The sequence below is a fragment of the Castor canadensis genome, chromosome 2 (assembly GCF_047511655.1).
Source record: "Castor canadensis chromosome 2, mCasCan1.hap1v2, whole genome shotgun sequence".
NCBI lineage: Eukaryota > Metazoa > Chordata > Mammalia > Rodentia > Castoridae > Castor > Castor canadensis.
In genome coordinates, this window is record NC_133387.1 from 123,429,073 (window position 1) to 123,501,161 (window position 72,089).

General features: G+C 41.7%; 1 protein-coding gene across 12 annotated transcripts; it reads right to left on the reverse strand.

Annotated features, from left to right (window-relative positions):
- Window positions 1-25,036: 25,036 nt before the first annotated feature.
- On the reverse strand, window positions 25,037-48,749 carry LOC109703049 (uncharacterized). 12 transcript variants are annotated; one of them, XM_074065544.1, is made up of 8 exons: window positions 48,533-48,733; window positions 48,263-48,317; window positions 47,292-47,419; window positions 41,113-41,239; window positions 36,520-36,660; window positions 35,765-35,891; window positions 34,937-35,029; window positions 25,041-32,646 (listed from the first exon to the last, which is right to left on the reverse strand). In XM_074065544.1, exons 5-8 carry the CDS (start codon window positions 36,559-36,561, stop codon window positions 31,121-31,123), a joined length of 1,788 nt encoding a protein of 595 aa, XP_073921645.1. In that variant the 5' UTR covers window positions 36,562-36,660; window positions 41,113-41,239; window positions 47,292-47,419; window positions 48,263-48,317; window positions 48,533-48,733; the 3' UTR covers window positions 25,041-31,120. The 12 variants fall into 12 exon arrangements, with proteins under 12 accessions (XP_073921653.1, XP_073921654.1, XP_073921645.1 ...); XM_074065541.1 differs by lacking the exon at window positions 41,113-41,239; XM_074065542.1 differs by lacking the exon at window positions 41,113-41,239 and having other exon boundaries at window positions 48,622-48,723.
- Window positions 48,750-72,089: the final 23,340 nt, after the last annotated feature.

The window sequence follows — 72,089 nt, forward strand, 5'->3', positions numbered from 1 at the left end:
ATTTCCATTTTGAACATAAAGAAACAGAAGCCTAGCAAGGGGGAGGAGGGAAGTCATAGGTGATGGAGACAGAATTTAGTGTGTGGCCTCTCTTAGTGGGGCTGTGCCCACCACACCATCATTGAAAATGCAGAGGCTGCTCAGATGCACAGCACTCAGCACACATACACACACAAACACACACAAACAGCTCTACTGCTACCCCATGGAGGATGGGGAATAGGAACCTAGGGGAAATTCACTTGTAGACATTGCTGTTGACTGAATAGAATGAAACCAGTGGCACTGATCACAGGTGTGTAAGCTGATTCAAGCTTAAGCTGTTAACAATTATGTGGCTGTCTTGTTCAATTCAATGAAAATAATGCTTCTTTTAGACCCATGAATGGAACTACATTAGCTGCAGAATATAAGTGAAAATAATCTTAAAAATTTGGAGGCAGGTGCAGTGGCACGTGCCTGTAATCCCAGGCCTTGAGAAGTTGAGGCAGGAGGAGGTTTGAGGCCAACTTGGGCCTCAGACCTGTCTCAAGTTTAAAAAAAATGGTAATAATGGCATATATTGATATACATTAGCAGAAATAAGTTTTTAATACAATACTTTCTGCTTCATATACCTTACAATATATAAAGCTGGAGTGACATTTAATGATAAAAGTCCTAACTACCACAGTTTCGGTATGGTGTGTCCCCACAAAGGCTCCTGAGCTACATAGAAGCTAGGATCTCAGTGTGGTGAGCTTTTAAAAGGTGTGGCCTAGTGGATGCACTTAGGACTGGAAAACAGTGCCCCAAAGGGAATCAGTGCTAAGCTTACAGTTCCCACAAGAACGGGTCATGACAAAGCCATACATGTGGCATGGACATGGCCAAACCAGGAGTCTGAAATTAAGGGACCACCTCATATTGGAATTTCAGCCTCCAAAACTGTAAGAAAAATCATGATGGAAAAGCTTGTCAACTCATTGGCATGAGAAACACCTTGGTTATTGAAGCACTCTTATGAGTGTGTCTGTGAGGGTGAGGGTTCTGTCTGTCTGTGAGCTTCTGTGCTCTACCACCATGACCCCTGTCATGATACCATGCCTCACCATGGGGCTGGAAGCAACAGATCCAAGGACTGACACAATGAGCCAAATCATTCCTCCCTTAAGTAGTTTTCTCAGACATTTTGTCATAGCAATTGGAAAGTGACTAATATGCAAATAAACCTGTTTTCATAAAATAGTCTTGACAGAAAATAGAGTGTACAATAACCCCAATCACAATCACAATATTGTACTAGGGATATGTATTTTGTTCCTTTAGTTGTTCTGGGTCCCAATAAAGAAAATTCTTACCATAAAATACTCATAAACATAACCTTATATACTTGAGGGGCTGCTCTGTGTTCTATACATTGTATCCCCACCTCTGAACCCTGGGGTCTAGATGTCATCACTGCCTCCCAACCTCTAGTTGTCACAACAAAATTGTCTCCAAACACAGTAGAAGGTATCTTGGCAGGCAGTAGCACCACTCACATCTCATTACTGGTATGTAATCAAATGTTTGATATTTTTGATATTATAATTAAAATTTGTATTTGAAAATCTAGATTGATATTACACACTATGGATACTTTTCCTTCCATTACAAATTCTTTGATACATACAAATAAAACTTTGGTGATCATGGAGTATTGAACTCACAGTCTCTCTCACATTAATTTGCAAGGCATGTGCTCTACCACTTCAGCCACACCTCTGGTACAAAGACGGCTTTAAAGAAAGGTTGAATGTATTAACAATATAGGATTACTTTACTCAGTGTTCAGTGAGATAGCCCTGATAAAGGCATTTCCAAATTTATTTCAGCATTTTTCCATTTTGTGTGGTGGTGGTTGTGGTGCTGGGATTTAAGATCAGGACCTCAAGCTTGCTAGGCACACATTTACCACTTCAGTCATATCCCAAGCCTTTGTTTTTTAGTTATTTTTCACATACGGTTTCAGTTTTTGTCTAGGGCAATCTGGAACACAATCCTACCTATGCCAATCACAGTTAGGGTTACAGCTGTGTATATGTGTGTTGACACCTGACTTATTAGATGAGATAGGGTCTTGAGAACTCTTTCCAGGATGGCCTCAAATCACAATCCTTCAGTCTCCACCTCCCAAAAAGTTGGGATTATAGCCATGTGGAACTGCTCCTGGGCCCCCACATTTTTTCATTGTCCCAAACCTGACTTGGAGATGAAAGATGACAACACAAGTATCTCTTCTGTATGAATTTTCTGATAAACATGAACTGGGTGAGTCTCTCAGGAATACCTCCCAATTTCATAAAGGGAGTAAGCAACAGTGGCTGTGGGTGCTTAAATGCACAGACCACACATAAAATGGTTCAATACAGTAGGTATTTTTTTTCTCACATGTAACAAATGGAGGGTACTGGGTCAGTATAGAAAGTCCTCTGTTTTCTTCAATTCTGTCTTAAACCACAGTGATTTAAGACACCTATGGCTCCCATTCCAAGTTTGGGAGGATTTTCTCAACATGTAAATTCTCTGATATTTCCTGAGGTTTGATCTCTAAAGAAGCTCTTACACCTTCAAAGGCTCATCTCTTGTGAGTGGTCTGATACTTCTTAATGTGACTTCCAGCCAAAGGTTTTTCCACAGTGATCACACTGATAGGGCTTCTCCCTAGTGTGAATTATCTCATGCTTGGTGAGCTCTGACTTCCACCCAAAGGATTTTCCACATTGATTACACTGATAGGGCTTCTCCACAGTGTGAAATATTGCATGATCAGTGAGTTGTGACTTCTGACCAAAGGTTTTATTGATTAAATTATATTGATAGGGCTTCTCCCCTGTGTGAATTATCTCATGTCTATTGAGGCTTAACTTACGGTGAAAGGATTTTCACACTGACTACACTAGTAAGGTTTCTCCCCATTGTGAACCATCTTGTGCATAGTGAGTTGTGATTTCCAGACAAAGCTTTTATGATGTTGACTACACTTATAGGGCTTCTCCTCATTGTGAATCATCTCATGATAGTTGTGTAGTGACTTCCAGCCAAGGATTTCACCACACTGATTACACTGATAGGGCTTCTCAGTGTGAATCATCTCATGCATGGTGTACAGTCATGACTTGGGAGTAATTGTTTTCATCTTAGCTCTCCTGTGATCCTCAATAATGCAGTGAAGTGGTTACGGGTCCATTCATCCTTGTAATTTTCAGGGTCCCAATTAGGATCATCCCTAGGCACTGTCTGATCTCCTGTCAGAATTGGGAATCAGGGTTCCCTTTTAATATCCAGTGTCCTTGTCTTTCTTCTCCCTCCCTCTCCTCCTCCTTTAAAGGCCCAGTCTGAGATAGAGCTGTAGGGCCAAATTTTTCTAAGTGATAATCATCCCCAGCTGCAGCTGCCTGATCTAATACTTGCTGTTTCTCCAGGGAAGTAAGGGTCTGGGATAACAATAGCATTGCATCCTTTCAGCTCAGTTCAGTGTTTTGTACTGATCTGGGTTTTCTGTGTAATTTTCTAAATCCATTTTTATTTCTTTAAGTTCACTTAATCTAAAAGGAAAGTGAGCCCTATACCATCCAGAAAATAACTGGAAGGGGTAGAGTCCCATGGGATGATGTTGGGGGTGTGAGGTAGCTGGGTAAGGGGGTAGAGGGGGAGCTGATGGGGCATATCTCCTCAGGGTGGGATAGATCCCCTGTGGCTCCCATGGAGATTCAATTTCTGCCATCGGGGAGGCCCCCTTTGACATTATTGGGGGCCCTTGGGCATTAGATGTGGTTTTTTTTGTTGTTGTTCTGGTTCCTCAAGGGAGTTTGGGAGCTTTTTGTAAAGGGTCACCATTGTCTGAGTGTCTAGCCTGCATTTGCTCAGCCATTTTGGGTGGTCTCTTAGGAAAATGAAAAGTTGAATATATGGGACTTCAGTCCACTTTCCCTACTTTTTAAAGAGTATATCTAATTGAAGAATGGTATTTTAATTAATGCTCCCTTCTTCTGGTCATTTTTTCCCACCTCCCAGAGGATATTGTGGCCGGCCTGGGTGTAGTTAAACTTGAGTCACTTTCACTGAAGACTTTCTGGATAAAGGTCTTTCCAATGTTTTAGTAAGCAGGCAAGGGGTGATCCTTCCAGGATCCTTGAAGCTTGATTCTGCATCTAAAAAAGGGAAGCAAGGGAAAACTGATCACCCTAACAGAGGTTTTCTCCTTTTACTTAGGCATCCCCAGGTGAGGAGATCCTGTACATGGGAGAGGGCGTCCCTCTCTCCCATGCTCTCCCTCCACTGCCACTTGTGGTTAAAGTAATGGGGAAGACATTTAGGTATGTCCAGCTGCAGCCACCTCACTTTAGTGCCCTTGATCAATTTTTTTATCTATTCATTTTGATTTGCCTGTTTGCCTTGTGAAACAGGTACCCGGTTCTCCTCTACCAGTTGAAGGGTTTAATTTAAAAACAACTCTATCAAAGTAATCAAGAGGGCTTGCATAGCTAGAGGGAGGACCCCTGTGGAGGTGTGGACAGGGACTCCTGATGAGGTAGACTTTTGTCCCCCTATACACCCTATGAGATATATATATTTTCTATGAAAAGAGAGGGAGTGTCTGAGGCATTGTTTTTTTGCTATGGTAAGGAACAAAAATGGAGAAGACAGTTGAGGTCTCTATCCCTTTGGAACCTGCTTAACCAGATCAACCAGATGCCTGACAAAAACAGTTAAGCCCAAGTTAGAGAGTAGAACTTTCTGGTGTCTATTAAAGGGTATGTAGGGACCTTCCCCAGACTTGGCTGAAGAAGGAAGCCCACTGCTGTTTAGAAGAAAGGGGGGAGGCCACTCATCCTGATGTACTTGGGAAAGAAGAAGAAGCTGAGGATTGGGGGAAAGAGAGTTCTCAGGTTCAACACATGAGGGATTATTAGTTATCACTGCTATTCAGTTAGATCTGGAAGCAAGGGGTGACCACCACTCTTGGGCCACAGGAACTGTGAAGAAAGTGTAGTGATCTGAATGGCTAGAGGTCTCCAATACTGAGCCACTTTTGGAGCCTCAGGATGGGTCAGGAAGTTGCATCTTCACACTTTGGGTGTCACCAGGGTGTTGCCCCAGCCAGAGGACCCTTATAGATTAAAGAGAAACTTTCCATTGCACCATCTGTTTTCAGACCTCATCCTAAGCAGGTCAGATTTGAAAGAGAGAGTTTAACGAGGGAGGGAGCAGAGAGTTGAGAGGAAAAAACCTTGGTGCACTGAAGTTTAGCTCCACCCACGTAGCACTGGCAGTCTTGTATAAGCCCCGGGATGGCCTCCAATTTCTTAGGTTTCCTGCCTTAGAGCTGTAGGGGCTCAGAGCTTTTTCCTCAGGTTCCTGAGGGAGAAGGTCTTCTGAGAGAGAGAGAGAGAGAGAGAGAGAGAGAGAGAGAGAGAGAGAGAGAGAGAAAGTCAGCTTGAGAGGTCCAGCATAGCTAAGCCATGGTGGAGGGGATCTCCTGGAGGACAGACTCCATCAGAGTGCCAGATGATCATCTGTGCATCAGTATGACCCATGTTCACAAACATCTGGACCTTGGCTTGGGATTTGAGAGTCTCTCTGGGAGCCAGATGAATAGCAGGGAACAGGTAAGCCAAGGTGCATCCCTGTGCAATTTGTAGATAGGTATAGATATGCCTGTCTCCCACATAGGAATTACATCACTGTGGAGGATGTCACTGAGTTAGGAGGGACAAAAGTGCAAATATGCCAAACCTCCACTGCTACCCCAAACCCTCCTGGTGCACAGCACTCTCTTGTACAGTGGTCAGTCAGGGCCATGGCAGTTAGGGGGCCCAGGCATGATGAATAGCACCCTGAGTCTTATTTTCTAAAAGGATTGAATGTCTTTTGAGGCCAGTAAGTCTCCAGGCCTTGGATCCCATATTACTGGTATCCAGAGTCAACTTATTACATCCCATGGGGTTAGAACCAGTGACCCCCTGGTCATTTCTTCCTTGGTATTGGGCACCAAGTTGAGACTCCATGGTATCTACAGTCTTGTCAGGGAAAGTAGTGTTTGGAGTTTTAGTGCTCTTGGTCCCTGTCCAGTACCTGTAGGATCCTCTCCCTTCCTCTCTGCATTCATCCTTGGATGGAGATTCTGACACTTGTCTGTAACTGTAAAGGTCAGATGGCATTTAAAGGGCTCTTGGTGTCTCAGCACACTTTAACCTCTTGCCTGTACACAAATGGGAGCCTGGCCCTGGAGATCCATGTTTGTGAAGATTGGCCCATTGACAAGTTGCCCTGTATTTTGTAATGCTTGAGACCAACAGGAATGGAGTTGGCCATGGATATCAAAGTTTGGCCTCAGTTGTCACCCATTCTTGAAAGTTAAATGCATAGGCTATTCATATCTTACCTGGGGAGGAATCCATACATATTCAAGTGTATCTTATAGGTGGGACTGACTTTTCTGTTAGTAGGTTGAGGATGGAGGCAACAACCTTTCTTGTAAGGATGCCAGGTGGGGACTATTACCGTGGTTGGAGGGAGCAACATATGAGGACTCAGAGGAGTGCTAGGGGGATGAATTTGAACAGTATTTGACTTAATTCCATCCTTGGGGCTAAACACAGTTCCTACCACAGCAGTCAAAATGATAAACAAGAGTCACGGTCTGAGAAGTGCCCAGCAATGGAGGTGTTTTAAAGTAGACGAGTTAGAGGAATTTAGCATTACATATCTGTTTGCTGAAGCTCTGGGCTTTTTCTTTTGAAGGGGAATTTCAAATCTTCCAGGGACTCACAGGTATAGTCAGGCTCAGGTTTCTGTGCATCAGGGAATCTTTCCTTTGGCTTGTACTTCACCTAGAGAAGTGAATGCAGTTATTTATTCTCTGGACCTTTACAGCTCTAACAGTGGCCCAAATCACTGGATGTGGCTCCTTACACTTTGGTGGCAACTGATCCCGGGGTGGTGTCTCCCACCAGTTGCAAATGAGCACCTGCTCCCCAGGCCTTACCTGATGTGTTCCCCCTGGTTGAGGACCAGACATGATCTTTTCCCTAGTTCCTTTATGGCCTCCTGGAATTGTCCTAAATGGGTTACTTACATTGTCAATTCCCTGGCCTCTAAATCCACTATCAGGTATTAGAAAGAAAATGGCCTTCCATACAGGATTTCATATGGGCGTAAAGGATCTTAAGTTTTTGTGTATTGTTTAGCTTCATGACAGCTATGGATAGAAGGGTGAGCCATTTCTCTCAGGTTTCCTAACAGTCTGTCCATAATCTGTTTTAGAATTTGATTAGCTTTTTCCATCTTTGCTGAGGCCTGAGGCCTCCAAGTGGTGAATAAATGGTAAGTGTTGCTAGGGCTCTGGTTATTGCTTGAGTGATCTGGGAGGTGACTGCTAGTCCATTATCACATTGGAGAGAACTTGGAAGTCCAATCCTAGGAATGATCTTGGGGAGTACTTTCAGAGACCTTTCCTTTTAGGATGGAAAGGCCTCAGCCCACTTGGTGAAGGTAGCCACTAGAACCAACAAAATTTTGTAGCCTTGCAAGGAGGCACAGGAATAAAGTCCATCTGCCAGTCTTCCTTGGGTAAGTTCCTCTCATTAGGATGGGTTCCACCAGCAGAAGGAGTATAGGCTCAGGGTTACTGCATGAACATAAAGAGCAAGCCTCACAAACCTGCTGCACAGTGTTGCATATTCCTGTTTCAAGAGGAGTCAGATGGTTACTCCTAGAGTAGCATGCCTTCCCAAGTGGAAGGAATCTTGTAGAGATTTTATTTTTTACTGGATGGCCATGGGTGATACAGTTTGTTTCCTGTCTTTCACTGATCACCTTACTTTGTCCCTCCTCTTTGGGCACCATCCACTTCTTCCTCAGAGCTTTGGTAAACTGATAAAGATGGAGGAGAGGTGAACAGTGGCAGTGCTGAGGGACAGGGCCAAAGGGCAACCTGCTTTGCTTCCTTATCAGCCAAGCCAATTTGGTGCTCACAGTGAATTTCTGCCATTTTCTTAGGCAGTTTTATGACCTCTTGGAGTTGGAGAAATTCTTTCAGATGTTGGATGGGGGTCTTTTTTTCAGTCAGGAGCCCTTTCTGTCCAGATGGTTACATGTGCATGAAGCACCAGGAAGGCATACTTAAAGTCTGTTTAGATATTAAGTCTTTTTTCCTTTCCCAACATCAAGACTCAGGACAAAGATACTTCCTCTGCTTTTTAGACTGAGGTTGGGGGAGGAAAAAGGGTGGAGGAAGGGAGAGGCCCTGAGTCAATGACCTTTTCAACACTGACCACTGCATACCCTGCTCTCCATCACCCCTGCAGCCCATACCTACTACTGTCAGTAAACCACTCATGGTCCACCTCTAGCAGGGGATGTCAAGTAGGTTCAGTCTGCTAGAGACTGTGTAGGAGATTGTCTCCTCACTGGAATGATTATCTCCCAGCCTCTCACTGGATAGCAATGAAGCTGGGTTTAGGTGCTATAGGTATCCACAGACACACCAGGGCTTTTTAGCTGGATAGCCTAGTACCTGGTGAATCTTTCCCCAGTCATTCACTTATGACATTTTCATTCTAAAATTGCCTTTACTTGATTTGGGGTCAAAACCAGTCTGACTGAGTGATCTTGGTAGCTTCCTTGGTGAAAGGGTTGGTAGCAGCTATGGCCTATAGTAGTCTTTTAAATCAGTACAGTTGATTATTTAGGGTGAGAAGGTGGCATGTGTTGGTGATTGTCCACCTGAACTTGGGAAGAATATGTAATCTGTTGCTGGAAGTAATGATCTATTGATGTCAATTACATGCACTAAAATGATCTTGTTGAGTTGAGCTGTGTCATTACTGATCATATACCTGGTGGGTCTGTCCATCTTTGAGAGTGGATTTTTGAAGTGCCCAATTGTGATTGTGGGTTCATCATTTTTCTTGCACTTGTAACAATTTTTCTCTCACATAGTTTCAGAATCTGTTGTTAGATACATACATTTTCAGAAGTGTTACAGGTTGCATAACTCATCACTGTGTTATTAATTAATGCACCTTTTCCTGGTAACTTTCCATACATGTGCTCTACAATGCAGCAGGTCCATGGCCCCTGATTTCTTTTCATTAGTGTCAGCATTATATATTTTCTCCATTTTTTGAATTAATTTTATTAGTGTATATTAATTGTACTAAAGTGTTTCATTGTGATATTCCCATACATGTATATGCATGCAATGTACTTTGTTTACATTCACTCCCTCTCCATCTATGGATTTTCAATTCATATGTATTTGTACTTATTTATTCATTTATTTTTTTCTTGATACTGGGTTGAAAACAGGTTCTCATGCTTACTAGTCAGGTACTCTACCAATTGAGCCTCTCTGCCAGCCTTGTTTAGTGTTGAGTATTTTTGAGATAGGGTTGCCAGAACTGTTTGCCAGGGCTGGACTTGAATCTTGATCCTCCTTATCTCTGCCTCCTGAGTAGCTAGGATTACAGGTGTGAGCCTGGCATATGTGTTTGTATTTAAATGAAGTTCTTGTAGGTATACACAGTTGGAGTCTGTTTTGCCCACCTTTCCTTTCATGCTATATATAGTTTATCCATTAGCTTCCTTAGTGCCTTAATCAGAGTTTTGAAAAAAGTTTCCTTGTGATAATGCTATGTGTGGTTCCCATGCATCATGTGCCACTTGAAATTGTGTTTTTTGCTTTTTAATATGTCTTGAAATACTTACTTCATAGCCTGACATGTCATGTCAAATAAAAGTAACTGTTGGAAATAATACGCTCAATAGTATGGTAAGGTATAGAGGAGGGCAAGTTGTGTTATTCTATTAAGGCTACTATAATGGAATGACACAGACTGGTTGCACTGTGCTCTGTCTCCTCCACTCCTTGGATCCAGGAAGAGTTGTTCTATTTTCAGTTCTTTCAGCTTTTTATTTGACTTTTGGATGTATTCATTGTTTCCTTTGTTTATCAGCTTTCTATCATTATGACAAAATACCTGAGATAATCAATATAAAAGGAGGAATGATTTATATTGTCTGTTGCCTTTGAGGTTTCCAGTGCATCATCACTGGGCTCCATTTCCTTTGGGCCTGTGAAGGCCCAAAAGTGCATCATGGCAGGAGCCCATGGCAGAGGAAGCTGCTTACACCTAGTCAGGAAGCAAAAGAGAGACAAGAATTGGCTAGGTCTCCAGATCTGATCCAGGGCACATCTTCCATGACCTCTTAAAGATTCCACCTCCTACCTGTAGCACCATGTGCTTGGTCCTAGTCTTTCATATCTGGTCATTTAGGGCATTCTATATCCTAACTAAAGCATAACTGAAGAGCAGACTGCGGAGGGTCCCAAAAGGTGATAACTAGCCAGGGAGACACTTCTCCTTCCTAGGAAATATCTGTTTTCACCACAGAGACATCTCTGTCCTTGGGCAGTAAAAAAATGGCTATAAAAACCCAATTTCCAACTTGACTTACAGGACCACTAGTTTCCAGCTCCCACTGCATGGCCCCATACAGCCTTTCTCTTCTCTTCTCTACAAATAAAACCTTTCTGATCTCTGCTGCTTGAGTCCACCTCTGTTTTCAATCTCAGAGCAAACCCTAGAACCCCAACACCTGAAAATTCCTGTGTGTCATCTGCGTATAACTGTTACTATTTCTTGTCTTTTCATTTATGTATATGTTTTTGAGGCATGATCACTAAATACCTCATACTGGCCTTATATTGAGACTGGTCTGGAATTTGTATCCTCCAGCCTTCACCTCCTCATGCTTGGATTATGGGCATATACGACCATGCCTTGTCCAGGGTTGAATTTTAAAAGAAAATTTCTCAATGTCTATGTGAACCATTGAAAGAATTTGTCTCCATAGGATATGAATATGCTTAATTATGTTAGTGGAGATCCTTTTTCCTTTTTTTTTTCTGAGACAGGGTCTCACTACATAGCCCAGGCTCACCTCAAACTCATGCTCCTCCTTCCTCAGCCCCTGAGTCTTGGGATTACAGGCATGTACTACCATGAAAGACTCAGAGTTCTTAACATTGAGCTTTGTTTTTTTTTGGGTAGGGGGACAAACCCAGAAAATTCTTTCTTGGTCTTTGTAGTTTATTTCTTGTTCTCTATCAGGAAATATTACTTTCTTTATATTCTTTTCTTGTTACTTTCCTTCTCTGAAGACTATCTATTTCATTCACTGTGATTACTTTCATCAGCACTAAAAGTCTGTTACTTTCCAAAATTTTTCATCTTCAGCTTATATCTCTCTCCTGAACTCTATAATCATGTATGTAATTTGCAGTTGCCCATCCCATCAATGTGGTTTCAGGTATTCCAATTGTAGTATGTTGAAGTCTGTGTCACTTCTGCAATTGGATTCTTTTTGCTGTGCTAGGGTTTGAACTGAAGGACTTGTGCTAGCTAGCTAGGCTGGTGGCCTTCCAATGAGCTACTGCACAGGCCCTTATTTTGTTGGCATTTTTTTCCTTTTCTCTGTTTCCAAGTTTTTGTTGTTGTTGTTTCTTGTGTGTGTGTGTGTGTGTGTGTGTGCGTGCATGTGTATGAGTGTGTGTGTGTGTGTGTGTGTGTGTGTGCTCAGTATAGCAGGATCCCCCTGATTTCTGCCTCCATAGCAACTAGGATTATAGGTGTGAGGGGGGTGGGGCAGACCTGCTGTTGTGTTCTTTCACTGTCCAAATTTCATGTTGTAGCACCAGTATCTAAGTAGTAGTAATCATGCACATCATCTGGAAGAAAAGTATCTTCTTATCTTCATTCAGCAAATTCTTAACCAAATTCTGTTCCTGCCCTTATTTTCTTTTTCCTGCTTTTTAAGGTTACTGGTCGTTCTGCCATCTTATTTCTCTGTGACCTGAGTTCTCACTCTGGTTTCTTAACCTGTATCTCTTCTAAGCCTTTCCAATTCCCCTCCCAGGGATGACTGTTGGAATGCAGATCTGCTAGGTTTGCTCACCTGTTCTCACCTCACCTCACATTTTACACCTGTTGTTTGGGAAATGCAGAGATGCCTGGAGTAAACCACAGCAATCTTTTGGAGGTAGGAAGGAAACATTATGATACCTGTGTGCATACTTTTATAAGTCATCAGAAAACAACAAGCACATAAACTTTCTGTTAGAAATTGTTTATGTATATAGCATGCATAAACAGTGCCTTCAATATTGTGTTTATCTCTCAGCATGGTCCAGTTCATTTGCCTCAACACAGTACTCTGTGTAGCTCCATTTATGTGGCAGGTGTTGAGTGTGTGGTTGTGAGTGGACTTCTGCTGTTGCCTAGTAACCATGAGAACACATTTTTAGCAAATGAAAGGGCTAAACATCCTATTCTCAGTGAAGGGCAGACTCATTGTGCAAAATAGAAGTATATGTTCTCCTTCCTTGCTTCATTTACATTGAAGCAATAAATCAATTCATCTACCAGATTGTTGGCTTTTGTTTATATTGAATGACTTCTTCATATCAGATCATAAACTCCTTGAAGGATCAAAATGTCACTCATTTCTTTTTTCTTAACTAGTGTAGGACTTGCTACACAGCGCAGGTTGATCTTGAACTCATAGTACTCCTATCTCATCCTCCTCAGTATTGGGATTAAGCCCTGTAACACCAGGCATGTTTTACTCATACTATAATCCTTATAAGGAAGAATTTTTTTTTTGTGGTAGTGGGGTTTTACTCAGGACCTACATCTTGAGCCAGTCAGTGAGTCCTTTTTTGTGAAGATTTTTTTCAATATGTTCTCATGAACTATTTGTCCAGGCTGGGTTTGAATCATGATCCTCCTGATCTCTGCCTCCTGAGTAGCTAGGATTACAGGAGTGAGCCACCAGCACCCAGATAACAAGAATGTTTTTAGATGTATATGGAAAACTTTGTTATAGTGTTTTAAACTTAATAAATTACTACAATGGCAGTACATTTCTGTGACTTTCCTTAACCTTACAGAGTACAAAACAGCTGCATTTTTAAACAAAATACATATGAGAATCCACTGCTACTCCTAACCCCACATACAGAAGCAGAACTTCCATATTCCAAGAGTGGGTGAGTTGAGAAGAAATATGGCATTCCAAGAGGTGGAACGTGACTTGACCAGTACACGGCAGGCCCAGGTTCAATACCCAGCACAGCGAATTCAAAAAACACACTCTACCTAAGACTATCTTCTCTGAGCTTCCTTCCCAAATGATTACATCTCATCTTTCTTTTTCTCACTATGATTAAATGTTCCTCATGGTTCTTATTTGACTAATTAAAATACATTATTTTGTTTTTCTCTCAGCAGACTTGACAAAAGAGACATTATTTTAATACTTTCTGTCATCAGTACAAGTATAAAAATTCCAGTGTTTCAAAATAAAAGTTTTGAAGAGTAATTAATTTATAAATAAATGTCAGACAATACAAGTCCATGAGAAGCCAGGCATGGTATCAGACATCATCACTAAGGAGGCAGCAGCAGGAAAATGGAAACTATAAGGCCAGCCAAGGTACATATCAGGAGTCTATCACAAAAATTTTTTGAAACAGGATCCAGAGGCTCTCACCTGTAATTCTAGGTAAGTGGGAGGCTGAAATTGGAAAGATATTGTTTTGAACTCAGCCCCAGGGAAGTAGTTCACAGGACCCCACCTCCAAAAGAACCACAGGAAAATGAACTGGAGTGTGACAGAAGTCATAGAGCAGAACCCAAATTGGTTCATCTCCTCTATATTAATTCTGTATTGGTGTTTTTAAAAAACTTTTTTTTTCCATTATTGATTTTCTTTGTTGAGTTTCTCTCTCAATTTCATTGATTATACCTGTAATTATTCTTATTGCTTTTCTCCTTTTGCAAAATTTTATTCATACTTTTTTTTTTTCTAAATAGGGTAGGACTTGCTGTGTAGTCACTTTGGTTTGAACTCACAGTACTCCTACTGAAGAGGAAGATAGCCTTGAAACAGGGTTGTAAAACATGGTAAACTGTCAATTAAAAGCTGTAACCTCAGACAGAGCTGTGAGGAATTGCCCATTAGAGCCATGCAAAAGTTCAGGACCCAGATGAAAGGCACCATGCAGAGATAAGCACCCATTCCTGCATTCCTTTTTCTCCACTTGTAAATAAACTTTCCAAAGCATGACTCCCCTGCTGTTCTTATCTAAACCTTAGATCTCTAATCCACTACTAGCCCTACTTTATGGGAGAGCACATTCCTTGTAACCTGATGCCCTGCACTGCCTTTTAAATATCCTGTGAATCCTTTGTTCAGGGCTCAGACACAGGTACACATCTGAGCCTGCTGGCGTAAAATTAAAATCTGAGTTCTCCACTCCTCCGAGTGTTGCTTGGTTTCTCCTCTGACTAAATTGCCACAACACTTCCTTGTATGACTCAGTGCTGGGATTAGAGTAATTTAGCAGCAGGCCTGTAATTACTTATATTTTAATAAACAACAATAAGAATTTTTCTCTTTTTTTGTGGCATGGGGATTTGACCTTGTTGCCTATACTTTAAGTGTAGGTGTTTTTTGTGTTGGGTGTTTTCAAGACATGGTCTGAATATTTTGTCCAGGTTGGCTTTGAACCAGGATGCTTTTGATCTCTGCCTCTTGTGTAGCTAGGACAACAGAGTGAGCCACTGGCACCCAGTTAACAAAAAATTTTTAGATGTGTAAGTTAAACTTTGTTATAGTATTTTTAGGATTTAATAAGTAATTACAATGGCAGCAAATTTCTGACTTCACCAATACAGTACAAAACAAAGTGCATTTTTTTGCAAAGAACATATAAGAATGCCACCACTCCCACCTGCACACAAAGAAGACAGAATTTCCATTTTCCAAGTGCTGGTGAGTTGAGAAGAAATATGGCATTCCAGGAGGTGGTGTTATTTGAGGATTTGGCTGTGGGCTTTACCTGGGAGGAGTGGTGGGAGCTGGACTATGCTCAGAGGAACCTATACAGGGAGGGGATGCTGGAAACCTACAGTAGCCTGGTGTTGTTGGGTGAGTGACAGTGCCCTGCAGTCCTCAGGAGCAAGCACTGTCTTCCTAATAAATATATGAAATCTATTTATGTGCACAGTTTCAGCCCATGAAGAACCGAACTACTCACCCTCTCTTATGAAAAGTTCACATGTACCATTTAATTGCACAGTTTCAAAGCTGGATTTTGTCTTGTTTCAAAGAACCAGATTTAAAATGGATGGGAACAATCTATTTAGGACATTATATATTATACATACATATATATTATATATATATATATATATGTATGTATGTAACCTTGAAACTCCCTGTATAACCATCATAAACAAAAACATGGCTTTTATAGAACCATGAAGTATGGGGGTAAAACAAGTGCAGAAGCTGGTATGGCCTAAGGCAGGATGAAGTAGGGTAAATGGGTGGAAGTATTATGTATTCACGTGTGACAATAGAACAATAAGACCTATTGAAACTGATCTAAGAATGGGGGGTAGAAAGGATAAAGAAGAATGATGAAGAGGGTGAATCTACCTAAGACTGACTTAATTGTTTGACAAAATCCTACATTGTTTTGCATGAACAGGGCAAAGCATCAACAAACCTGAGCTGATCTTCAACCAAGGAAAGAAGCAGAACCTTGGATGGGAGAACCCCCAAACCAGAGCCCACCAGATCAGTCAGTGCACGCTAGGTAGTGAGGCTATGAGAGGGGTGTCCAGCCAAAGTTGGCCATGTTGCACTGATTTCACCAACTTAACCTTCCAGATTGAAGACCTGAGGACAGTGGGCTTGCACACATCAAACCTGTGCATTACAGTCTCCAAAGAGACTGTATGTGAGAGTATATATGTGCTTTCACACATATACTGTTAATACTATACCAAACCTAAACTATATTCTTTTAGATGTAATTCTTTGCTATTTACTTTCTCAGTGTTCTCAGGTGCCTCACCCTACATTCTCATGGATGGCTGAAAAATATTAATTTATCTTTAAATTAATTATTTTGTGGACTGGCATTCAATTTCAGGGTTTTGAGCTTGCAAAGCACGGAAACACTTGCAAAGTAGGTGCCTGGTTTAAAATTGTTTTTTGGGGACAGACTCTTGCTATATAGCCTGTGCTTGCCTTGTACTCTCAATCTTCCTATGTATGCTTCCTTAAGGATGAGATTACTGGTGGTTGCTGATGGGAACTGTCTCTTCTGCAGCCTAAGCTGCAGCTGGTTTCACTCCTTGCAAACAAAACCCACCATTCCTTATCTCCCACCTCCCCTTCCTTTACCCACCCCTAGACCTTGCTTCAGCAGCCAGTCTAGTTCTCTGCTGATCAAGGCTCATTGTTCCTTATCTCCTGCCACCTCCCTTTGCCTGAGACCTTGCTCCTGCAGCCGGTCTCTTCCTTTGCAAATGAAAGACCATCCTTTGTCCTTTGTCCTTGCTTTCTCCTAAATGCTACTTAAGACCAGACCGGCCCAGAGAAGCTCCTGTGCCTTTTTCTCTTGGCCAGCCACCTGCTTATTAAACTTTTGGACATGAGATAAATCTTGTGAGCCTCCTTTGTGTGTGGCATTTTCCTAACAGTTGCCACTACACTTGGCTTCTCATGGACTTGTATTGCCTGACATTTACTCACAAATTATGTCCTTCTCAGCACATCCCACTGGAGCCAGTTTTAAGCACTGGTAATTTCATGGTACTCATGATGAGAGAAAGTAGCAAAATAATGTCTCTTTCATAGAACTTATAGACTGATGAGAGAAAAATAAGAAGGTAATGGATTTTTAATGTCAGATAAGAATCATGAGATATATTAAAGCAAAGTGAGAAGAAGAAATATGAGATGAGATCATTTAGAAAGGATGATCAGAGAAAACAGACTTAGGTTGAAAGGAATAGGAGGTCTCAGCGGGCCCCAAACCCCTTGTTGGAGAAACCAGTACCAAACATCCCATGTAGATAAGATAAGCAATGCGGCAGGGCTCAGTTAGGGCATATAGAATGTGGGGAATGTGAGTGGGGGGGTACATGCAAGATGTGAAGTACGTGCAAGATGTGAGGTACGCGCAAGATGTGCTCTGCCTGCTTGCCCAATGTTGATAACGAAAATATGCATGCCACCGCAGTCTATATAAGATTTCCCCTAAAGAGGCTCAGGGTCGTGTTTTCCTAACCGGTCCTGCGTGTCTGTGTGGGAGCTCGACCCTGGCTAGCCAGCCCAATAAACTCTGCTTTGTTGATTGCATTCTCGCCTGGCTCTCTGTCTCTCGGGGGAATAGGATTCCAGGTCCTAACATTTGGAGGTCCCACCGAGATTTCATTTTCTCGAGAGACAGAACCTGCCTGCGAGAAAGCAGGGGCGATCCCAAGTCCTAGGCATTGGGAGGGGATCCCAGACCCTCATTTGGAGGAACTTGAGTGTTCCATTTGGGCCGCGGCGGGGATTCGGCCAATCCCCAGGGAGATTCATTCTGGGAATCTCGCAAGGAGGACCACAGGGTCCTATTGGGAGAGGCTTTCCTCTCATTTGGGCTCGAGCATTTTAGGAACCCTGGCGCCAGGTGAAGAACTAATTGAGCTAGTCGACCGACCACCCGTCAAGTGGACGCCTTTCGGCCTGATATCCCAGTTGGACGGTGAGGAGGTTGAATGGGGTGCACACCAGTGTGAGAGAAGGACCGGTCCGAGCGAGTGCTGGAGAGTGTTGTGTGTGTGTGGAATTATTGTTGCCTTTACCCTTTTTGTTCTATCTCTCTTGGTGTTTGAGTCTCCTTCCACAATGGGACAGGGACAAACAACCCCAAAGTCTCTGATCCTTTCTCACTTTCCAGAAGTTAAAGAAAGGGCCTTAAATGCGGGTCTGGTCATCAAGAAAGGTAAGTTCGACACCTTTTGTTCTGCAGAGTGGCCCACCTTTGGAGTCGGGTGGCCCATTCAAGGTTCCCTCTCCCTAGACCTGATCACTAAGGTTAAAGCAGTCATTTTTCAGCCAGACAATCGAGGCCATCCAGACCAAGTTCCTTACATTTTGGTTTGGGAGGATCTGGTGAGGAACCCTCCCCCTTGGTTAACAGTTTTTCTGACCCACCCCTCCAGTTCGGCCCCCGGGGCTAAAACCCCAGTCACGCCCGCCTTGGTCATAAAGGAGGAGGAAAAACTTCCTCTTCCCACCTTGACCGGTCCTCAAATTAGGGCATCTCCTTCACCATCTCCGGTCTTACCAGAGAGTTCCCCTCTTTACCCATCCCTCACAGGGGCAGAGGAAGATCGGCCACCTCCATACGTGACTCCCCCTGGCCAAGCCAGTGCCCTGGAGGAGGAAATTTCCTCATCCTCCTCAACAGGACTGGCAGCAGGAGGAGGAATGGGTCGAAGACTTCGCCCCCGAGGGATCCAGGAAAGGGAGGGGGAAGACGGGCCCCCCTCATCAACACAGGGGGAGGAAACTGTCCCTACACTTCCAGTCCGGATGGTGGGCCAAGGGGGACCGGGAGGAGGGCAACAGTTTCAGTACTGGCCCTTCTCCTCCAGTGATCTATATAACTGGAGGACGCAGAACCCGCCCTTTTCTGAAGACCCCAAGTGTCTCATAGATCTCCTGGAGTCCATCACGCATACACACCGTCCCACTTGGGATGACTGTCATCAGCTGCTCAATACTCTTTTTACGACGGAGGAACGAGAGCGCATCCTCAACGAAGCGAGGAAGAACGTCTTGGGGGATAATGGGAGACCCACAACTCTCCAACCGGCCATAGACAAGGCTTTTCCCCTACGCCGCCCTAATTGGGATTTCGGGACCGCAGAAGGTAGGGAGCGTCTTCGGATCTACCGCCAGACTCTTATGGCCGGTCTCCGAGCGGCCGCCAGAAGGCCCACCAATTTTGCAAAAGTGAAAGCAGTCGTTCAAAGGGAAAACGAAAGCCCAGCCGGTTTCTTAGAGCGCCTCTATGAGGCATACCGTCAGTACACCCCTATTGACCCTGAGGCGGACCTCCACCGGTCTGCTGTGGTACTCTCATTCATTAATCAGGCAGCTCCAGACATTAGGAGAAAACTCAATAAACAGGAAAACTTAGGGGAGATGACTATAAGGGAAATGCTGCAGGTAGCAGAAAAGGTCTTTACCGCTAGGGAAACTCCAGAAGAAAGGGAGGAAAGACAGAGAAAGGAAGACAGGGAGGCCCAGGAGAAATTGAGAAAGGAGGACCGGGAGTTCCAGGCTAAGGAAAACCGAAAGCAACAGAGAGAAATGGCTCGTATTTTCCTAGCGGGTGTCCGGGACCAACCCAGGGGAGGGGGCCATGCCAGGACCCCGGATAAGGAACACTGTTTTTACTGTAAGGAAACGGGGCATTGGAAGAGAGAATGTCCTAAGTTAAAGGGAAGAAGAGGGTTTGGAAGGAGACCGGGGGAAAACAGGGAAAGGGAACGAGCAGTAGAGCAGGCCAGAGTCCTCCTAGCCGGAGAAGAGGACTGAAGGAGACGGGGCTCAGACCCCCTCCCCGAGTCCTGGGTAACAATGCATGTGGAGGGGAAGCCGATGGGGTTCATGGTGGATACCGGCGCCCAATATTCGGTTTTAAACAAGGCACATGGACCTTTGAACAAGGCACGAACAAGTGTTGTTCAGGGGGCCACCGGTACGCAGTTATGTACATGGACTACCAAAAGAAAGGTGAACTTAGGAAAACACCAGGTCACACACTACTTCTTGGTCGTCCCTGAGAGCCCCGCTCCCCTGCTCAGACGGGACCTACTCACCAAAATAGGGGCCCATATCCATTTTGAACCAGATGGAATAATTGTGACTGATCGAGAAGGGAGCCCGATTCATGTCTTGTCCCTATCATTGGCTGACGAGCATCGTCTGTTTGAGAGTCAACAGGAACCAGGAGGGGACATGACTCATTGGGTAAAAAGATTTCCCACGGCCTGGGTGGAGACTGCGGGAACCGGCCTCGCCAAACACCTCCCACCCGTAGTTATACAATTGAAGGCTTCTGCTCTCCCCATTCGGGTGAAACAGTATCCTATGCCTGAGGAGGCCTGAAGAGGCATAGCCCCTCATATCCACAGGCTAATAAAGGAAGGAGTACTGCGACCTTGTCAGTCTGCCTGGAATACTCCTCTGCTCCCCGTCCGAAAGCCAGGAAGCGGGGACTATAGGCCTGTGCAAGACCTACGAAAGGTAAACGAGCGGACGGAGGACATTCATCCCACCGTTCCGAATCCCTATACCTTGCTCAGCCACCTACCCCCCTCGCAAGTATGGTATACAACCCTTGATTTGAAAGATGCTTTCTTCAGCATTCCATTGTCAGAAATTAGTCAGCCACTATTTGCTTTCGAATGGCAAGAAGATGGGGGCCAATCCGGACAGCTCACTTGGACCAGACTGCCGCAAGGATTTAAAAACTCTCCCACCCTGTTTAATGAGGCCCTGAGCCAGGACCTGGAACCTTTTCGTCGGAGCCACCCACGAGTCACTCTATTACAGTATGTTGATGACTTACTGTTAGCGGCAGAAACCCGAGAGGAGTGCATCAAGGCTACTGAACACCTGCTAACGGAATTAGGTGAGCTGGGGTATCGGGCAAGTGCCAAGAAAACTCACATCTGTAAAAGGTCAGTGACATATTTGGGTTATCGGATTGCAGATGGGGCAAGATGGCTGACTGATGCCATGAAACAGACTATTCTGGCTATCCCATCCCTGACATCCACTAGGGGGGTGAGAGAATTCCTGGGCTCCGCGGGGTTCTGTAGACTCTGGATTCCAGGATTTGCGGAAATAGCCAGACCCCTATATGAGGCCACCAAAGAAGCTCCAGATTGGAGTTGGGGAGAGAGAGAACAACAGGCCTTTGATCAGCTAAAAGATGCTCTTTTGCAGGCCCCTGCCTTAGCCTTGCCAGATCCTACAAGACCATTCACTCTGTTTGTAGATGAGAAAAAGGGGGTAGCCAAAGGAGTCTTGACCCAACAGCTAGGTCCCTGGAAGAGACCAGTGGCATACTTTTCCAAGAAATTAGACGCAGTAGCGGCAGGATGGCCCCCCTGCCTCCGCATCATAGCGGCCATTGCCGTGCTGGTGAGAGAAGCCGATAAACTAACCTTTGGACAGGCCCTCTGGGTAACGGCCCCTCACCCGGTGGAGGGAATCCTTAAACAACCCCCTGGGAAATGGATGACGAATGCCAGGCTCACCCACTACCAGGGGCTCTTGTTGGATTCCCCTCGGATCACATTCACAGATCCCGTAATCCTGAACCCTGCCACCTTGTTGCCTAACCCGGAACTGCAGACTCCTGTCCATAACTGCAAAGAATTCCTCTCCGAAGTTACACAGGTACGGGCTGACCTAAAGGATACCCCCCTGTCCGGCTGCAAATTAAACTGGTACATGGATGGAAGCAGTTTTTTCCAAGATGGAGCCCGAAGGGCAGGGGCAGCTGTAGTCGACCAAGAAGGAAATACGGTATGGAGCAGCGCCCTCCCACCTGGAACATCAGCCCAAAAAGCGGAATTAATTGCCTTGGCAGAGGCCCTGGAGAGGGCAAAAGGAAAGCGAGTCAATATCTACACCGATAGCCGCTATGCTTTCGGTACCATCCATGTCCACGGGGCCATCTATCGCGAAAGAGGATTCCGCACAGCAGAAGGAAAACATCTAAAGAACCTAGCCGAAGTCCAGCGTCTATTAATGGCAGTGGAAAAACTGAAGGCAGTGGCAGTGATGTATGTCCCAGGCCACCAGTCTGCCAAGACGCCGGAAGCTGTCGGTAACAACAGAGCAGATCAAGAAGCAAAGAGAGTAGCAATGGTGAGTCCTCCCATGGAGACAGGGCAACCTTCCACGGTTGCGGCGATAGACGTGCCGGTCCCAGAGCTCCCTCCGCTACCCCCCCGACCAGAGTACTCCACAGAGGATTTCACTTGGATGAGAGCCCACTCCCCCTTTAGAGAAGGGGAAGACGGATGGAAAAGCGACTTGGAAGGCAAGTTAATTCTGCCTGAAAAACTCGGACGATTCCTGTTGGCTAACTTACATAAGTCCACCCATTTGGGGCGGAGAAAATTACTAGACTTGTTGACATCTGCGCAGCTCCGATTTCCGAACCAGACCATAGCAGTCCGCCAAATTGTGGAAGATTGTGCCAGCTGCACAATCATGAAACCAGGACGAAGGGAGGGGCACCATACAGGTACTCGGGAACGGGGGAGGGCTCCAGGAAGAAGTTGGGAAGTGGATTTTACTGAGGTAAAACTGGGAAAGTTTGGGTACAAATATTTGCTGGTATTCATAGATACCTTTTCAGGCTGGGTGGAGGCTTTTCCTACAAAGAAGGAGACGAGTCAGGTAGTGGCAAAGGCTTTGCTAGAGGAAATCATACCCAGATATGGGGTGCCCGAGGCAATTGGGTCAGATAACGGTCCGGCTTTTGTTAGTAAAGTCCTGCAGGGACTAGCCCAGACTATGGGGGCCAATTGGAAGCTACATTGTGAATATAACCCCCAGAGCTCAGGGCAAGTAGAAAGGATGAATAGGACACTAAAGGAGACTTTAGCCAAATTGGCCCTGGAGACTGGCGGTGATTGGGTGACGCTCCTTCCCTTGGCCATCTTCCGAGTCCGGAACTCCCCCTATGTCCATGGGCTAACTCCCTTTGAGATCCTGTATGGGGCTCCACCCCCCATCATTCAGAGGACCTTAAGCCCAGAACTAGGTGATCTGGCCCCAAATTACCTGACCATGTTGCAGGCTTTAGCTAAAGTGCAACAACGGATTTGGCCCTTAATTCAAGCATACCACGCTGTTAAGAGGGACCCGGCTCTGGAACATGGCATAGTCCCAGGTGACATGGTATGGGTTAAAAGGCATCAGTCCAAAACCCTAGAGCCTAGATGGAAAGGACCTTATGTTGTACTGTTTACTACCCCTACCGCCCTCAAGGTCGACGGGATTGCAGCATGGGTACACCATTCCCATGTAAGACGGGCTCACCCTCCAGAGAAAAAACAGGAAAATTGGTCCGCACGGAAGCATCCAACAAGCCCACTCAAGCTCCGGCTGATACGGGATGCTCCGAAAAACGAGAACACTCCAGATGCTCCGCAGCCCTCCTAGAATGGGATTATCACCTGGGTCCACTACACCCACATCAGACCGGCAGATCCGGTAGCTATGAAGAAATGCTTCCTGCCAACAAGAAGGGTGTCCCACCACAAGGAAAATTTTTTCAAACTCAAACTTCATACTGGACCTCGGTAACTTTATTCCTTTTTCTAACCCTGTCCACCACTTGCTGGGGGCATACAAATCCACATCAACCTTTTAACCTGACCTGGATGATTGTAGATGTGTCCACAGGAGACATTCTTAACCAGACCTCCAAGGTGACCCCTCCCAGCACCTGGTTCCCAGAATTATACTTTGACTTAAGGGCCTTATTCACTGGCAGGGGACAATGGGATTTGCGCCAAAGTTACTTCTATGTCTGCCCCGCTCCCCAACCCAACCACAGAAAAAAATGTGGAGGAATCGCAGACTATTATTGTAAGTCATGGGGTTGTGAGAGCTCAGGGGATATATGGTGGCCACCCCCCGAACAGGGGGACCTTATTCAATTAAGTAGAGTCTCTCAATCTGGCATTACATACCATCAACCTAGACCTATAAATAAGGGATGCCCAACTCCCCCCAATTGTAATCCCATTATGATAAATTTCACTGATTTAGGAAAAAAGGCAACGAATTGGGAATTGGGTAAATCCTGGGGAGTCAGACTCTACAAAACAAATCATCCAGGAGCCCTTTTTACTTTGCGGCGTGTGCAACAACCAGTCTCTACTCTAACAATAGGCCCTAATAAGGTACTTAGACCACCCTATGTAAAGCCACCTCCCCAACCTCCCACAGCTCATCACCTTCCCTCAACCATAGCCCGGGCTAATGTTACAACTCCAAGACCATCAGAAACCAGCCCTCCCCTGGTGAGGCCCAGTCTCATGACTGCATCTAAAGACCCCCTCTGGGAGCTAGTGGGTGCTGCCTTCCTGACGTTAAACCACACCAACCCTAACATGACTAACTCCTGTTGGTTATGTTATGATGTGAGGCCCCCATTCTATGAGGCAATAGGGCTAAACACCACTCATGATACCTCATCTGAGGAAAACCCTACTCAATGTTCCTGGGGAGACCGTAAGAGAGGTCTGACCATACAGCAGGTAAGCGGCCAAGGAACCTGCTTAGGAAAAGTGCCAAAGAACAGACGGGACCTATGTACTGTTATTAACGCCAGTTCTACCTGGGAAAATGCTATTAAGTGGGTAATTCCAAAGGACAATGGGTGGTGGCTATGCTCGCGGTCTGGACTCACCCCGTGCCTATCAACTAAGGTGTTTAACAGCTCTAAAGAATTCTGTGTTATAGTGACTGTGCTGCCCCGCATCCTCTATCATTCGGAAGAGAGTCTATATTCATACTGGAATACAAAAATGGTTGAAAAAAGGAAAAAGAGAGAACCTATTTCCACAGTAACTATTGCTACCCTACTCAGCCTAGGGTTAGCGGGAGCAGGAACCGGCATAGCTTCTTTGGCCACCCAGCAGAAAGGGATGTCTTCGCTGCGTGCAGCCATAGACGAAGATATAGAGAGAATAGAAACCTCCATTAGCCACCTAGAAAAATCCCTCACTTCCCTGTCTGAGGTAGTACTTCAAAACCGACGAGGTCTGGACTTGTTGTTCCTCCAAAAGGGGGGACTATGTGTTGCTCTAGGGGAAGAATGTTGTTTTTACGCTGACCATACCGGAGTTGTTCGTGACTCCATGTCTAAACTTCGAAAGAGCCTGGAACAAAGAAAACGAGAAAGAGAGGCCGGGGAAAGCTGGTTCGAGTCTTGGTTTAACCAGTCCCCATGGTTGGCTACCCTTTTATCTGCATTGGCAGGGCCAATAATAATCATCCTATTACTTGTTACCATAGGACCCTGGATTCTAAACCGACTTATGACTTTTGTCAAAAGTCGAATTAATACTATCCAACTTCTGGTCCTCCGCCAACAATATCAGGCTCTTCATCCCCTTGAGAATGATTCCTCAATTTAGGCCGTAAGAAAAGGGGGGAATGAAAGGAATAGGAGGTCTCAGCGGGCCCCAAACCCCTTGTTGGAGAAACCAGTACCAAACATCCCATGTAGATAAGATAAGCAATGCGGCAGGGCTCAGTTAGGGCATATAGAATGTGGGGAATGTGAGTGGGGGGGGTACATGCAAGATGTGAAGTACGTGCAAGATGTGAGGTACGCGCAAGATGTGCTCTGCCTGGTTGCCCAATGTTGATAACGAAAATATGCATGCCACCGCAGTCTATATAAGATTTCCCCTAAAGAGGCTCAGGGTCGTGTTTTCCTAACCGGTCCTGCGTGTCCGTGTGGGAGCTCGACCCTGGCTAGCCAGCCCAATAAACTCTGCTTTGTTGATTGCATTCTCGCCTGGCTCTCTGTCTCTCGGGGGAATAGGATTCCGGGTCCTAACAAGGTGGAGTTGGTTTCTATTCACTGTACTGGGGATTCAACCCAGGGGCTCGAGTGTGCTAGTCAAGTACTATAGCACAGGCCTACATTCGAAGTGGGATTATTAAGTATTTACCTTAGCATTGCTTGAGATTTAGTTCCCATTTTCAAAATTTTACATATAATGATGAATATGAAGATCTACATTTGAGAGTCTACATCACACTTGGAAGCACAAATTTGGAAATTTGTAGCTTGAAGCTGGTATTTAAACTTACAGAGTAGTTCACTACAGAGACGATAAGAAAATGAGAAAAGTCCAAAGTTAGTCTTGTGAAGTGTGGTGTCAGACACTAGGAAAATAGAGGATCCAGCATAGGGGTCTGCATTTGTGGAAAAGCCATGACATTCCTGGTTCCAAGACGAAACCAAGGGTTTCATGTTAACAACGCAGATCTCTGTTTGGGATTGGAGTGTGAAGTTACCATTACCATCTTCTCTTGATGAATTTCATTACAAAAGGAAAGGAGAAATGTTCAGAAGACTCCATTTTCTATGAAAGTAGGAGAAAGCTGACATCCCAGTGCACAAGATAACATCATTCATGACAAATTGACTATCAAGCATGGGTGCCTATACCTGGAAACGGGGTGACAATGCTGGGGCTGTTGACCTCAAAGGAGCTAGAAAAACACTTTATAAAGATTCTGGACATGAAAGATGGGTGTCCAGAGTGGTATATTTCTGAGAAGCAGAGTAATTAAGTTAAATAAACCTTTGTAGAAAGTGGTTTTGACCTAGAGTGGGAAAGAAGAGATTTTATATTTGAAAAAAATCCCTAGATGCCTGTAGTGGTGAGAATGAAATCTTAATAAACATGAGTGCAAAATGCAGTCCTAAAGCCATATTTCTGTTTAGGTGGCAGTCACTTGTATTCTGCAAATAGCTGGTTTTCAAAATCCTTGCACCCTTCAAAGTATAATAATGAGAACAGCAGCAGAAGACCTCAGCATTGTCAAAGCAATAGAGTAAAAGAATGACAAAAGATGAGTGTTGTTTCTACTAATTTTTAATCCCATGTTGTTTACTTCTGTATTTCTTTGTGATCTGCTGGATCATAAGGGTTTATTCTTTCTTGACTCTTTTTGTCTCACTCTAGTTTCTTCTGTGTGTAAAAGATCTTGTAGAATCATCTTCAGTGCTGGCTTGGTAGTCATGAATTCCTTTAGTTTTTCTTTGTTGTGGAATGTTTTCATTTCTCCTTCAGTTAGGATGATAGTTTTGTTGAATAGACTACTCTAGGTTTACAGTTGCTTTTCTTTCAGGGCCTGTATTAAGTCTTTCCTGACCTTCTTGTGTTTAGTGTTTGTGTTGAGAAATTTGTTGTGATTCTAATGGGTTTGCTTTATATGTGACATGTCTTTTCTCCTTTGCAGTTTTCAGTATTCTTTCTTTGTTCTGTGTACTGAATGTTTTGATTATGATATGTCTGGTGGAGTTTCTTTTTGGTTTTGACAGTTTGATGTTCTGTAGCTTCATGAACCTGGATGACTCTTTTTATCTCAAGATTTGGGAACTTTTCCACTATTATTCTATTGAATAGGTTGTCTGTGCCTTTAGTTTGCTTCTGTTCTTCTTCTTCCACACCCATGATTGTTTTGGTCTTGTCATGTTCCAGATGCCTTGGGTTTTCCATTCATATTAGCATTTTTTTGATCTCTTACCATTTGATCTAATTCCTCTACTTTGTCTATAGTTCCTCATAGTTTATTTTCATCTTGCTCCACTCTGCAAAGTTTCAATAGTGTTTAATTTGGGATATTAAGCTGTTTACTTCAGATTATTTTTCAGGCTTTCCATATCTTTATTGACTTCCTTTTTCATATCCTTCATAATCTTCTTAATTTCGTTCATCTGTTTTTTCCTATTCTCTTTGAGCTCCTTTAATTATTTATTCACATTCTCTTTTCAATCAGACACTAGCTTTTGTGTCCCTTTTTTGAATTTGTTAATCATTTTTACCATTCTGGTTCGGAATTCCGTATTTGTTATGTCTTCCTCTATGCAGTTGTTTACATCCTTAGTGATGGAGTTGGCTTTTGAGGGAGAGCGGTCATCTTGCTCTTTCATTCTTCATTGAGAATTACTCACCTCTCCAGATTAACACTAAATGTAAGTGGCCTCAATGCCAATCCAAAGATACAGAATAGCAAACTTGGTTAAAAAACAAGACCCAGCCATATGATTCTTGCAAGAGATTATCTCATTAACAAAAATCAATACAGGCTTAGAGTCAAAGGCTAGAAAACAGGTCCAAGCAAATTGACCCCATAAATAGGCAGAGTAGCTATACTCATATCCAACAAAGCAGACCCTAAACTAAAATTCCCAGAAGTGGTAGGAAATACACTGGAACATATACAGGGAAGAACCTAAGTAGAGCTCAAAAGGCTCAACATCTAAGAGAAAGAATGAACAAGTGATAATGCATCAAAGCAAAGAGCTTCTGCGCAGAAAAGAAATAGTCACTAGACTCAAGGGACAGCAGAGAGAAAGGGAGAAAATCTTTGCCAGCTACTCTTCCGATAAGGGACTGTATTCCAGAACCTATAAGGACCTCAATAAACTCAACCCCTAAGGAATCAACATCCCAATGAAGAAACAGGCACATGAATTAAAAAGGGAATTCTCAAAGGAAGAGGTACAAATGGCCAGTAAATACATGAAGAAATGTTCAGCTTCTTCTCTTTTAACACATACAAATCAAAACAGTCTTTAGATTTCATATGCCCCACTTAGCATGGACATATTTAAGGGCAATAGCAACAACAAATGCTGGTGATGATACAGCAAAACAGAAGCCTTATACACTGTTGGTGGCAATGTAAATTAGTACTACCACTATGGAAATTGGCATGGAGATTCTTCAAAAGGCTAAAGAGAACTGCCATATGATCCAGTGATATTAGTCCTAGAAATCTACCCAAAGGAATATAGTCAGGATCCAACAGAGACACCTGGACACCAATGTTCCTTATAGAACTATTCATAATAGCCAAGCTATGGAAAACAAGATGTCCTACACCAAAAGCCTTATTGCTCTAGTCACACCTGCTCTTCATTTGTTTTGGATATTTTTGAAATGGATATTATTTCAACTATACTTCTATGAGTTTAATATATTCACTGTAATCACAAACACAAGCAGTAAAAAAAAAAAACTAAAAGGAGTACAGAAAGGAATGAAAAAGGGAATCAAAATGGCACAGTACAAAAACTCAACTGAAAGGGCTGTGATGTTTCTCAGTGGTAGAGTCCTTGCCTAGTTTGCATGAGGTCCTAGGGTAAAATCCCCAGGCCTGAAAATGGTGTGACAGGAATAGAAAGAAACAAGCATATAAGACAAACAGAAGCCAGACACTGGTGGGTCATATCTGATATCTTAGCAATTGGGAGGCTGAGATAGGGAGGACCCTAGTTTGGGGCCAGACAAGACAAATACTTCCAATATTCCAAATACTCCAAAATAACCAGAGCCAAATGGAGAGGTGATGAGGCTGAAGCAGTACAGCACCTGCTTTGCAAACACAGAGACCTGAGTTCAAACCCCAGTCTCAGAAGGAAAAAAAAAAAAAGATATAGTGAGTAAATGGCAGGAGTTAGGCATTCCCTCTCAGAAGTTTCTATAAATGTAAATGTGTTAAACTGTCCAGTTAAAAGGCAGCGACTGGCAGAATGGGTTTGAAAACCATGAGCTACTTCTGAGAGACTCACTTTGACTACCAAGACTCACAAAGATAGGAAGACAGAAAAAAACTGTTCCTTTAAATCAGTATATTTCAATAATGAGAATATTATCAAGCAAGGTAGACTTTACATGAAAAAGGTCAGTACATATTGCTAGAAGTTGCAATTCACTGAGACAACTTTATCATAATATCCCCAAATACATGAATATCCCCAAAATATAGGAAGCAAAATCAGATGTAAAAAAGACTTTAATGTATCATATCCTAGATCCATGCTGAAACAGAGAACTTGACTAAAACTATAAACACTGAAGGCTATCCAGAGCACTAAAATCAACACAAGCAGAATACACATTCTTTTCAAGTGCCCATAGAACATTCCCCAGGACAGATCACATGTTAGGCAACAAGTCTCAATACATGTAAAAAGATTGAAATCACATGGGATATTTTTCCAACTATAGTGGAAAAAAACCAGAAATCAACTGCAGAAGGCAAACTGGAAATTTGCATATAATAATAACATGTGAAAATAAGGAACACACTCTTAAACAACCAGAGGGTCAAAAAAGGTCACAAAGAAGATACATAAGGACAATGAAAACAAAAAAACAATGAATCAAAACTTACTCACACAATGAAATCAAAAGCACTGCTCAGAGGCAAATTTGTACCTCTCCACACCTATTTCAAATAAGAATGATCTCAATCTCACCAAAAATGAAATCTAAACCCAAACCTGGCAGAAGGATACAACAAAAATTATGGCCAATAATGATGCAGGGAACAGAAAAGTAAGAGCAAAGTCAGTAAAAACAAATACTTGCTCTTTGACAAGTAGAAGAAAAGTAGAGGAGTCAAGTAATAAAGTTTGAAACTGAAGTTGGAACAGTACTGCCAACGTTGCAGAAGAATTATGAGTACTATACAGCACTGCATGCCAGACCACACAATTCAGTGCTATTAATCCATAAGCAGGCATGGAGCACTGACAGGTGTGACAACACAGACAAATGTCCTGGATTATGATTCTACTTGTAAGAAACAGAATCCATGGATACACAGTAGCCATTATTACTAGGAGCTGATAGAGAGGGAAATGGGGAGTTAGCTTTTCATGGAAACAGTTTCTATTTGGGAGATGAAAGAATCAGAGGTGCTTCTTTGGGTGTTGAAAAACTGCTCCCTGGTTGTCAAACATTCTGGAAATTCTAATGGTTTAAACCTGTAAAAATATCTCTTAGCCCTTTATTTTATTTCCAAAATACTCTGCCAGAGGCTGGGCACTGGTGACTCTTAGCTACTCACCTGGCTTATTAGTTGAGATGGGGTCTTGATAACTCTCTGCCCAGGATAGCATTGAAACACAATCCTCCACCCTCTACCTCCCAAATAAATGGGATTATAGTCCTAAGGCACTGTGCCCTGGCCCCCCACATTTCTTTCATTCTCCCAAATTCTGACTTGTAGATGAAAGAGCGTAACAGGTTTACCTCCGCGTGAATTTTCTGATAAACATGAACTGGGTCTCTCAGGAACATTTCCCATATTTTTAAGGTGAGTAAGCAACAGGGTTTTGGGTGCTGAAATGCGCAGAACACACATAAAATGGCTGAACAGAGTAGAGTTTATTTCTCACATGTAACAAATGGAGGGTGCTTCAACAGTGGTGAAAAGTCCTCTGTTCTCTTCATTTCTGTCTGAAATCACAATGACTGAAGACGTAGCACTCCACTCCACCTTGTCTTTACCTCCACAGAAAGCTGTGAACTGTTGGCCACAGAAAGAGGAGGCAGAGAAGAGCTTGCTGTATCGCAGAGAAAACAGCTTTTTGCAGGACACATAGCTAGTCTCTGCCATTCAAGATTGTCCTACTGTGAGAATTCTCTAATGTTTCCTGAGGTTTGATTTCTGAGAAAGCTCTTCCACTTTCAAAGGCTCCTCTCTTGTGAGTGGTCTCATGATTGCTGAGGCGTGACTTCTGGGTAAAGGTTTTTCCACACTGATTGCACTGACAGGGCTTCTCCCCAGTGTGAATTATCTCATGTCCATTGAGGATTGACTTCAGGTGAAAGGCTTTTCCACACCGACTACCCTCACAGGGTTTCTCCCTAGTGTGAACCCTCTTATGCCCAGTGAGTTTTAACTTTGAGACAAAGGTTTTAAGATACTGACAACACTTATATGGCTTCTCCCCAATGTGAATTTTCTCATGTGTGGTGAGGCTTGACTTCCCCAAACAGGTTTTACCACACTGACTGCACTTGTATGGGTTCTCCCTAGTGTGACTTATCTCATGCACAGTGAGTCTTGACTTCTGGCCAAAGGTTTTTCCACACTGATTACACTGATAGGGCTTCTCCCCAGTGTGAATTATCTCATGCTTAGTGAGGTTTGATTTCCGGCCAAAGGTTTTTCCACACTGATTACACTGATAGGGCTTTTCCCCAGTGTGAATTATCTCATGTACATGAAGGATATACTTCAAGTGAAAGGATTTTCCACACTGACTACACTGATAGGGCTTCTCTCCACTGTGAATAATCTTATGCCTAGTGAGTTGTGACTTTGAGACAAAGGTTTTATGACACTGACTACAATTATAGGGCTTCTCTCCAGTGTGAATCATCTCATGCTTAGTGAGGTTTGATTTCCGGCTAAAGGTTTTTCCACACTGATTACATTGATAGGGCCTTTTCCCAGTGTGAATTCTCTCATGTCCAATGAGGATTGACTTCAGGTGAAAAGACTTTCCACATTGACTACACTGATAGGGCTTCTCCCCGGTATGACTCATCTCATGCCTAGTGAGTTGTAACTTTGAGACAAAGGTTTTATGACAGTGACTGCACTTATAGGGCTTCTCTCCAGTGTGAATCATCTCATGTGTGATGAGGTAGGACTTCCTGGCAAAGGTTTTACCACACTGACTGCACGTGTATGGGTTCTCCCCAGTGTGACTCATCTCATGACTGGTGAGTCTTGACTTTTGGCGAAAGGTTTTTCCACATTGATTACACTGATAGGGCTTCTTCACAGTGTGAATTATCTGATGCTGGGTGAGGTGTGACTCCTTTACAAAGCATTTTCCAGACTGATTACACTGATAGGGTTTCTCACCAACATATATCCCATCAGGCTTACTAGGGCAATGCCTGTTCTCGCATACATTCAACTGCTTGGGCTTCACTCCTAAAGACCCTGCATTCTTTACAATCAGATTTGAAATATGGCTGGAAGTCAAATGAACAGCATGTCTTAATATAACTCTCTCCATAGGTGGTGTGTTGTTCATAGTGATTCCAGCTTGCAACAAATGTCTGTCTTGACTTTCCTCACTGGTCTCAATTATGACATCTCCCTTCTGGACATCTGAAGTGAGAAAAAAGAAAGTAACCATCTACATGAAACACAACTAACCGTTTCTATGCAACGTGCATGTGCATACAAAGGAGGTTCTTCCCATCCTACTGGCATAAGATTTCATAAAAACCACAAAAGGTATTGGCTTGTATAGTTGTCTTCCTACAGACTTCAAATAATAAATGACAGTGATAGATTTTATATTGTTGAACTGTTTTTCCTTGCTTCTTTCATTTAATTTGCCTGAGGTAGTACTGGCTAAAATATTCACCTGCAGCCAAGGCATCATTTTCCATGGAATGTTTCTGCCCTGCCATTTCTTTCCCCCATTGTTTTGACAATGCTGGGGTTTCCTGCTGCTGTTCTTCTCATTATTCTACTCTTATGGGTACAAGAATATTCAGGACCAGCAACTTGCATGATACAAGTGAAGTCTGACTGAATGCCACAAGAGCAGGAACATGACATTGGTACAGCATTTGTTTCTATATTTGTTTAGCTTTCATTCTCACATGGGGAATAACTATATGTATCTATGGAGTTTTTCAAAAATAAAATGTCTTCTTTCCCATTCCTACAAAGTTCTAATTTACCCTCACTAATTGTTTCACAGAAATATAAGTTTTTTCTTCATCCCACCATGCTTGACACCCACCTATGAAGCCCATCATGTTTATACAGTGCTTTTCAGGCTCCTTCTAAGACCAAAAGTCCCGGTATCTACCCCCTATTCCTGGTATAGACACTCATGCTTGACAATCAGCTTCTCCTGAATGATGTTACCTTGTGCACTAGACTGTCAACTCTCTCCTATTTTCATACAAAATGGAGTCTTCTCAACATTTCTCCTCTTCTTTCTTGTTTATATTGATACCCATTAAGAGAAGATGGAAGTGTTAATGTCAAATTGCACCCCCAAACAGAGATATGAGTGTCTCAACATGAAACCCTTGGTTCACTCAAGCTCAGGACCAAGAATGTCCTGGTTTTTCCACAAATGCAGACCCAGATGCTGGATCCTCCCCCTTCATGGTGTCTGACTTCATGGTTCACAAGGGTAAGTCTGGACTTTTCTCATTTTCTTATCCACTACCTATGTGAACTACTCTGTAACAACTTCAAGCTACCAATTTCCAGATTTGTGGTTCCAAGAGTGATATAGACTCTCTAATGTAGATCTTCACATTCACCTATTATGTGTAAAATTTTGAAGAGAGGTCAAGATGAACATTTCATAATTCCACTACAAATGTACCCTAGTGGTATAATACTTGACCAGCACCTTCGAGGCCCTGGATGCAATCCCCAGGACAACAAATTCAAACAAACAAACTCCACCTAAGACTGTCTTTTCTGACCATCCTTCTTAAATGGTGACATATCAAGATTCGTTTTCTGACACTGATGAAATAGTGCTCATGGTTCTTATTTGACTACTTAAAAGACATCACTTTCTTGTCTTTCTCTCAGCACACTATATATTCGATGAAAGAGACATTATTTCCATAATTTCTTACATCATTATAACTATAAAATTCCCAATGCTTAAAATTCCCATGCTTCAGTATGATGTGATGAAGCATAAATAATTTATGAAAAATGTCAGACAATACTAGTCCATGAGACACTGGGCATGGGTGCAGGCACCTGTAATCCAATCCCTAAGGAGGCAGAAGCAGGATCATCCAGACTACGAGGAAAGCCAGAGTCCATATCAGTAGTTTGTGTCAAAAAAATTTTAAGCCAGGTGCCAGAGCCTCATGTCTCCAAATCTAGATCCTCAGGAGGCTGAGAACAGAAATCCTGGTTAAAAGACAGCCCCAGGCAAATAGATCATAGAACCCCACCTCGAAAATAACCACAGCCAAATGGACTGGAGTTGTGGCTTAGCTGATAGAGCATCTGCTCTGCAAGGGCCTGCCTGCTTTGGGAGCTCAAAACCCTGATTTCAACCCCAGTCCCACAAAAATTAATTTATATACAAATGAAATTATTTGAAAAAAATCTATGAGAATGGAGGGTGAGCTAGCTCAGAAGACTGAAGAAGTAAATACCAAAGAAAAATATCTAAGATATTTTTCTAAGATAAAATAAATCTAGAGTTTAGATTTGGGATAAAGTTAAAAAATATTAGTGAGAGAGCCCTCCTTGGGGAACGTAATGCACAGGTTTGATGTGTACAAGCACACCATCCTCAGGTCTGCAATCTGGAAGATAACCTGGTGACATCAGTGCAATATGGCCCACATCTGCTGGACTCCCCTCTAATGCCCTCCTCAATCAGGATGCACTGACGTACCTGGTGGGCTCTGGCTTGGGGGTTCTTTTCTCATCCATGGCTCTGCTCCTTGCTCCAGTTTGAAGATCAGCTCAGGTTTGGTGATGCATTGCCCTGTTCATGCCAAACAAGGTAGGATTTTGCCAAACAATTAAGTCAGGTATTTCCCCCCACTATCCATTTCTGCAATGATGGACATGTTCTGTACCTAGGTTACCAGCAAGGGAGCTGCTAGCCACAGCAACCACTTTCAAACACTCAAAATAGGATGAGTCTCACTGAGGAGCTACATTTAAATTTTGATTAAATTTATTTTTTTCTTTTATTGATGTATTAGCATATTATAGTTCTACCTAGGGTACATTGTGACATTTATAAAGTAGTTATAATAAACTTTCCCTCCTCCCCATTCTTAGAACAGTTTCAATAGGTCTCTTTGTCCCATTTTCTTACTTGAATACATAATACTTCCACCATATTCACTCCCTTCACCTTTTCCTTATGCCATACCAAACCCAGGACTTCTTTTACCTTTCTTTTCTTCATTTTTGAAAAACACTTTTTTTGTTTATGATGGTTATATAGGGAGTTTCACTGTGAAATTTCCTTATTTACATATATGTATTTATACCCTGAATTGGTTTATCACCTCCATTTTAAATCAGCTTCTTTGAAGCAAGAAAAACCCTAGCTTTGGCACTATCCAATTTAGGGGAACACGTGAACTTTTCATGAGAGAGGGTGAACAATTGAGTTCTTCATGGGCTGGAGCTGTGCATCTAAATAGTTTTCATATATTTACTAAGAAGACAGTGCTTGCTCCTGATGGCTACAGGGCATTTCACTCACCCAAGGACACCAGGCTGCTATAGGTCTCCAGCATCACCTCCCTGTACAGAGTCCTCTGAGCATTGTCCAGATTTTGCCATTCCTTCCAGGTAAAGTCCACAGCCACATCTTCAAATGACACTGATTCCTGGAATGCCATATTTCTTCTCAGTTCACCAGCACTTGGAAAATGGAAATTCTGCTTCTATATGTGGGGGCTGGGAGAAGGGGGATTCTTATATGAATTTTGCAAAAAATGCCACTTGTTTTACACTCTGGTAAAGGAAAGTCACAGGAATATACTACCAGTGTAATAGTTTATTAAGTACAAAATAGTATTAAAAATATTGCAACGAAGTTGACCTCACAAACCTAAAAACATACTTACACCAAGGGAATAAAGTATGAGTAAAAACAGGCCTGGTGGTACATGGCTGTAATTCCAGCACTGAAGAGGATGAGATAGTAGTATTGTGAGTTCAATCCCAACCTGGGCTACACAGCAAGTTCCACTCTATGTACAAAATAAAATAAAATAAAATTTTGCTCCTTCAAGGAGCTTATGATCTGGCTTAAAAAGCCATTAAATATGAATCAAAATTTACAATCTGTTAGTGGAATTAATTTACAGTTTCAATGTAAATGAGGCAAGGAAGGAGAACACACACTTCTATTTTGCATGATGAATCTGCACTTCACTGTAAAGCATAGGATTCTTTTCGAATGACTAATAAACTAAAAATATGCACACAGACATCACAATATTTCCTTCCTACCTCCAAAAGATTGCTGGTGTTCACTCCAGGCATCTCTGCCATTTACCAATAAAATGGCAAATGGTAAAATGAGAGGTCAGGTGAGAATAGGTGAGCAAACTGAGCAGATCTACATTCCAACGGTCTTCCCTGGGAGGAGAACTGGAAAGGCATAATGGAGAGGTAAAGAATAAGAAACCAGAGTGAGACATGGGATCACAAAGAAGTAAGACTGCAGAACGGAGAATTAATCTTAAAAAGTGGAAAAAAGAAAAGGACAGGAACAGAATTTGGTATTTGTTGAATGAAAATATAAAGCTATTTTACTTCCTGATGATCTACATGATTGTCAAAATTAAATACTGGCACCATGACGTGAAATGTGGAAAATGGAAGAAAAATACTACATCAGGCCTGCTGCTGCTGATTCATGCCCGTAACCCTAGTTACTCTGTAGGCAGGGTACTAATTACTCTGGCGTTTGAAGCCACCCCAGACAAAGAGTTCATGAGACATTATCTCAAAAATACCCAGCAGACAAACACACAAGAAAAGAACAAGAAAGAAAAAAAAAAAAAAGAAAGAAAATAAAATACTCAATGTTAAAAAAACGTCTGGCTGAGTACCAAAATGGTAGAGCATCCACCTAGGAAGTACTAGGCTCTGAGCTCAAACACCAGCACCACCTTAAAAAAAAAAGAGTACAACAAAGTGACACAGAGTTGAACATACTGCATTTGGAATGTCTGATACCACATTTATAGGACAGCAAACTACCAATTACAGACATGATTCCAAATTTCAGAAGAGAAATACAAGCTGAAGATGAAAAATTTTGGAAAGTAACAGAATTTTATTGCTGCCTAAAGTTATCACAGTGAATGAAATGGACTGTATTCAGAGAAGGAAAGTAACAATAAAAGAGTAAAAGGAAACTAATATTTCCTGATACAGAACAAGAAATAGACTACAAATACCAAGAAAGAATTTTTTGAGTTTGTCCCCAGTATAAAGAAAATCTCAATATTAAGAACTCTGAGGCTTTCATGATGGTACACACTTATAATCCCAAGAATCAGGGCGCCGAAGCAGAAGGATCATGAATTTGAGGCCAGCATGAGCTGCACAGAGAGACCCTGTCTCAGAAACAAAAAGGGAAAAAGGAGCTCCATTACCACAATTTAGCATATTCATATTCTATGGAGACAAATTCTTTCAATGGCTCACATAGACATAGAGAAAGTTCCTTTTAAAATTCGACCCTGGACAAGGCATGGTGGTATACACCTGTACTCTAAGCACTGAGGAAGTGAAGTTTGGAGAATCAAGAGTTTGAGGCCAGTCTGAGCTACAAGGAACACAAAAGGCCAGTATGAGGTAAAGAGGGATCATGCCTAAAAAACATAAATAAATGAAAATACAAGGACCATGCTGGTATCTGTTGAGGTTTAGTTAGGGTATGTAATGTCCTACAGGACCACGTATAAAATACTAGGACCCAGTCCACGGTGGGATGGGCAGGTGGTGGAATCTCCAAGAGGTCATAATAGAAGGTGTGTCGTGGAGTGGATATGGAGATCTATCCAATTCTTGTCTCTCTTTTGCTTCCTGGCTATGGGGTAAGCAGCTTCCTCTGCCATGAGCTCCTGTCATTATGTACTTTGGGCCTTGCACAGGCCCAAAGGCAATGGAGCCAAGTGATGATGCTCTGAAGACTCCAAATGCAAAAGACAATATAAATTTTTCCTCTTTTAAGTTGATCGTCTCAGGTATTTTGTAATAATGATAGAATGCTGATAAACACAGTAAAGTGTTACTCAATCTAAAAATCAAATACAGCCTTGAAGAAACTGAAAACATAACAACTCTTCCTGTATCCAAAAGGGCATGGAGGAGACAGAGTGCATTGAAGTCAGTCTGTGTCATTCTATTGTAGTAGCCTTAATAGAATAAAACAGCTGGCCCTCCCCTACACCTTACCATAATACTAAATTTATTATTTCTAAGAGTTCCTTTTACTTGCTGTGTCATGTTAGTCTATGAAGAAAATATTTCAAGGCATGTAAAAAACAAAAAACGCAATGTGAAGTGGCAGAGGAAGCATCAGAACCAGACATAGCCTTATCACAAAGCAAACTTTCTTTAAAACTCTGATTAAGACATTAAGGAAGCTAATGGATAGACTATAGACAGCATGCCAGGACAGGTGGGCAAAACAAACTCCAACAGTGTATTGGGTACAAGAAGTTCACTTAAGTACAAACACATATGCCTGGCTCACACATATTATCCTAGCTACTCAGAAGGCAGAGATCAGGAGGATCAAGTTTCAAGGCCAACCTGGCCAAATAGTTCTACAGACACTGTCTTGAAAATATTCAACACAAAACAAGGCTGGCAGACTGGCTCAAGTGATAGAGCACCTGCCTAGCAAGCATGAGGCCCGGAGTTCAAACCATAGTACACCAATAAATACATTAATAAAAACACATATGAATTAAATGTAAATGGATAGAGACAGGGTGAATGTGAACAGGGTACACTACATGCATATATGTGTATGGAAATGTCACAATGAAACACCTTTGTGACATTAATATACACTGAGTAAATGTTAATTTAAAGGAATAAATGAAGAATATATGTCATGCTAACACCAATCAAAAGAAATCAGGGGCTCACAATGTAGCTGAGTTGTAGAGCAGGAGCATGGAAGGTGACCAAGAAAAGGGGCATTTGGTAATAACACAGTGATGAACACAGCACATTCTGAACCTATGCACTAGAAGTGCAAGAGAAAGATGAACCCAAAACCACAACTGGAGACTTCAACAATCCATTCTTAAAAAATGGACAGACCCACCAGTCATATGATGGGTAATGACACAGTTCAACTCAACAACAGGTTTGTTACAGTGCATGTAATTGGCATCAATAGATCACTGCTTCCAGCAACAGATTACACGTTCTTCCCAAGTGCACATGGACAACCACTAACACAGGCCACCTTCTCAGCCATAAAACACACCTGAACAGATATAAAACACTAGAAAGCACACAAAATCTGCTTTCAGACCAGAGTGGCAAAAATAACAAAAAGAAAACTGAAAAACTCCAAATATATGGAGATTAAACAACATACTTTCAGATAGTAAAAAACAGAAATCTCCAGAGAAATTTTTAATTTTGAACAAAATGAAAATGAAAGCACATTTTATGAAAATCTGTAGGATGCTGCAAAAACAGTGCTTAGAGGACAATTGGTAGCAGTAATGTGTATAACAGACAAAAACAAGCATTTAGAATCTATAATCAAAGTTCCTACCTTAGGAAAATATCAGAGAAAGTAAAAATTAAAACCAGCAAAAGGAGAAAAAACAATAAGAATTACAACTGGAATTAGTGCTATTTAAAAAGAAACTCAACAAAGAAAATCAGTAATGGAAAACAAGGGTTCCTTTTTTTTTTTTTCCTTTTTCTTTTATTATTCATATGTGCATACAAGGCTTGGTTCATTTCTCCCCCCTGCCCCCACCCCCTCCCTTACCACCCACTCCGCCCCCTCCCTCTCCCCCCCCTCAATACCCAGCAGAAACTATTTTGCCCTTATTTCTAATTTTGTTGTAGAGAGAGTATAAGCAATAATAGGAAGGAACAAGGGTTTTTGCTGGTTGAGATAAGGATAGCTATACAGGGAGTTGACTCACATTGATTTCCTGTGCGTGGGTGTTACCTTCTAGGTTAATTCTTTTTGATCTAACCTTTTCTCTAGTACCTGTTCCCCTTTTCCTATTGGCCTCAGTTGCTTTTAAGGTATCTGCTTTAGTTTCTCTGCGTTAAGGGCAACAAATGCTAGGTAATTTTTTAGGTGTCTTACCTATCCTCACCCCTTCCTTGTGTGCTCTCGCTTTTATCATGTGCTCATAGTCCAATCCCCTTGTTGTGTTTGCTCTTGATCTAATGTCCACATATGAGGGAGAACAAGGGTTCCTTAAAACAATAAAAAAAAACAAAGGCAGGGCACCAGAGGCTCACTCCTGTAATCCTAGCTACTTAGGAGGCAGAGATTAGGAGGACTATGATTCAAAGCCAGTCCAGGCAAATAGTTCTCAAGACCCTATATCAAAAAATCATTGACAAAAATAGGGCTCCTGGAGTGGCTCAAGGTGAAGGCTCTGAGTTCAAGTCCCAGCACTGCAGAAGGAAGGAAGGAAGGAAATAAAGAACATGAAACAATTTGGGTTGTAATAAATACATGCATGGAAATGTCATAAGGATACTCCCTCTGTACATAGCTAAAACAAAAATGACTTTTTTTCCATTTACGAAATCAGAGAACTAAAGGGAGAACGGGTCCTGCCTAGGGGTATTGGTACCAGTGAGAGGGGGAGGAGATGTGGAAAGGATGTAGGAGGGTGAATATAGTATAAATTCTGAGTGCATATGTATTTAAAAGGAAAAATGAGACCTGTTGAAACTGTTCTGGGTTAAAGCAGAATGGTGGAGGCTGGTGAATTCAAGTATGATATATTTGATATATTGTAAGAACTTTTGTAAATGCCACAGTGTACCCCACCCAGAACAATAAAAAAAAAAAAAGAAGAAAAACACTACCTGAAAAAAGAAAAAACATCAATAAATTTCCCAGTTATTGTGCCTTATGCCCAGCAACTCAGGAGACAGAGATGGAGAGGATCACAGTTTGAGGTCAAGCTGGGGTTGGTGGCATGATCCCAGGTACCTGCAAGGATATAGGAAGGAGGACCACAATCTCAGGCCAGCCCAGCAAAAACCATGAGATCCTATGTGAAAAATAACTACTGCAAAAATGGCTTTGGGTCATGGTTCAAGTGGCAGAGAACCTGTTAAGCACAAGGAGACTCTGAGTTCAAACAGAAGTACCACCAAAAAAATCAATAAAATCCTTAAGCATATAGTCAGGTTATGAGAAAATAAGAGAGGGCACAAAGTATTAATAACAGAAATGAAAAAGGCATGTCACTACTTATTCCATGAACAGTGAATACTGTGAACTCTATGTCCATACATTCAATAGGCTATGTAAAATGGAACAATTTCACAAAAGACACAATTTATCCAAATTCACAGGTTAAAAATACACAATGTGAACACATTTCTATTAAAGAAATTGAGGGGAAGGAGGGTGGCTCAAGGTGTAGAACAGCTGCCTGGCAAGAACAAGGCCCTGAGATCAAACCCTACCAGCACACAAAAAAGAAGGTATGCAAAAAACAATCAATAACCTTTCAAAACCAGAAAGTACGAGGTCCAGTGGAGTTCAATGGTAAATACAACCATATATTACAGAACAAATTCTCTCAATTCCCTATAATCTATTCTAGAGACTAGAAGCATAATTAGTATTTCTTATTTTTTTTCCTTATGACAGTATAACCCTAACACCGAAACCAAACAAGGCTGGTGGAGTGGCTCAAATGGTAGAGTGCCTGGCAAACATGAGGCCTTGAGTTCCTATCTAAGAGCCGCCAGAAAAACAATATCCAGAAAGTCTCAATATAGTCCAAATCTAATACTACAGCTTGAAATAACCTGTGAGTCAAAGAAGTATTCACAAGGGAAATGACAATGTATTTGTGACAAACATACACATTGTTACCAATGGCTTTCTGGAAGATTTTATAGACCACAAGTTTTCTCCAATTCTTCCCTCTGTGTTGAAAATGTGAGCCTTGAAACTTGCCCAGCCTCAGTGGCTTGGTTGGCCAATGGAACATGGAAAGATGGCATTTGGGGACTTCAGAAGTAAGGCTGCAAGAAGTCATGCAGCTTCACTCATCTCTTGGAACACTAATTTTGGGGGCAAGCCAGTCTCCAAGTACCCTGTAACCTCCTTCGTGCAGAACCACATGGAAGTAGGTGTACTTGTGGACAACCCCACAAGCCCCAAGAGCACCACTGCCAAACAGCAGTGAGTCCCCTCAAACATCAGCACCCATTGGGTATTTAGATATTCCTCCCCAGTTCTTCCTTCACTTCATCTGTGCCTGAGATGAGCCAGGCACCAGAGTCTCCTTAAATCATGGAGTGAAGACAATGAGTGATTCTAGTCACCACAATATGAGCTGATTATTATTTGTGTGTGTGTGTGTGTGTGTGTGTGTGTGTGTGAATAGGATTTGAACTCAGGGCCCCACACTTGTTAGGCAGACAGTCTTACTACCACTTTGACTTAATCCACCAGCACTTTTTTAGCCATCAATTGTTTTCAAGGTAGGATCTCAGGATTTATTTACCAGGGACTAGTTTTGAATCTTGATCCTCCTGATCTCTGCCTCCTGAGTAACCAGTATTACAGGCCGTTTGCAAGGGCATCCAACTGAGGAGAGGTTTTCCATAGAAGGCATAACTAAAATCTGTAAACCAGGAGTGCTGTGGGAATAAAAAGCTACAATGTGCAGCACTGCTGGGAAACAAAGCAGAGGTGCAGCCTACAGGACTCCTAATGCAGGCTGGAAGTGAGTCAGGAATCTTGCTGAGGAAAAATGTGTCTGTCGCTAATACCTGGAGAACGTCTTGTGGATCACAAATTGGAGAACAGTCAGCAAAACTACTACCTCTCACAGCATGGAACCCTGGGAGAGAGGTTTACTGTCTCAGGTTCTACCTAAGGTGGCTTCTAGGAAGAAGGTGGAAAGGAACATGCACAATCAGAAATCAGCTATATAACATTTGCTTGTCTTCAAATTAACATAAGGCCACTTGCAGAAACACCCAGGTTTTTCCTACCAGCATGGCTCCATCCATATAAAACCAGAGAGACCCCAGGCAACTGTACACTCAAGCTGCAAGGCTGCAGCCCTGGTTTCCTCTCTTGATGGTGTTACTTTAACGTTCCACTTTCAATTAACTTGGTACAAACTCCTTGTCTCTCAGATCAGTTCTTTGATCTTGACCCCAGACAAGAGACTAATGCAATTGCTGGGTCCCAGATAACCACCAGAACCTGATTTAATTGACCTTCCTACCAGTGTCAAAACAGGAAAGAAAAGATCTCTGGAGGAACTGAGAGAGGCCAAGTATATTTTGAACTTTGGCAAAATGTAAGTAATTTGTGGCCAAATGGAAAACTTCCTGTCTCTACTGACCTTCCAGCTGGGACCAGAGATATCTTGTAGCTGACCCTACTGCCCTGAAGCAGACCAGAGTAACAATGAAACACCAGAACACACACAACACAGACCATACTGCTGTGTCTAGTTCCCTGACCCTCAAAATTGTGACAGGTAATGAGAAGTTCTATTTAAGCCAATAAGATTTCTAGATGGAACACTTTAAATGTCATTAGAGACCATAGCAAGTACCATAGATTGAAACATAGAGTTCAGAGGCTTAGATTTAACTTATGCTCAAAATAAGTGAATGGTAAAGCACATTTCACAATTATGTTCTGCACTTTCTCAACGAAACCCCAGCAGCACAGCAACCTAGAGATAGCATAGATAAACGAGACTTCATAAAACTAAAAAGTTTCTGTTCATCAAAAGAAATGGTCTCTAAACTGAAGAGAAAACCCACAGAGTGGGAGAATATATTTGCCAGCTACACATCAGACAAAGGACTGATAACCAGAATATGTAGGGTACTTAAAAAACTAAATTCTCCCAAAACTAATGAACCAATAAAGAAATGGGCAAGTGAACTAAACAGAACTTTCTCAAAAGAAGAAATTCAAATGGCCAAAAAACACATGAAAAAATGCTCACCATCTCTAGCAATAAAGGAAATGCAAATTAAAACCACACTAAGATTCCACCTCACCCCTGTTAGAATAGCCATCCTTAGCAACATGACCAACAACAGGTGCTGGCGAGGATGTGGGGAAAAAGGAACCCTCTTACACTGTTGGTGGGAATGTAAACTAGTACAACCACTCTGGAAAAAAATTTGGAGGCTACTTAAAAAGCTAAACATTGATCTGCCATTTGATCCAGCAATACCACTCTTGGGGATATACCCAAAAGACTGTGACACAGGTTACTCCAGAGGCACCTGCACACCCATGTTTATTGCAGCACTATTCACAATAGCCAAGTTATGGAAACAGCCAAGATGCCCCACCACCGATGAATGGATTAAGAAAATGTGGTATTTATACACAATGAAATTTTATGCAGCCATGAAGAAGAACGAAATGTTATCATTCACTGGTAAATGGATGAAATTGGAGATCATTCTGAGTGAGGTTAGCCTGGCCCAAAAGACCAAAAATCGTATGTTCTCCCTCATATGTGGACATTAGATCAAGGGCAAACACAACAATGGGATTGGACTTTGAGCACATGATAAAAGCGAGAGCACACAAGGGAGGGGTGAGGATAGGTAAGACACCTAAAAAATTAGCTAGCATTTGTTGCCCTTAACGCAGAGAAACTAAAGCAGATACCTTAAAAGCAACTGAGGCCAATAGGAAAAGGGGACCAGGAACTAGAGAAAAGGTTAGATCAAAAAGAATTAATCTAGAAGGTAACACACACGCACAGGAAATTAATGTGAGTCAACTCCCTGTATAGCTATCCTTATCTCAACCAGCAAAAACCCTTGTTCCTTCCTATTATTGCTTATACTCACTCTTCAACAAAATTAGAGATAAGGGCAAAATAGTTTCTGCTGGGTATTGAGGGGTTAGGGGGGAGAGGGAAGGGGCAGAGTGGGTGGTAGGGGAGGGAGTGGGGGCAGGTGGGAGAAATGACCCAAGCCTTGTATGCACATATGAATAATAAAACAATAAAAAAAAGTTGACTTAAAAAAAAAAAACCAAAAAAAGAATTATGATCTGCCTCAAAATATAGCTGCGAATTTAAAATGTTCAGCTAATGAAGTTATTACTTTTTATTCTTATCTAACTATAAACTACAGTTACAGACCATAAGCATAGCCATAGCTGTTACAAACATCCATTTTTTGTTTTTCATTCTTAAATAGTTACATAAAGTAGCAGAGAAACTAAATGCAGTTTTTAAAGGAGTTTGTAAACATGACAGATCCTTTAGAATTACACAGAACTGTATACTGGTAAAAAGTACAATACAGTTACTGACAAATTTATATAAACAAGTTATAAATGATAAGTTTTGCTTCTGGTTTTTATTCTTTGCATCTTTTTTCATTGACATTCTTTCAAATGTGTCCCACAAATTTCCTGAATGCTTTCTTTTAGGGGCTCCTGAGGTGTGTTCTGTTTAGAAGCACTGTTCTGTGCAAACACACCCTTTAGGTTTTTCCAGGAATGACATGTTTATTCATGAGCATGATCAGATCCTCTCCCTCCATGCACTGTATGCAAACAGTATGACAAAATGAAAAGAACAAACAAAAGTTGCATAAGTTGACACCAGATGACATTAGACCTGACAAAGAGGGAGCAGTCCAGGAAAAAATTCCACTTTTGAAGGTTGGATCAGTGGTGGGATGACTGTGGTGCTGTAGGTAAGGAAGTGTTAACCACAGACAGCTAGATCCATGCAGGAGACCCACTGAGGGAGTAGATTGGAGCCCAGGATGGAGCACTTGGTTGAGTTATGTTAAGGAGCAGAAAAAGCAGCATAATTCAGGGCAATAGAAAAGACATCATGAGAAAGGCTGTGACAGGGACTAAAAAAAAGAATGTCGAGCACATCACAAGCAGTAGCTTCAAATATGGTAAATGGTGATGGATGTGGCATTTAAGTTATTAATGGGTTTCTGAATAGCTGAACTAAGACAAGGCTGAAAGGACAAATGAACAATGAGAAGATCTGCCAGGAAATGTAACTTTGAACAGTGTGCACATGTACATGTGGGCTGACAGACAGGTACAGACTCACTGAACAACATCTGGTCTACTCAATTCTCCAGATATTCCAGGTTTTATCCATGAATCAAAAATGGCCTTCCAAAAGCTGCCTGGGTCTACACTATTTCAACAACTCCAGAAAAATTTATTAAGAGAGTATTGCATTAGCACCAGATTAACCACTTCCACTGCTGAACATTAGAAGCGCTACTTTCAGGTTGGGCATGAAAAACTCACTACAACCATCTATGAAAGCAGGTAATGTTTTAGCCTTTGGTGAAGTATTTATGTCCCATGAGAAGTTAGCATGTTTTCTTGTGAGAGCATCAGTAAGACCAGAGATAAGGCCAAGCATGGGGGCACACACTTGTAACCTTAGATACTCTGGAGTCAGAGATATGAAGATTGTGGTTCAAGGCAAGCAGGAGCAAAAAAGTCATCAAGACCTCATCTCAATGCACAGGCTGTGTGTGATGCATCACAGCTATAATCCCAGCAACAATGGAGATGGACAGAACAGGATTATGGTGCCCCAGGCAAAAACCCATATGACCCTTCTTGAAAAATAACTAAAGGAAAAAGGGCTGGAGGCATGGTTCAAATGGTAGAGTGCATGTCCAATAAACACAAGGTGTTCAAACCTCAGTACTGTACTCACCACCAAATACGTCCAGAGACAAATCTGTAACCAACACAGATGTTTTTATCATCTCAATACTTGCCTATGGCTGGATGAAGTGGCTGAAGTGGTAGACTGTCTGCCTAGCAAGTGGTAGAATGTGCAGCCCTGAGTTCAAACCCCAGTAGTGACAAAGAAAAAACTGTAAAGAACCTACCTATGTCTACACACCAACTCTATCTTATTTCTGTGCATTATGCTGAAGCTGTTTTATTCATTTCTACAATTCCATTTATATTTACAGATTTCATAAAGCTCATAAAATACTATGTAAAGCAAAGTGAAGAATAAACAACTCACCAGAAATTGGTTCATTTTGTATTTCTCTTAGAAGAACATTCTGGAGGTATAGCTGAGAGAACAGCAGACTCATGAGTCAACAGGCAATGTTTGGTCCAGATTCTCCTGCTCAAAACTCTACATGTTAGCTGGAGGCAATGACAAAAAAATAAATAAATAAATAAAATTAAAAGATAAAAATATCCCACCCTGTAGAAGAATAGTCCCTTATACAAGAAAAAGGAACAAAGACTCCAGTAACTGTTACTGTGAACAAAAGGAAGCCATGTATGTTAAACTGGATCCCTCCCTCTTGAAGGTATTTACTGCAAGCACGGAGCATTGGGTTCTATCTCCAGCCCCACTTGAAAAAAAAAAAAAAAGAAAATTACTTCAAAAAAACATTATGTCTTTACCAAAAATGCACTTGGGGCCTCCAGCACCACAATGAAAAGCTAAAAAATTTTTAAAAGAACATACTATTCAAAAAAACCTAATGCACAGGGGGAGGGGGGTGGGGGGGGTGGGGGGTATGGATGTGGTGGCACATTTCTTCAATCCCAGCTACACAGGAAAGTGAGGTAGGAGGATGCTCAGGGTCTGAGGCTTTCCCCAGGCAAAAGCAAGCACTCATTAAGGGCTGCGGCATGGCTCAAGTGCTAAAGATGCTTCCTTCAAGGCTCTGAGTTCAAATCACACCACTGCTGAATAAACAAACAAAAGCTTATGGTAAAAGGCCGAATCTGAAAAATTAACTACACGCAAAACGGGTTGGGAGTGAAGCTCAAGGGTGCAGTGCTTGCGAGCCCCCGCGTCCAAATCCCAGTACTGCCAAAAAAGAGAATAAATAAAATCACTTAGGCTACAGTAGGAGCTAAATACTGCCCACGGGATTATAGAAGCCATTCCCGCTGTAATTCCTCCTCTTTTCATGAGACAGTTGCATGCTGCAACTCAGCATTTTTGCTGATGCTCGGGCATAACAAATGTACCTGGAACTTGGGGACACCTTCCCTGTGATGGTTCCAAGGAGATGCCTCCGTTTACCTGCAAGGCAATGATCCACCATGTACCACTGACGTGCCCTGGCCACAAGGACGCCACTAGATGTGACACGACCAAGTGAGGAAAGACTTTGCTCCAAGGAGCGCCTTTCTGGCAGCAGTCACTCTGCAGACATTCAGCCGAGCAGTCACACACATGGCCGCTGCGACTTTCCCTCCCAGCCCGGCTCAGCTCAGCCCGCCACCTGTGTTACGGACCTGTCGGACGACCACCTGCGGTTCCACCAACACCTCCTCAGGTCGGAGGTCCAGCACCCCAAGGTCCCCGTGGCCACTTTCCCTCTCACCTTCCCACGGACCTGCAGGTACTCGGTGTAGGAATTCAAAGTCTGTGGTAAAGCGTCTGCAGGACAACAGTTCTAGGAACTTTTCTTCGGGAATTGAGGGGCGAGGCAGCGCCTGCGCAGAAGAAACCCGGAAGAGCTGAACTCCTGATGATGCTGGTGACTGAACTGGGTGAGACTACATTTCCCACAAGCCTCTGCGCAGGTCTCACAAGAAAGTTCATTTTCCAGATGGTTTGACAGCAGATAGATCAGGATGACATGCTTTAGGATTGGTCCCTCCCCAAATGATAGCCATGTGGAATCCTGGTTCTTTATTAAAACCTGCTGTCATTAATTCAGTGTATTTTGTGATAATTACTTTAAGACTTCAGCTTAAATGCATTGCGCCAGGCCGGTGGCTCAACCCTGTAATCCTACCTACTCCAGAGAGTGACATAAGGATCAAGGTTGTAGGCCAGCCCTGGCAAAAAAGTTCAAGAGACCCCACTGAAGTGCTCTCTTGTGCCCCAGCTCACCCCTGTGCTGTCCCCGCGGTCCCCAGGGTTACTGGCATGGGATTTCAGTCGAGAAAATTCCATGGTATACAACATGAGATTTCTACCTCAAAGAGCTCCTGCTAGAAGAGGCAATAGCATCTTGAAGATTGAGAAAAATGTGTGCCCCTTTCACGTGGGCCTTGGATCCTAGAGATTAAATTGCTTTCTCCAAGCAATCTTATAATAAGGGAGAGAAAGGTGAGGTGCTGGGGCAGAGCTTGGCCCCTGGGAAAGAAAAATTTTAAGTAGCAAGGAAATTCATGAGGACATCTCAAAGCCTGTAACGCTGCAGCCAGAGTGGTGCCAATGTAATTGGATCCAATAATTATGAATTTCAGAGGGAAAACTAGCAAGACGGGTGAGGATGCCAATATTTTGGTGGGACCTGCATTGTTCACCTAATGCTACCAAGGCACCTAAGATAGGGAGAGAACGGTACTCCTCTGATTTAATATTATATATTAGGTTGAACATTTTTCTCCCTCTCTCAGAATCTTCCATTTCATTGCAATATGTGCAGATTATTAAGCCTTAGATCAAACCAGCACCCTAGCCTAGGGACCACCCAAAGGCTTCCCCACTCAATGACTTTTGGTGAACAAGAATCACCCAAGTTTCTCCTCTCCCATGAGTTAGCACAAGTTTTAAAAGCACCTGGAAACAGGAAGAGCTGTCTGTCCTCTGCGTCATACCTGGCCCACCATGGCCTCTAGTAACTTATTCCCTATCCTTTCATAAACCTTTAGTATCATCCTCACTATGTATACATATCCTGCCTGGATGCATCCATGTGTGATGTAAGGATCTGTTTATCAACCCATACAACCTATGGTGATTCTGTCTACTAGGTACTCCTCTGTGGGAGGGAACTGGAAGCAGAGGTGGACTGAGAGTTTCCTGCAATGATGATGGAGCAGAGGCAGAGAGCCAGCCAGGCTGTAGACTGTTGGCTTCAGTTCCATCTGTTTCATGTCCAAACTTCCTCTGGCTATGTGAATCTGAGTCCTTACTTCTACCTTTTCCATGCTTACTAGGACAGCCAGATATCACCAGTTTTAATGGAAACATAAACATTTTTACCACAACAGTCTGCCCCTTTCCCAGCCGGTCATACAATTTTGAATTCAAAAACAAATTTTTGATATAAACTAAGAGCATGGAAAGATGTATCCTGTATCCTTTGTCCAGATGAGGATAAGGGATGTTAGACCTACAACCAAGACTAGGGTCTCTAGATTTATGTTAAAGGTTTGGGTAAAAACAAAGTTACTGTAGCCCAAGGTAAACTGTTTTCCCAGATTATTAAAAACACACTCTAGAGGGAAATCTAAACCCGTCAATATCTAAGCATGCATTCAGAATTAATGTAATTGCTTTATAGACATTGTGTGAATTTTGTGTAAGCCTATTGCATGATTAACTTATTCAAGACAAAAATTTGATAGCTATGACAATTATCATATTGGAGACTGAGACTATCTCAAAATACTTTTCTAGAATTGACCCTTGCTTCAGTTATCAAGCCATCTTAAAAAAGAGAGAGAGAGAGAGAATGGGATACATTCCAATCTGTTCATCAAATTTTTTCAAATAACTGATCCATGTACTTGTGGCCACTTAGTTATTTTTTACATGTTCTGAGCTCTTGAATCTATGCATGCTTAAATTGACAGTTATAGTATACCTAATGTAGACTTTTTTGCAAATACACATGTTTGAACATCTTTAGGATGATTCTTATAATAGATGTAATGGAATGGAATAAAAGGCTTCTGTTCTCTTGTCTCCAGACCCCTCCCTCCCCTTTTCTGGTGCTGCTTTTAAGAAAAGCAGTTTTTCAAACTTCTATGTCAATCAGGGCTTACTAAAAAACAGGCATTACTTTACAGACAATAACCTTAATCTGTTTCATTTTGTGTAATTTACATTGAATTCTTTCATAATTAAGTCTGGTAACAAAGGTGTCTTTATAAGTTAGTTATTGTATAGAAAAACAGTTTAAGATTGCCTTTTTCATGTTCTTCTGAAAGATTTTCAAGGGTCATGTAGAACTAGAACCTGAATATCTTTATCCATACCAACAAGGCTATGTTAATAATGTTCTGCTCTGTGTAACATCTGTAAGAGACTTGTAATGAAAGATTTTATCAAAATAATTACTAGTGTTTTCTGTTAAATACTTAAACTAAACTTTCACTAAATCAGAGTTCATTTAAGTATTTGCTCATTTAAAGTTCTCTTAATTGACTACCCTATAATTGTGTTCTGTGCCTAGACTTTATCTAAATAGTGTACAAACATTTGCAAAATTAAAAGTGTCAGTTTAATGTATGTAGAATGACCAGCTAAAGCTCTCTTTCACCCAAAAGCATTACATCAAAGCCTTTGGTATATAAAATGATTAATGAAACTTTTGATAGTTGTGCTGTTTGTGATCAGTAACATTCTGAAAAACCGTGCAATTTGAGCAATCCTGCTATATAAAATCTGGCCTATATTTGTGTTACTCAAATTAGTTTTACTGTATATGTGAAATGTACTGAATCTATGCTTTCAAAAGTTCATGTCCATCTCACAGGGGAAGATGCATTCAGTACATCTGCAACTGTTTCCATTATCTTAACAGTCCCAGAGTTGCTAAAAGTTGACAGTCTCCTCTGAGACTCTGAGCTTGGTTTGCCAAACTCTTAATTGTGAATCCCCAGAAAATCCAAAAGAAAGTTAGACATTTCAAGGTATACATGTTCAAGGGTAATATTTTCCAAAAGGGAGGAAAAGGAAATAGTAAGGAGAAATCAGACCAAAGGAAAATCAAATGCAAACATGGCAAACAATGAACCCTTTAGCATCAGGTCCAGCATCAGGGACTCTGGTACTGTGATCTGAACCCCAAGACCTCAGGCAGTTATGTCCCTTGACAGGTGCAACCCAGATGGCTACTCTTAGGTTGGCTGTGCTCACAGTCTGTGGCCTTCTCTCTGCATATCATCCAACTTTCTGACAACTGACCTCTGGTGGTCTCCTTGGCAGGTTGCATTCATTCTCACAGCTTCACATCTTGACCTCCCAATGGCTGTGTGCAGAGATTCTGGTCTTATTGTGTACTGCTTGACCACCCAGGATATCCTTTGAAATCTCCATACAAGCCTCTGTGACCCCATATTTCTTGCATTCTGCAGACCAAAACACAAGCATCGTGTGGAGGATGCCAAAGTTTGCCACATAATTGTACTGCACAGTATGGGCCCACGTGAGGCTTAACTTCAGCAGACTCTGGGTACCTAGATGGCTCACCATGGTTAAATGAATGCCAGGGAGACAATTCCCCTGAGTCCTGGGAAAGCAAAGAACCCAGGCTCTTCTCATACAAAAGTCTCTGACATAGCTGGGAAACTGTGGCCGAAACCTGTAATCCTAGCCACATGGGAGGCTGAGATCAGGTAGATCATGATTTGACACCTGCTGGGTAAATAACTCTCAAGATCCCATTTCCAAAATATGCTGAGCAAATGGAATGGAGGTGTGATTCAAGCGGTAAAGCTTTAGGTGTAGGGCATTTGAGTTGTTTCCATAGCTTGGCGATTATGGATAATGCTGTGATGCACATTGTTGTACAGGTGTCTCTATTGGATCCTGAGTTATGTTCTTCTGGGTAGATTCGAAGAGGGGTATCACTGGATCATATGGAAGTTCTATCGCTAGCATTCTGAGGATTCTCCATGCTGATTTCTATAGTTGTAGTACTAATTTGCATCCCCACCAAGAGTGTGTAAGGCTTCCTCTTTTGCCACATCAGCAGCAGCATTTAATGTTGTTACTTCCCTTGAATATGGCCATTACAAGTCAGGTGAGATGAAATCCAAGTGTTGTTTTGATTTGATCTCTTTCATATCCAGAGAGGATGAAACTTCTTCATGTATTTACTGGTCACTTGTACCTCTTCCTTTGAGAATTCCCTGTTTAATTCATGTGCCAATTTCTTCATTGGGATGTTGGTTCTTTGGGAGTCAGTTTATTGAGTTCCTTGTAGATTCTGGAATATAGGGCCTGATTGGATGAGTGACTGGCAAAGATTTTTCTCCTATTCTTTGGACTGTCTCCTGAGTCTAGTGATTGTTTCTTTTCTTGTGCAGAAACACTTTAGTCTGATGCAGTCCCATTTTTTCATTCTTTCTCTACCATGCTGAGTCTTTTAAGTTCTTCTTAGGAAGTTGTTCCCTATACCTATATGTTCCAATGTATTTCCTATTAATTCCTGGAGTTTTTGTTCAAGGTCTATTTTGTCAGATATGACTGTAGCTACTCCTGCCTGTTTATGGGGTCCATTTCATGCTGCCTGACACCATGCTTCACAAGGCTAACTCTGGACTTTTTTTATTTTCTTATCTCCCTAAATGAACTGTTCTGTAAGTTTAAATGCCACCTTCAAGCTACCAGTTTCCAAATTTGTGCTTCCAAGAGTGATGTAGACTCTCAAATCTAGACCTTCACATTCATAATTATGTATAAAATTTTGAAAACAGGAACTGAAATTAGAGCTATGCCCAGGTAAACATATAATAATCCCAGTATGAATGTAGCCCAGTGGTAACAATACTTGAGTAGCACACTAAAGGCCCTGATTTCAATTCCCAGAACACTGAATTCAAACAAACAAACTCCACCTTATACTGTCTTCTCTGGCCATCCTTTCTAAATGATCACATCTCATGTTTGTTTTCTCACTTTGGTTCAATATACCTCATGATTCTTAGCTGACTACTAAAAATACATTACCTTCTTGTTTTTCTCTCATCAGAGTATAAATTCTATGAAAGACACATTATTTAGCTACTTTCTCTCAAAACTTGCCAGTGCTTAAAACTGGCTCCAGTAGGATGTGCTGAGTGGGAAACAATGTATGAATAAATGTTAGGCAATACAAGTCCAGATGTAGAGGCAGGCACCTTAATCCCATCAGGTGCAGGAACAGGAAAATCAAGAGTACAGGCCAGTACAGGTATATAGCAAGACTGTCTCAAACTTTTTTAAAACCAAGAGCCTGCATTCCATTTATCTCCCTGCTTTGCAAGCTCAAAATCCTAAAATTGAAGCCAGTCCCAGAAAAATTATTTAATTAATAAAAAAAGAAATTAATATTTTAAAACATCTGTGAGAATGGAGGGTGAGGCAACTGAGAACACTGATAAAGTAAATAGCAAAGAAAAATATCTGCTAAGGATAGAGTTTAGATTAGGGATGAAGGCAACTATATATGTGTGAGAGCCCTCCTAAAGACTTAAGGTCACTTACTCTGCTTCTCTGAAACAAAAGTTTCTCTTCATCCCACCAGCCAAGACACCCACCTTTGAATCCAACCATCTTTATAATGTGTTTTTGTAGTTCCTTCTGAGATCAATAGCCTCAGTATTCTCCCCACCAATTCTTGGTATAGGCTCCCATGCTTGATAATAAACTTCTCCTGAATGATATTATCTTGTGCACTGGACTGTGAGATTTCTCCTACTTTTATAGAAAATGGAGTCTTCTCAACATTCCTCCTCCTCTTTCTTGTTTATAATGTTATCCACTAAGAGAAGATGGAAATGCTAACTTTAATTTCCACTGTCAAATAGAGATCTGAGCTCTTGAAAATGATAGATTTGGTTCACTTGGGTTTTGGACCAGGAATGGCATAACTCTTCCCCAAATGTATACCCATATGCTTGATCCTCCATTTTCATGCTGCCTGACTCCTTGCTTCACAAGGCTCACTCTGGACTTTTTTCATTTTCTTATCATCTCTCTAGGTAAACTGTTCTATAGGTTTAAATGCTACCTACAAACTGCCACTTTACAAGTTTGTGCTTCCAAGAGTGATGTAGACTGTCAAATTTAGATCTTCATATTCATAACTATGCATAAAATTTTGAAAACAGGAACTGAAACTCAAGCTATGCCCAGGTAAACACTTAATAATCCCAGTACAAATGTAGCCCAGTGGTACAGTTCTTGAGTAGTACACTCGAGGCCCTGGGTTGAATCCTCACTACACTGAATTCAAACAAACAAACAAACTTCACCTCAGACTGTCTTCTGAGGCCATGCTTTATAAATGATCACATCACATGTTTGTTTTTCTCACTTTGGTTCAATATACCTCATGATTCTTATCATCTGACTACTAAAAATACATTTCCTTCTTGTTTTTGTCTCATCAGAGTATAAATTCTATGAAAGAGACATTATTTTGCTACTTTCTCTCATCAAGAATACCAAACCTTGCCAGTGCTTAAAACTGGCTCCTGTGGGATGTGCTGAGGGACAATAATGTTTGAATAAATATCAGGCAATACAAGACCAGGTATAGTGGCAGGCATCTGTAATCCCATCAGGTGCAGAAGCAGGCCAGTACAGGGCCAGTGCTGGCTGTACAGCAAAAGTCTGTCTCATAAATTTTTTTAAACCAGGAGGCTGTTTTCCATGTATCTTCCTGCTTTTCAAGCTCAAAAACCTTCAATTGAAATGAGCCCCATAAAAATTATTTAATAAAAAATAAATTAATACTTTTTAAAAATCCATAAGAATAGAGAGTGAGGCAACTGAGAACACTAGCAAGTAAAATAGTAAAGAAAAATATCTGATAAGAATAGGGTTTACATTAAGGATGAAGGTAACAATATAAGTGTGAGAACCCTCCTTGGAGATTGTAATACACATATTTGATGAGTGCAAACCCACTGTCCTCAGGTCTGCAATCTGCATAATAGCCTGGTGAAACAGTGCAACACGGCCATCATCTGCTGGGCTCCTCTCTCATGGCCTTCCCACACATTATGCACTGACTGACCTGGTGGGCTCTGGTTTGTGGGTTCTCCCACCCATGGCTCTTCTCCTTGCTCCACCTTGAACATCAGCTCAGGTTTGGTGATGCATTGCCCTATTCATGCAAAACAATGTAAGATTTTGTCTAATGATTAAGTCAGTCTTAGGTAGATTCACCCCCTCCATCATTCTCCTCTACCCTCCCTTCCCCATTCTCAGAACAATTTCAGTATGTCTCATTGTTCTATTTTCATATGTGAATATGCAATACTTCCACCAATTCCCCCTCCTTCATCCCCTCCTTACCATACCAACTCCTGGACTTATTTTACCCTCTTGTCCTTTATGTTTTCATAAAAGTCATATTTTTATTATGGTTATAATAGGGGGTTTCATTGTGGAATTTCTATATATGTATCTATATATCTATTTATCTATATATCTATATGCATTATGTCCTCAATTGGTTCTTCCCCTCCATTATAAATCAGGTTCTTTCATGGAAGACATACCCCAACTTTAATACTGTTCAATGAGGGGCACATGTAAGCTTTTTATGAGAAAGGGTGAACACTTGACTACTTCATGGACTGGGACTGTGCACCTAAATGGTTCTCATGCATTTAGTAAGAAGAAAGCACTTTCTTCAGGGCCACAGGCAGCTTCACTAACCCAAGGACACCAAGCTGTTGTAGGTCTCCATCACCATCTCCCTGTACAGAGTCCTCTGAATATTGTCCAGGTCCTGCTACTCCTTTCAGGTAAAGTCCACAGCCACATCCCCAAATGAACTCACCTCATAGAATGCCATTATTCTTCTCAACTCACCACCCCTTAGAATATGGAAATTCTGGCTTCTATATGTGGGAGTGGGAGTGGCAGTTAATTCTCATATGCATATTGTAAAAAATGCAGTATGTATTACACTCTATAAAGTGAAGAAAATCACAGAAATGTACTGCCATTATAATAATTTATTAAGTTTAAAATATAAAAATGTTTATGTTGTACATCTGAAACAGGCTCATTCCTGTAATCCTAGCTATTCAGGAGGTAGAGAAAAGGGAGATCATATTTCAAATCCAGGCTGCACAAATAGTTCACAACACCATACCTTGAAAAAATCCCTTCCCTAAATCAGGTGGTGTTGTAACTCAAAATATAGGTCCTAAGTTCCAACCCCAGTACCATAAAAAACCAAAAATTATTGCTAAGAATTAAAGCATGAGTAAAAACTGGATTGGTGTTACATGGTTGTAATCCCATCACTGAAGAAGATGAGATTGGAGGGAGTACTGTGAGGTCAAGATAAACCTGGTGTACATAGCAAATCCCACTCTACTTATGAAAAAATAAACTATGAAAAACATTTTGTTCATTCAAGGAATTTATGATGTGATATGAAGAAATCATTCAATATAAATAAAAATCCACAATCTGTTAGAGTAATTGATTTACAGCTTCAATGTAAATGAAGCAAGGAAGGAGAACATATACTTTTATTTTGCATGATGAATCTGCATTTCACTGAAAAGCCTGGAATGTTTAACCTTTCCATTTGCTAAAAAACATGTTCTCATGGCTACAAGGCAACAGCAGAAGTCCACTCACAACCACACAACAACACCCACCACATTAATGGAATTTCACACAGTACCGTGTTGAACTGCATGAACTGGACCATGATGAGACATAAACACAATATTGAGGGTACTGATTATGCATTCTATACATAAACAATCTCTAACAAAAAATTTCTGTGCTTGTTGTTTTATAATGGCTTATAAACTAAAAGTATGAACATAGGCATCACAATATTTCCTTCCTATCTCCAAAAGATTGCTTGTGTTCACTCCAGGCATCTATGCCATTTTCCATTTGACAGGTGTAAAATGTGAGGTCAGGTGAGAACAGCTGAGAAAACTGAGCATCCCTACAATCCAACAGTCATCTCTGAGAAAAGAATTGGAAAGGCTTAGGGAAGATGAAAGGTAAGAAACCAGAGTGAGTCATCAGATGACAGAGAAGTAATACTGCAGCACAGAGAGGTATCCTTAAAAAGGAGAAAAAAGAAAAGAAAGGCAGGGACAGAATTTGGTTAAGAATTTGCCAAATGAAAATAAAAAGATATTTTTCTTCTATATGATCCGCATATCTGCTGCTAATTAGGTACTGGCACTGTGATGTGAAATTTGGAAAATGGAAGAATACAAGAGCAGGCCAAATATCTTTGGCTCTCAGCTGTACTCTAGAGGCAGAAATCAGGAGTATTCTGGTTTGAAGCCAGGCTGGGAAACACTTTATGAGACCCTATCTCAAAAATAGTGAGCAACACACACACACACACACACACACACACACACACACATATGCAAAAGCACACACAAGAAACAACAACAAACTTAAGAAAGAAAACTAAAGATAATACAAACATAAAAAATGGGATGGTGTAGTGGCTCACTGGTACAGCACCTGCCAAACAAGTGACATAGACTTGAAGATAATACATTTGGAATATCTGAGACCACAATGATGGGATGGCCAACTACAAATTACATTCATTATTCCAGAGTTCAGGAGAGAAATGTAAGCTGAAGATAAAAAAATTTTGAAAGTAACAGAATTTAGAGCTGCCTAAATTTATAACAGTTAATGAAATGCATGGTCTTCAAAGAAGGAAAGTAAAAAGAAAATGAATATAAGGAAACTAGTATTTCCTGATAGAAGACAAGACATAGAATACAAAGAAGAAGAAAGGATTTTCTGAGTTCGTTCCAAAATAAAGAAAGCTCATATTAAGATCTCCGTGAGGCTAAAAATACCCCAAAACTTAAGATGCTTTATTCCATATGAAATCCTGTGTAGATGGCTGTCAGAGCCAGCAGTGGAAACTTGCCTGTGTGAGTTGGTATCTGGCCTTGTGAGAAAGCTCCAAGGAACTGAGACAAAGGCCTCAGGACCAGTCATCCAGAAAAGCAACAGTGTTCAAGGTTCCCCAGATGGTTTCTTGTCCTTCAGATGTAAATAAGAAGGTTATGTTGACCATGTGCTTCTCCTATTTCTATGCTCCCATTTTAAAGGAGACATAACAAAGAGTTAATTTTAACTTTGCTTCCTTGTAGTAATGTAACCTTGACACATAATACTTGGCATGGTTTTTCTGACCAAATGCTCTCTATGAAAAAAGGAGTTTATAAAAAGCAGAAGTGATATTCATTAAAGTGGCTATTGAGCACTTATCTTTTACAGTTTGGGTCACCCAGGTCCAGCCGATAAATGGCAACAGTTGGCACCCTGAAACAGGGACCTGAAGGATAATTTTGAAAGCAATGCAGAGACCCTCACAGAAGGAGTAGGTGAGAAAAGATGGGGCAAAATCAGTGCAGAGTCCAGCCTTTTCTTTCATTTCTGCATCATTTTTTATTATGAGGAGGAGCTCGAGTTTCCAAACAATGTTAAAGGACTGTTTGGAAGTAATTTGTGAGTATAATCCTTGGTTTCCTGAAGAAGGTACTTTGGATGAAGAAGTTTGGGATCAAGCATGTAAAAATGTTGAAAAGGCATACAGACAAGGAGAAAAGATACCTGTTCATTTTTGGATAACATGGGCTCTGGTTAAATCTGTAATTCTTATACTTGGGTGAGAGAGAATGGAAGAAAATTTAGAAAAAGAGACTGCTGCATCCCTTCATGAGTATAAATTAGATGCAAGAGATATGGAAAAAATCACTAAGGAAAGAAAAAGGTGCTTTAGTCATGGTTTTACTGTGCCAGAGGAAACTGAAAGTAAACCACCACTGCTTGCAGTACAGGCAACTGCAATGGCTCCTCTGAGAGAAATTGATGATCTTTGCCCTCCTCCTCCAGAGGATGAGGATTGGGATAAATATCCTGAAATGGGAAATATTGAAGAGGAAATGCATTATTTACATATTTGCCCTGACAAGGGCTTGGAAAGAAAGAATGACCCTCCATCGGCACCTCAAATTCCCATACCCCACGGCTGCATGAATTGCAACTGCTGTTTCCTGTTATGTTTAATATAAATGGCCATAACATTTATAATGGATTGGCTATGAATCTTATAAAAGACTATAAAAAGGCTTGTGCAACTTATGGTCCTGCTTCTCCTTTTTGTAGAGAATATTTGGCAGGATGGAGCAATGACACTGGGTGGATTCCCTTTGGTTTTCATATTGTAGCAAAAATGACATTATCGTTGACAGAGTTTTGCAATGGAAAATGTGGTTATCTGATGAAGCCCATGAAAGAGTTAGAGCTTTAGGGCAGCAAGGCAATGTTGGGGCTGTTCATTATGAGATGCTGACTGGTACAGGTGCTTGACTGTCACAAGCCCATCAGGTTAAAAATATGCCCCCTGCTGCCTTGCCTCATGTGTGTGATGTTGCTTTGGCTGCATGGGACAAAATTAATATGGGGGCAGAATATCAAGGCAGCTATACAAAAATACAACAGGGACCAACAAAACCTTATTCTGATTTTATAGGAAGATTGGAGGAGTCCATAGAAAAACAAGTGAGAGGATATCAAACACAAAAAATTTTACTGCATCAATTGGCTTTTGATAATGCTAATGAGGACTGCCAAAGTCTTATTCGACCATTTAAGGAGACTGGTGATATTATGGACTATTTAAAGGCCTGTTGTAATGTAGGTACTTTCAAAAATAAAGCCAGAGTTGCTGCCTTAGAAACCATGGCAATACAAAAACAAAAAGCAGCCAAATGTTTTAATTGTGGTAAATCAGGACATATGAAAAAACAAAGCAAATTACCGGCACAAAATAATGATTATAACAAACCTGGTAACCCTTCCCTTCCTGGGATATGTCCAAGATGTAAAAGGGGAAGGCACTGGGTCAAAGAATGTAGCTCAAAAATGGATAGAGAAGGCAATCTATTATCAATAAAATAAGTTCAGTCAGGAGATGAGTGACGGGCCACCCTCAGGTGGACAAGTGTATTGGGCCTTTATACCCCATCCTCCTCTGTTGAGATTAGTGGAATGGTCTGAAAGGGGACCTATTGTTTTTACTAATGATTCTACCCACCTCCCTCCTCCTTGGAAAAGTACTGGACCAAATCACCCTTCAGAGGAAGGGACTGCTAGGAATATACCCTTAGGATATGAAATTCTGACTTTGTGTGTTGGGTATCCAATTCCTTGTCTTCCTGTAAGCATTCAAACATGGTTTAACATACTGCCTCCTACACAGGAAAGCCATATTGGAATTGGACTACTTGAGACATTGTCCTCAAACTTTACAGAAATTAATAATACTAACAAGGGAAAATCCAATCTCCTAATATGCGAGACTATCTCTTATAAACACTGGAAATATTCCCCTGCTCATTGGAGCAATTGCCATGCCAGCACTGGAAAGTTACTTGTATCCACTCATAATTTCTCTTTTATTGATTGAGGCTCTCATGGACACTTTGTACACAATTGTCCTGAAGATTGGAATAGGATGTTCTGTGATTATATTAACAAAATTATTTGGCAAATAGTCAGTTACATAGGGAACATCATATGAAAGGACTAATGGCATGGCATGATGGCAGAATGTCATCCCAAAGGCCCCGATTGCTAATACAAAATATTACTTACCCAGAGTGACCTGAGATCTGGAAATTGGTTGCTCCCTCTGCGCCAATGACCTATTGGAAAGGAAACTTTTCCAGAAGCAAATATTCCTGGTCTGACTATGTCTTTGATTATAACAAATCCTTTTATGTGCAAGCATGTGTCAGTTTACCATATGTCTTAGCTTTTGGAACTTTTGGTTTTAATTTTACTCTAAAAAGTGTTGATTGCTTTGTAAATCATATACCTGTGTTAACAATTCTTTGTCTATTAATTGGCTCTCTCAAGCATTGTTTATATTAAGGGCAAGAAGTGATGTCTGGTTACCTGCAAACTTAACAAGAGAATGACAGCACTCTCCCTTAGAAGGCTTAATGACTAAAGAATTATTTACATAATCAAAAAGATTTATTGAATCAGTTATTCTTGCTATAGTTGGTCTGATTGCCATTGCTGCTAAGGCTGCCATGGCAGGAGTAGCATTACAGACTTCCATTTAAACACATGAGTTTGTTGCACAATAGCAAAGTCAATCAAATATGTTATGAACTACTCAATCTAAAATCAATGAAGACATAGAAAGCAAAATAGGAGACCAACAACAAGCTGTAACATGGCTAGGGAATCAGATATTTAAAATACAACACCAACTAATGCTTTCTTGTGATTGGAATGTTACTATGTATTGTGTTACTCCAGCAAAATATAATGCTTCCTGATATAGTTTGAAACAAGTAAAATATCATTTACAAGATCTTAGAGGTAATATCACGTTAGATGTGGAAGAATTAAAAAGGGACATTTTTAACACATTTAAAAGTAAATTGCCTGGCATTTCTTTTTTTATTTTATTTTATTTATTTTTATTTTATTCATATGTGCATACAATGTTTGGGTCATTTCTCCCTCCTTCCCCCCACCCCCTCCCTTACCTCCTCTCCTAATGCTCATCCCCTTGCTACCAGGTAGAAACTATTTTGCCCTTATCTCTAATTTTGTTGAAGAGAGAGTATAAGCAATAATAGGAAGGACCAAGGGATTTTGCTAGTTGAGATAAGGATAGCTACACAGGGAGTTGACTTGCATTGCTTTCCTGTACTTGTGTGTTACCTTCTAAATTAATTCTTCTCGAACTAACCTTTTCTCTAATTCCTGGTCCTCCCCCTATTATTTGCCTGGCATTCTTATGAAGGCTTGGCAAAAAGCATTGCAGACGTTTTACAAGGTATGGATCCTAGGTCCTGGCTTCAAAGCATTATGCATAGTCTATTAGGAGCCAGCATTACTTTTACTGTTTGTCTTGTCATTTTTTGTATAGGATACTTCTGTCTCCAATGACAATTAGAATCATACAAAAGTTCTGAAGCCATGGTCATGCTGGGATTGCTACATTTAAAAAATAAAAAGGGGGGAATTGTCAGAGCCAGCAGTGGGACCTTGCCTGTGTGAGTTGGTATCTGGCCTTGTGAGAAAGCTCCAAGGAACTGAGATAAAAGTCTCAGAACCAGACATCCAGAAAAACAACAGTGCTCAAGGTTCCCCAGATGGTTTCATGTCCTCCAGATGTAAATAAGAAGGTTATGCTGACTGTGTGCTTCTCCTGTTTCTCTGTTCCCATTTTAAAGGAGACATAACAAAGAGTGAATTTTAACTGTGCTTCCTTGTACTAATATAACCTTGACATACTATTTGGCATGGTTTTTCTGACTAAATGCTCTCTGTGAAGAAAGGAGTTTATAAAAAGCAGAAGTGGTATTCATTAAAGTGGCTATTGAGCTAGACTCAGTAGTCCCCTCATCTTATATGGATCCAGTCACCCAGGTCCAGCTTATAAATAGCAACAGATGGCCATTTTCTTTGAATAGCTGCTAGTGGAATTAGGGGTCAGAAAATTGACAAGGTATGTAACCCAATGAGGACAATTCTAAGAGCTCATAAAGGAGCTAGTGGAAAAGATCATGTCTGGTCCTCAACCAGGGGGAACCCTTCAGGTAAGATCTGGGGATCAGGTGCTCATAAGCACCTGCAGGAGACAGCAACACAGGATCAATTGCCCTCTAAATATAAGGGGCCATATCCAGTGATCTTGGCCACTGTTACAGCTGTAAATGTCCAGGAAATAGAAAATTGCAGTAACCTCTCTAAGTGAAGTGCAAGCCAGAGGGAAGCTTCCCTGATGCACAGGAACCTGCCCCTGACTATTCCTGTGAGCCCCTGGATGATTTGAAATTATTTTTTGTAAGAAAAAGGCCATAGAAAAGAGATAAATGATGCTAAATTCCTCTGCTTTAAAACATCTGCTATTCTGGGTACTTCTCAGAGCATGGCTTTCAATTGTGATTTTAGACTGCTGTTGTAGGAGCAGTGATTTGCTCCAAGGATGGAATTACACTGTGTACTGCTCAGATGGCTCCTCCTAGCAGTCCAAGGAGTCCTTATATTATGGTCCCCCAATCACAGCCATTGTAGCTGCCTGGCATCCTTCCAGAAAGATGATTGCCTCCACTGTCAACTTGTTAAAGAAAAGAGTAAAATCAATTCCACCTGCAAGACAAACTTGGATATGTGTGGACTCCTTCCCAGGTGTTATGTGAGCAGCCTATCCAATTAGCTTTAGGAATGTGTAACAACTGAGCTCAAACTTTGAGATCCATGGTCAACTCCATTCCTGTTGGTGTTGGACATTACAAGAAGAAAGGGCCTCCTGTCAATGGGCAAATCCTCAAAAACATGAATCTCCATGACCAGGCTTCCATTTGTGTACCAGCAAGTGGGCAAAGGTGCTAAGACACCAATAACCCTTTAAATGTCATTTGGCCATTATAGTTACAGACAAATTTAGGGACCTTCATCTAGTAATGAACACAGAGAGGAAGGGAACGTTTCCCACAGGTACTGTACTGGGGCTAAGAACACTAAAATTCCAAACCCTACTTTCCCTGACAAGACTCTAGACACCATGGAAACTTGATTTTGATCCCAATACCCAAGAAAGAAATGCCCAGGGAGTCATTGGTTTGAACTCCATTGATCCCTGTGATTAATAAGTTGACTCTCATGCTGGGTGCCAGTGATTCAGGACTGTAATCCTAGCTACTCAGGAAGCAGAGATCAGGAGGATCAAGGTTCGAAGTCACTCCCACCTGTCGCAAAACACTGTATTGAAAAAAACCTCCATAAAAAAGGGCAGAGTGGCTCAAGGTGGAGGCCCTGAGTTCAAGCCCCCATATTGCAAATAAATAAGTTGACTCTGGTGTACAAGTATACTGGGACCCAAGGTCTGGGGAATTATTGACTTCAATAGACATTCAATATTTGAGAAAATAAGACTCAGGGTGCTATTCATCATGCCTTGGCCCCATGACTGCCATAGCCCTGACTGGCCTCTGTACAATAGAGCACTGTACACCAAAAGGAGCTAGGGCAGCAGTGGAGGCTTGGCACATTCCAACTTCTGCCCCTTCTAACTCAGTGACATCCTGCAGAGGGACATAATTCCTATGTGGGAGACAGGCATATCTATACCTACCTATCAGTTGGACAGGGATGCATTGTGGGTTACCTGTACTCTGTTATTCTTGTGGTTCCAAGAGAGGCTCTTGAACCCCAAGCCAAGGTCCAGATGAGATTGTGAACATGGCCCATACCTCTGGTCCCTTTGCTGCTGGGACTGAGCAACTCACATCAGGAATCTCAGCAGGTATTGGGGGGAATGCTACTGCAACTTTGTTATACAAAAACCTATTTGGTGAAATACCTGAAAGCCTAAATAAGATACCCCCCCTCTCTTAGACCTCAAAATATAGGTTGATTGTCTAGCTGCCATGGTACTGCAGAACAGACATGCCTTGGATATGATCATTGCCTGACAGTGTATGTCTAGTGCCATGTTAAGAAAATAATGTTTTTATGTTAACAAATTTGGGTGAAATACAAAACTACATAAAACAGATAGGAAAAGACCAGAGACCTAAGGGAAAGAGCTGCAAAAGGATGTCTCTCTTGGGAAGGAACATGGTTGTCTCCCTTCCTTGGACCCTTGCTTGTAATACACAAATTTTGCTCATCAGCCCATGTCATGTGAACTGCCTTTGAAGTATCATCTCACCCAGGTGGCAAGCTGTACACTCTCAGATTCTACCCCATGCTGTGTGGCCCAATGAACTTGACATGACTGGAGAATGCTTCTGCTACCCATATGTCCTGGTTCCAAGTTCAGAAAGATTCAGGACAACGATCCCCTGCAGGTACAGTTGATTGCTCCTGATAAATATGGATAAATTTCAAAAAGAAAGAGACAGAGACCTTCTTTGCCTCAACAATCCCTAAAATCTTTTGTCTGTCAGTGGGGAGTTGGTGTAGGGATTCTGGTCATTCCTGGAAAAACCTCTTGAGTGTGTTTGCATAGAACAGTGCTTCTAAACAGAACACATGGTGACATCCTCAGTAGTCCACTAGAAGAAAGCATTCAGGAGTTAGGGGGACACATTTGAGAAGTGGTCAATGAAAAAATATGCAAAGTAAAAAAACAAGAAGCACAAATTTTTATAATCTCTAACATGTTTGCACAAATTTGTCAGTGTCTGTTTGTACTTTGCATCAATATACAGTTGTATGTAATTCTAAAGGATATGTCATGTTTTAAACTCATTTAAAGACTGCATTTGGTTTCTCTGCTATTTTAGCTAAAAATTTAGGAATGAATAGCAAAAGTATGTTTGCATTACCTATAGCTATGTTTATGGACTATAATTGTAGTTTACAGTTGGTTAAGTGTAAAAACTCATATCTTCAATAGCTGAACATTTTAAATTCACAATTGATTTTGAAACAGAACATAGTTGTGAAATGTGGTTTACTATTCACATATTTGAGCCTAAATTTAAATCTAACCCTCTACATTCCATGTTTCCATCTAAGGGACTTTCTATGGTCTCCAGTGACATTTAAGCAGTTCAATTAGAAAATTTAGTGGCTTAAATAGAAATTTTCATTACATGTAACAATTTTGGGGGTCAGGGAACTAGACAGAGCAGTATGGCTTGTCGTGGTGTTTCATTGTGTCTCTGGATTGCTTCAGAGCAGTGTGGCAAGCTACATGATGTCTTTTGTCCCACCTGGAAGGTCAGTAGTGGCACAAAGTTTGCCATCTGGGCACAAATGACTCACATTTCACCAAACTTCACAATAGACTTGTCTTCTCTCAGTTCTTCCAGAATTCTTTCCTGTTTTGACACTGGTGGGAAGCTTGATTAAATCAGATCCTGGTTTTTATCAGGGGTTTGCTGGTCACGTCAAGCCATTATCTGGGGTCGTGGTCAAAGACTGATCTGATGGGCAAGGAATGCATGGCCAGGCTTATCAAAAGGGGCAAGTGAAGGTGTCTCTATCAAGGCAGAAACTGAGGGCTAGAGCAATGCATCTCAAGAGCACTTTCTTCTGCAGTTTCCCTGGCTTTTATGTGGTCTGAGCCAGCCTCATGGGAGAAACCTGGGTGTTTCTGCAGGTGGGATTAGGACAATTAGCATATTTTTTGACAGCTAGATGATCACTGATTTCTGATTGTAAATGTTCCTTCCATAATTCACTCTGTTATACTTGAATGCATGAAATTCAAGTTATATTCATGATGCCTTAAGTAGGGAAAAACACCCAAAATGTTACTACACATGACAGGTGGGCTACACTGCACATACCTTCAGAACTGTTTGGAACCAGTTATCACTCCTCCACATTTTACAGGATTCATGAGACCACAAGAACCTATGTATTAAGCCTGAATGGGGTATATCAGTAGGTCAGGGGGTGAATTGGATTTTATCTCCCTTGCCTGTCTTCACATTAACTCTGTAGGCCCTGAAACCCTACACCAACTCACTGCTGATGGACAAGATTCCCCCAAATTGTTGAGGGAGAGAAAGTCTCTCTACTTTTTTTTGTAACTTCTTCTATGTTTATTAGGAGCAATCAACCCTACCTACAGGGGATCCTTGACCTAAATCTGTCTTAACTTGGGCCCATGGTAAATGGATAGCAGATGCCTTCTCCAATGATGTCCAGTTCATTGGGCTGAAGAGCCTGTGCTAGCATCTTAAAGTGTACAGCTTGTGGGATGGGTGAGATTAACCTAGAAATGAAGTTCATAAGATAAGGGCTGATGTGCAAAATCAGTGGATTATAATCAAGGGACAAGAAAAGGACACAACCAAGTTCCTTAGCAAGAGAGCCATCCTTTTGCAGCTCTTTCCCTTAGGTCTCTGGTCTTTTCCATATCTGTTTTATGTTGTTTTCTATTTCCCCAGGTTTCTTAACTTAAAAGCAGCATTCTCTTCCTACCATGGCATGAGTCTCACCTTGGGAAGCAGTGATCATATCCAAGGCAGTCTGTTCCGTGGTACCATGGCTTCTAGATAATCAACCTGTATTTTGAGGTCTAGACGAGTCCTGGCTACCTTATTAGGCATTCAGAAAATTCCTAGAATAGTTTTTTTGTATAACCAAGTTGCAGTAGCAGTCCCCCCAATATCTGCTAGATTCCTGATGTAATCCTTGAGTCCCAGCAGCAAAGGTACCAGTGGCATTGATGGACAGATGAAACCCAGGAATTTTCAGGTGTTCAGGGTTCTCGGGTCCACTCTGAGAATGAAAGCATAGGTGGACTTTAGTAACAGAGGTCAGAAAGATTTTATTTGTAGAGAAGAGGAGAGAAAGGCTGCTTGGGATCATGCAGTGGGACCTGGAAACCCGTGGTCCTATGGGTCAGTTTGGAAATTGGGTTTTCATAGCCATTTTTTGTATTGCTTGAGGGCAGAGGTGTCTCTCAGGTGTAAACAGAAATTTCCTGGGAAGAACTGTCTCCTTGACTAATTATCATCTTTTGGGACTTCCTGCAGTTCGTCCTTGAAGTCACCCCTTTCAATGTTTGTCCTAATTGCTGTTAGGGATAGGGATGAAGAAGCCTATTTTGTGACTGCTTCCTACTCACAGGGGGCAATGAAGGGGACCCAAGAACCTTCACAGCATACGGGCTGATCAGCAGAGGAGTTATGAAGGGACCACGATAGTAGGTCATTTTCATCTTTATCAGGGGCATCTTTAGTTTGATGGATTCTAGGCGAGAGGAAACAAACTTGAATAGTAAGTTTAAAATGCAAGGCCCAAACTTGAATAAGAGAATAATGGCAACTATATGCTCTAGAAAGGGTAGGAACCATGTCCTAGAGGGGATCTGGGTTTTATTTGGTTCCATACCTGTTTAGATACCTGAGTTTTGAGGGACTGTTTCAGATCCAGTTAGACTGTTGGAGAATATAATCTGCACATTCCTCTACAATGCCTGAAATGTTTATTTATGTGCAACAGGAAGTATTTGTAATGGCACATACACATCCTTGTTTACCAAAAGAAAATATGGGGCTAGGAAGTGGTCCATGACCATACAGGCAAGGGATGACAAAGACCTTTGCATTCCTTAATGGCAAGGCCTACCTGGTCTGAGGTGCCCTCTACTAATTTGGTTAGGTTTCTTGCAGTTATATGATTGGCAATCACTCCATAGCTGATTCCAACTAGGGCTGCAATCAATGCTGTTATCCCTAAAACTAGAGTAACCTCTTTTGAGTTTAAAATATCCTCTAGTTCATGTGGGGTATAAATTGTCAGGGGCCAGTTTAGGATAAGTTTTTGAGCTGTAGGCACTAGAAGGCTAACTAACTGTAGTGACTGCTCAAAGCCATCCTGGCCATCTCTTGGCTACCTCTTCTAATTTTTTCCAAAGTAGCCCACTGGCTGGGGAGCGATGCCCCATAGGTTAGTCACCACTCCCAAGGCCAATCTTCCCTTTTTATAGACATATAATTGAAACGTGTTCCCTACTGGTATACCCAGGGCTGGAACTGTCATAAGGGCCTTTTTAAACTGGTGGAATGCATTTTTTCACTTGTCATCCCATTTAATAAAGGGCTGGGGATCCTTTTGTACTTCCTTAAGGATATGATATAGGGGCCTGGCTAGGTCTGCATATCCCAGGATCCAAATTTTACAGTATCCTGTCACTGCCCCAAAAGGCCCTCAATTGTTTTAGAGTTTTAGGTAGAGGAAAAATCAGGATTAGAATGATTCTTTTCCTAGAGCCCTCATTTCTTTCTCCAGGAGAAGACCTAAATATGTAACCCTAGACTGACACAATTGGGCTTTTTCTTTAGAGATTTTATATCCTCTGTTTGCTAGGAAGTTTAGTAAGGATTCAGTGGCACATGAAATGACAGGCTCAGTTGGTCAACATAGGAGGTCATCTACATATTGTAGCAGAGTAGCTTGTGGCTATTTCCATTCTGCCAAGTCTTGGGTTAGAGCCAACCCAAAGAGATGCGGGCTGTGCAGGTGACCTGTCCAGCCTTTTGTGTGGGGTCCTCAAAGGCAAAGATAGGTTGACTTTTAAGATGTAAGGGAATGCAAAAGAAGGTGTCTTTTAAGTCTAGGAAAGAGTAGTAAGAAGTACCTAGGGGTATTTGGGCTAAAAGTGTATAGGGATTTGGAACTACAGGGTGGAGAGGCACTACTGCTTCATTGATCAGGTGGAGATCTTGGATTAGCCTCCATTTGTTAGGTCCCTTCCTGACACTGAGAATAGGAGTATTATATGGGCTGGAGCATTCTATTAGCAGTCCCTGTCTTTTTAAGTCTTTGATTATGGGAATTACCCCCTCCTTAACTTCTGGTCTTAAAGGATATTGTTTTTGATGGGGAAACCAAGATGGGTCCTTAAGATGAATTAGGACTGGGACAGCTGTATGTGCGCATCCCATGCTATGCCCATCTGTTCACACTGTGGGGTCTACTTGTTCCTCTCCTAGGGGCAAGCAAAAGTACTCTTCTGGGGTTAAAAGAAGCTGTAATCCCAACTTAGATAGAAGGTCCTAGCAGAGGAGTAGGGGTTTCTGGGAAAATTAAAAAGGAGTGATTGAAGTGGAACTCTTCCCCAGGAGTAGGCTAGAGGTTGAGTGAAATAACACTCTAGTGGGTGTCCTGATATGCCCTGAACAGTAATTTTCTTGGAGGACCTGGGTCTGGGAGAGAAAGGAATAGCTGAGATGCTTTCTCCACTATCCATAAGGAGGATGACCTTGAGCTTTTCAAAATATCACCTGGGAATCCTATGTTCTTATGGTGGTTACAGGAGCCTGAATGGGAGGCCCCAGGACACATCACTGGGTGGAAGGCTCTGGCCTTGGTTCCCCTGGGAACAGAGGAGAGTGTACCTTCCTATGATTTCCCCAACAAATGAGGCAGAGTCCTGGAGGTGTCTTCCTCCATGGTCACTCCCTCCTAAATAGTCTGCCTGTCCACATTAAAAATATGCCCTTGGATTTGGACTCTGCCCTGGGGGAACCTGTCTGAGTGCTGTGATCAAAGCCTCCTGCTGTTTATCCTTTCTCTTTTCCCTCTCCAGGTCCTTCTCTTTTTCTAAATCCCTATTATAGTGTATGGATTTAGCTTTATGGGCCAATTGCTTTAGATCTCTGCTCCCTTCAGTCACCAGTCTTTGAAGCTTTCTATGGATACCTGGGACTGACTGTTAGAAATTTATCTTTTAGGATGGTCTCCTCCTCCTGTGACTCCAGTACAATGTTGGTATGCTTTTGTAAAGCATCCTTAAGTCTCTGTAGGAAAGTTACTGGGATTTCTAAGGGTTCTTGATGTATAGCCATGACTTGGGAGAAATTAAGGGGTTTTATTTTGGCTCTCCTTAGATCCTCAAGAATGCAGGGGATGAACTGGTTATGGGTACATTCTTCCTTGTCATTTTCAGCATACCACTTAGGATCATACCTAGGCACTTCCTGATCTCCTGTCAGAATTGGGAATTGGGGATCCCTTTTAAGTATCCAGTGTTTTATCTTTCTTCACCCTCCCTCTTCTCCTCCTCTAAGGGCCCACTCTGAGATAGACCTGTAGGGTCACATTTATCTAAGTGATAATCATCTCCCACTGCAGCTGCCTGATCTAGTTCTTGCTGTTTCTCCAGAGAAGTAAGGGTCTGGGATAACAATAGCATTACATCCTTTCAGCTCAGTTCAAAGTTTTGTCTGACTTCTCTGAATGTCTGGATGTACTGATCTGGGTTTTCTGTTTAATTTTCTAAATCATTTTTTATATTTTTAAGATCACTTAATCTAAAAGGAACATGAGCCCAATCCCCTCCAGAAATTAACTGGAAGGGGTAGAGTCCCATGGTATAATGTCAGGGGTGTGAAGTAGCTGGGTAAGGGGTTAGGGGTGAGCTGATGGGGCATGAAAAAATCTCCTCAGGGTGGGATAGATTATTTGTGGCTCCCATGTAGATTTAATTTCTGTCATCAGGGAGACCCCCTTTGACATTATTGGGGGCCCGTGGACATTAGATTTTGTGGGGTTCTGGTACCTTGAGAGAGTTTGGGGGCTTTTTGTAAGGGCTCACCATAGTCTGAGTGTCTAGCCTGCATTTGCTCAACCATTTTGGGTGGCCTCTTAGGAAAAAGA

Bases quoted from the DNA above. Each gene is read 5' to 3' on its own strand.
- LOC109703049 (XM_074065541.1), bottom strand. From the start codon at position 36,561: ATGGCAGAGATGCCTGGAGTGAACACCAGCAATCTTTTGGAG. The intron at 35,892-36,519 runs GTAGGAAGGAAA...ATGGCATTCCAG, and splicing joins ACACCAGCAATCTTTTGGAG to GAATCAGTGTCATTTGAAGA. The intron at 32,647-34,936 runs GTACGTCAGTGC...TTCTCACTTCAG, and splicing joins CCCAAGCCAGAGCCCACCAG to ATGTCCAGAAGGGAGATGTC.